The 68,033-nt window shown below is 34.7% G+C and overlaps 9 protein-coding genes and 2 pseudogenes across 13 annotated transcripts; 5 read left to right on the top strand and 6 right to left on the bottom strand.

Annotated features, from left to right (window-relative positions):
• The first annotated feature begins 1,257 nt into the window (after window positions 1–1,257).
• Window positions 1,258–4,578, top strand: LOC112706758 (uncharacterized). 2 transcript variants are annotated; one of them, XM_025758217.3, is made up of 5 exons: window positions 1,258–2,019; window positions 2,315–2,566; window positions 2,900–3,043; window positions 3,126–3,812; window positions 3,925–4,578. In XM_025758217.3, exons 1-5 carry the CDS (start codon window positions 1,897–1,899, stop codon window positions 4,165–4,167), a joined length of 1,449 nt encoding a protein of 482 aa, XP_025614002.1. In that variant the 5' UTR covers window positions 1,258–1,896; the 3' UTR covers window positions 4,168–4,578. The 2 variants fall into 2 exon arrangements, with proteins under 2 accessions (XP_025614002.1, XP_025614001.1); XM_025758216.3 differs by having other exon boundaries at window positions 1,756–2,052.
• Window positions 4,579–12,508: 7,930 nt separating this feature from the next.
• On the bottom strand, window positions 12,509–14,656 carry LOC112706757 (protein NRT1/ PTR FAMILY 2.6). The gene is made up of 4 exons (XM_025758213.3): window positions 14,443–14,656; window positions 14,142–14,359; window positions 13,476–14,032; window positions 12,509–13,359 (listed from the first exon to the last, which is right to left on the bottom strand). Exons 1-4 carry the CDS (start codon window positions 14,540–14,542, stop codon window positions 12,594–12,596), a joined length of 1,641 nt encoding a protein of 546 aa, XP_025613998.1. The 5' UTR covers window positions 14,543–14,656; the 3' UTR covers window positions 12,509–12,593.
• A 7,346-nt stretch (window positions 14,657–22,002) lies between these two features.
• LOC140173116 (protein NRT1/ PTR FAMILY 2.6-like) lies at window positions 22,003–28,859 on the bottom strand (annotated as a pseudogene).
• A 6,236-nt stretch (window positions 28,860–35,095) lies between these two features.
• Window positions 35,096–36,373, top strand: LOC140174694 (uncharacterized). Its single transcript, XM_072200186.1, has one exon. The coding sequence runs from the start codon at window positions 35,096–35,098 to the stop codon at window positions 36,371–36,373; it is 1,278 nt and encodes a 425-aa protein (XP_072056287.1).
• A 3,793-nt stretch (window positions 36,374–40,166) lies between these two features.
• On the top strand, window positions 40,167–41,235 carry LOC140174824 (uncharacterized). Its single transcript, XM_072200955.1, has 2 exons — window positions 40,167–40,706; window positions 40,795–41,235. Exons 1-2 carry the CDS (start codon window positions 40,272–40,274, stop codon window positions 40,879–40,881), a joined length of 522 nt encoding a protein of 173 aa, XP_072057056.1. The 5' UTR covers window positions 40,167–40,271; the 3' UTR covers window positions 40,882–41,235.
• On the top strand, window positions 41,200–42,979 carry LOC112706756 (uncharacterized; the record flags this gene model as incomplete). Its single annotated transcript, XM_025758212.3, has 4 exons — window positions 41,200–41,410; window positions 42,267–42,401; window positions 42,515–42,609; window positions 42,701–42,979. Coding segments are annotated over 4 exons (564 nt in total), but the record flags the coding sequence as incomplete, so codon positions are not given.
• A 1,357-nt stretch (window positions 42,980–44,336) lies between these two features.
• On the top strand, window positions 44,337–46,789 carry LOC112706752 (small ribosomal subunit protein uS2-like). Its single transcript, XM_025758209.3, has 5 exons — window positions 44,337–44,627; window positions 45,113–45,375; window positions 45,552–45,749; window positions 46,174–46,399; window positions 46,696–46,789. Exons 1-5 carry the CDS (start codon window positions 44,474–44,476, stop codon window positions 46,776–46,778), a joined length of 924 nt encoding a protein of 307 aa, XP_025613994.1. The 5' UTR covers window positions 44,337–44,473; the 3' UTR covers window positions 46,779–46,789.
• Window positions 46,790–47,991: 1,202 nt separating this feature from the next.
• Window positions 47,992–48,949, bottom strand: LOC140174823 (protein DELAY OF GERMINATION 1-like; annotated as a pseudogene).
• Window positions 48,950–50,817: 1,868 nt separating this feature from the next.
• On the bottom strand, window positions 50,818–54,155 carry LOC112706753 (eukaryotic translation initiation factor 5-like). 2 transcript variants are annotated; one of them, XR_011864717.1, is made up of 4 exons: window positions 53,939–54,100; window positions 53,552–53,769; window positions 51,832–53,055; window positions 50,818–51,587 (listed from the first exon to the last, which is right to left on the bottom strand). XR_011864717.1 is itself a non-coding variant. In XM_072200954.1 (3 exons), the coding sequence occupies exons 1-3, from the start codon at window positions 54,033–54,035 to the stop codon at window positions 51,099–51,101; spliced, it is 804 nt and encodes a 267-aa protein (XP_072057055.1). In that variant the 5' UTR covers window positions 54,036–54,155; the 3' UTR covers window positions 50,818–51,098. The 2 variants fall into 2 exon arrangements, 1 of the variants encoding a protein (XP_072057055.1); XM_072200954.1 differs by lacking the exon at window positions 51,832–53,055 and having other exon boundaries at window positions 53,939–54,155.
• An 815-nt stretch (window positions 54,156–54,970) lies between these two features.
• On the bottom strand, window positions 54,971–57,598 carry LOC112708373 (L-ascorbate peroxidase, cytosolic-like). 2 transcript variants are annotated; one of them, XM_029288718.2, is made up of 7 exons: window positions 56,354–57,598; window positions 56,043–56,283; window positions 55,780–55,914; window positions 55,620–55,699; window positions 55,436–55,538; window positions 55,296–55,354; window positions 54,971–55,204 (listed from the first exon to the last, which is right to left on the bottom strand). In XM_029288718.2, exons 1-7 carry the CDS (start codon window positions 56,470–56,472, stop codon window positions 55,189–55,191), a joined length of 753 nt encoding a protein of 250 aa, XP_029144551.1. In that variant the 5' UTR covers window positions 56,473–57,598; the 3' UTR covers window positions 54,971–55,188. The 2 variants fall into 2 exon arrangements, with proteins under 2 accessions (XP_029144551.1, XP_072057054.1); XM_072200953.1 differs by having other exon boundaries at window positions 55,176–55,354.
• A 3,009-nt stretch (window positions 57,599–60,607) lies between these two features.
• Window positions 60,608–65,069, bottom strand: LOC112706751 (ethylene-responsive transcription factor RAP2-7). 2 transcript variants are annotated; one of them, XM_025758207.3, is made up of 11 exons: window positions 64,564–65,069; window positions 63,653–64,415; window positions 63,427–63,452; window positions 63,290–63,320; window positions 63,098–63,185; window positions 62,857–63,002; window positions 62,579–62,623; window positions 62,362–62,465; window positions 62,128–62,252; window positions 61,681–61,794; window positions 60,608–61,071 (listed from the first exon to the last, which is right to left on the bottom strand). In XM_025758207.3, exons 2-11 carry the CDS (start codon window positions 64,171–64,173, stop codon window positions 60,793–60,795), a joined length of 1,479 nt encoding a protein of 492 aa, XP_025613992.1. In that variant the 5' UTR covers window positions 64,174–64,415; window positions 64,564–65,069; the 3' UTR covers window positions 60,608–60,792. The 2 variants fall into 2 exon arrangements, with proteins under 2 accessions (XP_025613992.1, XP_025613993.1); XM_025758208.2 differs by lacking the exon at window positions 62,579–62,623.
• Window positions 65,070–68,033: the final 2,964 nt, after the last annotated feature.

Here is a 68,033-nt window from a genome sequence, read left to right as displayed (position 1 = left end):
GAATAAACAAGTTTGTATCATATAAAAGTTGATACCAACTTCTTATATAATGAATATAATTTACATTATTTTTTTAATAATGTTATGTCAATAATTCTAAATAGACGACAATAGATAATAATCAACCAATCATCCTTAAACAAAATAAATTTATAAATTAAATATATTATTCATAATTACTCAATTAAAAAATAAAATATAGATTAAATGCAATAAACATGTATGCATTAAAAGTGTTATAATAATAATAATAATAATAATCATACAAATTTTCAGTTACCAAAATTTAAATCTTATACTATTTTACCTAATTATACATATTTTATAAAACTCTTACTATTATTACTATTATTTGGCTTATTATATTTGAGGTCTTTTATGCTATTAGTTATTGGTTTGAAAATTTGTTTTTTATTCTATCTACCAAATAACTAAACACAAAATTACTAATAAAAAATAGATAAAAAAAATTACATATAACCTCTTCATATAATTATGTTAAAAAATATGATTCACAACTTTTAGAAAAAACAAATAAAATACCCACACACTCAGCCCTTCTATTTTGATAAATAAAATAAATAATATTAAAAAAATTATCTTATTCAAAATATCATTTATATTAGTTATTTAAATAAAATTCTTATTTTTTAAAAAATTTATAAAAACTAACACGAATGCTAATATTTTTAAACGAAAATTGCATATCAATCAAGATACGATAAAATATATATATATATATATATATATATATATATATATATATATATATATATATATATATATATATATATAAAATTTATGAGATATCTTCAAATAAAAAACTTATATACAAAAATGAAATAAAAAGGGCGATACAAATTAAAACTCAAATAAATTAATATTTTAGAAATATTATCTTTACAAAAACATAGGAAAGGAAAACAAACAAATAACTTTAATAGAAAGTAAAAACAAAAAAGTAAAACAAACACTATATAAAAAGACTACTAAATCTGTCACCTATAAATAAAAAAATAAATGAAATATGTAATTTTGTACGACTCTAATATCAAATACCTATAATTTTTTTTAAATACATAATATTTCACCTCATACTCTCTTATACTTAAATAATTATATTAAATTATATACAAATGGCAAAATTAATAGTTTGTACAATATTTTTAAGTTAAATATAATTTATAAATAGTATAACACTTAAATTTATGCTATATACTAATTCTTCTTTCCGCGAGCGACAGCCTAGTGGTATAGAATTTGATTCAGAACAAAGCCGAGTAACTGCCTTCATGAGTTGATCCCTGAGATCCCGTCTCCACAAGTTGGAACAGAGATCCCATTTTTCTCTCTACTCAACCAACAATAGCAAATTCCTCAGTTTCACAATTTCAATTTAGTGATTGGATTTATTGGATCGTCATGTTTCTTCACTCTCTTTTGTTTTTAGTTTGTATGGATCCTTTTGTTCTCTATTTTGTTGGAGTACAAAAAGTAAAACATGGAGCATAATGGTCTAAACTTTCCCATAAAAAAAAGGTTTAGTTATTTTGTTGACACAAAATTTTGTTCATTGTAGTCCTATTAACAGAGTCGTTTTTGGTCAGTATTAGTAGAAATCGTATCATGTCCATGAAGCACCGTAACTGTAAAACTGATTGAGTTCACAGCCCATATAAGTTTTCTGATCCAAGTGACGGTGGACCCGTGTCCAGCTACAAAAAAGGCAGTACCCAAACAACGAGAAAAGGGCAAAATGGAGAAAGAAAAGAAAGAACATCCACGTTAGCGTCTTCACTCTTTGTCGAACAGTGCTTGGTTATTCCAAAAGGAATCAAGCTCTGCGAATTGCAACTACACGCTCATTCTGAGAAGAAAAGAAAAGAATCCTTGGAAATGGAGAACTTCGACAACGTTAGGGTCAATACAAGGGTTCGACGAGGATTCACTGATATTTATAGGAGAGAGGTTGGGTTGTCTCACCCTAGCGGCTTTGCTCGACGCTTTTCTGCTTCAGAGGTTTTCACTCGAATTCTCTTTCCATTGTTTCACGTCGGTAACTTCGTTATCGCTTTCAATGTTTGAATTTCGAAACTTAATATAACATTGGCATTTTTGAGCATGCATCAGAAGAGGTGGCCCAGGTATGCGTTTCTCTGTCATCCAAGGAAGCTACAATTTTGTGGTTTCGTGTTCTTCAAGTTTAACATGTTCCCCCATTGCTGTAATTTGTGAATTGGGAAGCAAGTTCAGAAATTTGAATAGTTGTTATGATATCTATTGGTGATTATGAATATCTTGTATATGCTTGCAGGCTCTTGTGCAGAACCTGAATTTGTATGGCAAGTTAAATGGTCATGAAGGTTGTGTGAATGCAGTGGAGTTCAACTCTACTGGCGACCTTCTTGTCTCAGGTTCTGATGACAGGCAAGTTGTGGTTTGGAATTGGGCATCCAAAACTAAATTGTTTGCATACCCTTCTGGTCACTCAGACAACATATTCCAGACAAAGATAATGCCATTCACCAATGACAGCCGAATAGTTACTTCTGCTGGTGATGGCCAGGTAAAATTTACTCAGTATTGAATTCAGTATTCTGTTCTTCGCTTTTGTCAATCTTTGTAACTACAAAGGAAAAATGGGAGACTGTTGAATAGAATACCATAATAATAAAGCATAACAAACCAAGATCATTTATATCGATTTCCTTCTTCAGTTGAATAGTTTTATCATCATGTGGATTGTGGAGCCTTTCCCTCTGGTACTGTGGTACATCATTCAAATGATATTAAACATATCTATATGCTGGAGGTCCAGAATTAAGCTCAACCTAACTTATGCTCTTTCAAAGTGTCTGCTGAAATCCCCTTGTCTGGAAATTGATCTTTCCTTTTGCAGATAAGGCTTGGTGTTCTTCGGGAGGATGGTCGAGCTGACACTACATTGTTGGGGAAGCACCGTGGAAATGTCTACAAGCTTGCTCTGGAGCCAGGAAGTCCACACATATTCTACAGTTGTGGTGAAGATGGTTTAGTTCAACATGTTAGTCAACTATTACATCATGTTGCATGTTGAAGCTTTCCTTTATACTATATACTAACAGTTGTAAAGGTTTCCTTTGTAGTTTGATTTGCGAAATAGTTCTGCTACAAAATTTCTCTGTTGTTCCTCATCTATGGGGAGCAATAAAGATTCCACAAGCAAGATAGGTTTGAATTCCATTGTGATTGACTCTAGAAATCCATATTACTTTGCTGTTGCGGGATCTGATCAATATGCACGTGTTTATGACATAAGAAAATGTCAGGGGGATGCAGCAAGAAATTCAGATCTACCTGTTAACACATTTTGCCCAAATCACTTAATTGAGTCAGATACTGTGCACATCACAGCATTGGCTTATTCAAGCTTTAGCGAGCTCCTTGTTTCTTATAATGATGAGCTGATTTATCTGTTTGAAAAGAATGCCGGCTGGGGTTCTTCACCTTCTGCTTCATCTGAGGACTTGAAGAATATTCAACAGGCACAAGTTTACTCGGGCCATAGAAATCAACAGACAGTTAAAGGAGTGAGTTTTTTTGGCCCCAGTGATGAATATGTGTTGAGTGGCTCAGATTGTGGCCATATGTTCATCTGGAAAAAGAAGGATGCTAAGCTGGTGCGATTAATGGTCGGTGACCAGCATGTTGTAAATCAACTTGAACCTCATCCACATTTACCTATTCTGGCAACTTGTGGTATAGAAAACGATGTGAAAATCTGGGCTCCCCTAGCAAGTGACCTTCCACCAATTCCTGTGAACGCGAAAGAGGTACGATAGGATGTGTTTTGGCTATAGGATATGTTTGTGATCAGTATGCTATTTTCGTTTACATAATTCATTTTCCATTCTTGTAACTTCCTGACTGAATATATATAAACAGATAATTGAGGCAAACCGGAAGGGCAGAGAAGACCAGACACGGGGAACCCTTCCTCCTGCTGTTATTATGCATGCTCTTCGCCTGCAGAGGCGGCAGACATTGGCCTACATTGAAAGAAGATATAACAGAGATGACATTATGAGTGATGATGAAGATTCAGAGGACTACATTCTAGGATTATCAGATGATGTCTCTTCTGAAGAAGATTCTACTGCAAATTCAAGAGATTGCAACATTAGCTAAGCTTGAAGGAGCGGATTTTGTTGAAGTTGGCTGATCAATTCCTTAGGAAATGATGTTAGCTTCACCGTTTCCAATAAGTATTTTGATAACAGAATCAAAATACACAAGTTTGAAGTATGTAGTGATAAACTTCATAGGGAATGATTAGGGAGTGAAGAGTAAAATATTGATTGTTCCAGTTGAAGTTTGTTGTTCAGGTTGATAGTGCAATGAAATACTGACATCATTATATGTACAGGTATGAAATAATTAATTAACAGACAATTTTTCATAAACAAGACGAGGAAATTTGGTATTAACTGTATTACACTACTATGTAAATAAGGGAGAAGCCTTACTCTTGTTTTTTCTTATGATGTTAACATCTTAACAGTGATTTTGTCAATTATATTTTTGTTATTCACTCTTTAATCCCGTCTTTATCAAACACTTAGAATGAAAAGTGAAAATCCAAAATCCGAATCTTTTGTCTATCTGGTTTGAATGCTGTTATTGACCTCCATTGTTTTGCACTTGAACCTTCTGATTGTCACACATTGCACAAAACTCTTAACATTGTCAAAATCAAAACTAAATAATTCCTTATATTGGATATTATATTGTACAGATATAATATAAGCAAGTGTTGAGGTTTTGAATTTTATTTTGTACATGTTGGGGTTTTGAATTTCATCTTGTACATGTAGCAATTCATTTTGGAAGCATTTTAACAATAATTATGGCACACTTTTAACATGCGATATTTTAGGAGGGGAAAAGCTAATATAAAAGAAAAATCGTAGTAACCAGGTATATCATCCACTAAAACCTGGCGCATTTTTTAAAAGTGCTCGTTATGGGTTTTTGTCGGCCATGCCACTAATAGTAGTTAGGTTGAATCTTATGCTGTCTGTGATTCCACAAAGTCACTGATTGATGAATACTAGTAGCTACAGATATCTTTATATATGCCATTTATATTTCATTATTATTGTTCTTTATATACATATGCCTATGCTGATTAGGTTTGAGAGAATTTGTCCGACAATTATGAGATTGGGGTGAACAACATTATGACAAAATCAACACTCAACAGTAAGGGCCAAATTAATGCAGAAAAGTGTAAAGTAAACAGTTTGTTTTTGACTTTGTTTATTCTAGCATATATATGTATTACACCGATATTGTTGATAATGTTTTTTTACAAGTCATATCACATAGATGGAGTAAGAAACTAATAATGCTACTTCAGATTACTTGCTCCCTAAATATAAAAAACGTTTTATACATTTATAAATTTCGCATGCCTCCCCTCATGTGAAACGAGAATGTTTAAAATTCTCTCATGTTGTGATAAGAATGACACATGGATGCCCATTAATGCTGAAGTTTTCAAGAGAGAAAGATGAGATTATTATGTAGACCAATTTTAATGAAAGCTGAATTTGTAAAGCTATAAATAAGGCTTCATAGCCTTAGGTACAACACACAAGCAATAATAAAATCCTCTCTCTTCCTTTATATTACTAAAATATCTTTCTCTCTCTTTATTCTTTATGAATAGTTTCTCTCTCTCTTTCTTTTGTTACTACTTATAATATATGAATAATTTCTATTGAGCTAATTATATTAATATTAGAGTCTTCTATCAACACTTCTTTATTTTATATTATATCTTCCTTATTTATTTATTTAGTTGTTTTACAACACATTATCAGCACGAAGCTCTAATGAAATTTTAGGAAGACTCCAGGTAACAAATTTTCATTATGTTGAAACTCTCTCATCTTAAATTTAATGCTCTTGATATATTTCGAAATAATTATTTATCATGGATATAGATGTTAAAATCTATCTTGATTTAATGGATCTTGGAGATACCATTAAGGCTGAAAATAATGCATCCCAGAAGGATAAAGCTAAAGCCATGATTTTTCTTCGTCGTCATCTTGACGAAGGATTGAAAAATGAATATCTTACATTAAAAGATCCAGCAGATCTTTGGAAAGATCTTGAAGAAATGTATAATCATCAGAAAACGGTAATACTTCCTCAAGCCCGATATGAATGGACGCATTTGCGTTTACAAGATTTTAAATCTATAAATGAATATAATTCTGCAATGTTTCGGATCACCTCACGAATGAAATTGTGTGGGGAAAAAATAACTGATCATGATATGTTAGAGAAAATTTTCTCGACCTTCCATATCTTGATTGTGCTCCTGCAGCAGCAGTATCGAGAAAAAGAATTTAAAAATGTTCTGAGTTAATTTCTTGCTTTCTTATTGCTGAACGCAACAATTAGTTGCTCTTAAAAAATATGAAGCGCGTCCAGCTGGCGCTGCCCCATTTACTGAAGCAAATGCGGCAAATTATAACCCCAGAAGAGGTAAATGACAAGATTTTGATAACAAGAAAAATTATGGAAGGAAAAGAAATTATGCTCACAAGAAAAGATCTCACCAGAAGTGGGATAAAGAAAGAAACAATGGGCAAAGTATATCAATTGAGGATAAATGCTTCCGTTGTGGTGGAAAGGGCCATTGGTCACGTACCTGTCGTACTCCAAGGCACCTAGTTGATCTTTATCAAGCATTTTTGAAAAAGGATGACAAAGAAAAGGAAACAATTTTTGTTACAAATGATGAAAATTCCACCGCTCATTATGATGTATCTAATTTCTTTAAGGATTTTGAAAGAAATATTGGCTATTTGATCAATGATGGAATAGTTTGATATGTGTATATGTTTGTTAAGTATTCATGTCAATAATTTTTACTGTGCATGTATTTCTACTCATTTTATTATTATTATTATTTGTCTTTAAAGAAAAATGGCAAGGACATATCCTGAAGATATTTGCCTTGCGGATAGTGCAAGATCGCACACTATTCTTAAAAGTGATATATATTTTACCCATCTTATGCCAAAAGAAGAATATGTTAATACTATTATTGGCTCGGACAATGTGATAGAAGGCTCCGGAAGAGCTATAATTTTGTTTCTTGGAGGAACAAAATTCATAATAAATAATGCACTATTGTCTACCAAGTCTCGAAGAAACTTGTTGAGCTTTAAAGATATTCGCCGAAATGGATATCATATTGAGACTATGAATGAGGGAAATCATGAGTACTTATGTATCACAACTCATGATTCAAATAAGAAAGTTATATTAGAAAAGTTGCCCTCACTTTCATCTGGGTTGTATTATACCAAGATTAGTGCAATTGAATCACATGCCACTGTAAACCAGAAGTTTACTAGCCTAAATGAATTCATAACTTGGCACGATAGATTGGGTTATCCGGGAACAACCATGATGAGGAGAATTATTGAAAACTCTCATGGACATTCACTAAAGAACCAGAAGATTCTTAAATCTAGTGAATTTTCTTGTGCTGCATGTTCTCAAGGGAAGTTAATTTTAAGGCCATCACCAGTAAAGATTAGATTTGAGTCCCCTGAATTCCTAGAAAGGATTCAAGGTGATATATGTGGACCTATTCATCCACCATGTGGATCTTTTAGATATTTTATGGTCCTAATAGATGCATCTTCGAGATGGTCACATGTGTGCTTATTATCTTCTCGCAACCTGGCGTTTGCGAGATTACTGGCTCAAATTATTCGATTAAAAGCACAATTTCCAGAAAATCCAATCAAAGCAATTCGTCTTGATAATGCTGGTGAATTTACTTCCCAAGCTTATGATGTTTATTGTATGGCTAATGGAATAAGTGTTGAACATCCAGTAGCTTATGTTCACACACAAAATGGGTTAGCATAATCACTTATTAAGCGCCTCCAATTAATTGCTAGACCCTTGCTTATGAGAACAAATCTCCCAACCTCGGTTTCGGGGCATGCTATTTTACATGCCGCAACACTTATTCGTTTGAGGCCAACGAGTTACCATCAGTTCTCTCCTATGCAATTAGCTTTTGGCCAGCAGCCAAATATTTCCCATTTAAGAATATTTGGGTGTGCGATATATGTTCTCATTGCACCACCTAATCACACCAAAATGGGACCCCAAAGAAAATTGGGGATATATGTTGGATATGATTCTCCCTCTATAGTGAGGTATCTTGAGATACAAACTGGTGATGTGTTTAAAGCCCGGTTTGCGGATTGTCATTTTGATGAATCAAAATTTCCAACATTAGGGGGAGAGAATAAGTTTCCTGAAAAGGAACTTAACTGGAATGCATCATCATTGATGCATTTAGATCCTCGATCAGGGCAATGTGAACTGGAAGTTCAAAAGATTATACATTTGCAAAGAATAGCAAATGAATTGCCTAATGCATTTTCCGATACAAAGAGGATTACCAAATCTTATATACCAGCGGAAAATGCCCCAATTCGAATTGATGTCCCAGTAGGACAAGTAGCCACTGAAGCAAATTCACGCCAGAAGCGTGGTAGGGCGAAAAATGCCCCAATTCGAATTGATGTCCCAGCAGGACAAATAGCCACGAAAGCAAATACACGCCAGAAGCGTGGCAGGCCTGTCGGTTCCAAAGATAAAAATCCTCGAAAGAGAAAATAGGTAAATAATATTCCTGTTGAAAAAGACATAGTAGTGACACCTGCAGTTGTCCAAAATTCTGATATAACGCCAGAAGACGTTCAGGTACCTGAAAATTGTGAAAATGACGAGATCTCGATAAATTATGTCTTTACAGGAGAGAAATGGGACCGAAATAAGACAATTGTCAATGAAATATTTGCATATAATGTGGCATTAGATATCATGCATGAAAGTAAGGATCTTGAGCCAAGATCAGTTGAAGAATGTCGACAAAGAAATGATTGGCCAAAATGGGAAGCAGCCATGAAGGCTGAATTAGACTCACTTGCAAAACGTGAAGTCTTTGGACCAGTAGTCCGTACACCTGAAGATGTAAAACCTGTTGGATATAAGTGGGTATTTGTGAGAAAACGAAATGAGAAAAATGAAGTTGTGCGCTATAAAGCCCGACTTGTGGCACAAGGTTTTTCACAAAGGCCCGGTATAGATTATGAAGAAACGTATTCCCCTGTAGTGGATGCGATAACATTGCGTTATTTGGTCAGTTTATCTGCATATCATAAACTGCATATGCATTTAATGGATGTGGTAACAGCCTATTTGTACGGCTCATTAGATCGGGATATCTATATGAAAGTCCCTGAAGGACTAAAGATATCTAAACCATCCAATGAATATTCGCAAGGGTTATACTCAGTCAAATTGCAAAGGTCTTTATATAGTCTAAAGCAATCTGGACGAATGTGGTATAATCTTCTTACTGAGTATCTGGCCAAAAACGGATTCAAGAATGATGATATCTGCCCATGTGTTTTCATAAAGAAAACTACATCTGGGTTCATTATAATTGCTGTGTACGTTGATGATTTAAATATCATTGGGACTCCTGAAGAGATTCCAACAATTATAAAAACTCTAAAAAAAAGAGTTTGAGATGAAAGATCTTGGAAAGACTAAATTTTGTCTCGGCCTGCAGATCGAGCATACAAAAGATGGGATCTTTATTCATCAAACAACATACACACAAAAGATCTTAAAGAGATTTTATATGGATAAGTCACATCCATTAAGTACCCCAATGATCGTAAGATCTTTAGATGTGAAAAAGGATCAATTCCGTCCTAAAGAAGAGAATGAATATATCCTTGGTCCAGAAGTACCATATCTTAGTGCCATTGGAGCGCTAATGTATCTTGCTAATAATACGCGACCTGACATATCATTCCAGGTGAACTTATTAGCAAGATATAGTTCCTCTCCAACCAGAAGACATTGGAGTGGAATCAAACAAATTTTTCGATATCTTCATGGAACGATTGATATGGGATTGTTTTATCCCTATGGATCCAAGTCAGAGCTAGTTGGCTATGCAGATGCCGGATACTTGTCAGATCCACATAAAGGGAGATCTCAAACAGGATACCTGTTCACATATGGTGGAACAGCTATATCATGGAGGTCCACGAAACAGACGATTGCTGCAACATCCTCTAATCATGCCAAAATACTAGCGATTCATGAAGCAAGTCGCGAGTGTTTTTGGCTCCGGAGTTTGATCCAATATATTCTGTCATCATGTGGACTGATTGATCATAAGATAGCTCCAACTGTCCTGTTTGAATATAATACATCATGCATTGCTCAACTTAAAGGTGGATACATCAAAGGCGATAGAACAAAGCATATTTCTCCCAAATTTTTCTTCACTCATGATCTTCAAAATCAAGGGACAATTGATGTCCAACAGATCCACTCAAGTGACAATCTGGCAGATTTATTTACAAAGTCACTCCTAAAATCCTCCTTTGAAAGATTGGTACATGAGATTGGGATGCGCCGATTTCGAGACATTAAATGATGTCAGCAAGAGGGGGAGACTGTACTCTTTTTTCCTTGGTCAGGTTTTTTTTCCCATTGGGTTTTTCTTGACAAGGTTTTTAATGAGGCAGTCCCCATTATTAATGGATATTGTACTCTTTTTCCTTTACTAAGGTTTTTTCCCACTGTGTTTTTCTTTAGTAAGGTTTTAACGAGGCAATAATCCTAAATGGTCATCCAAGGGGGAGTGTTGTGATAAAAATGACAGATGGATGCCCATTAATGCTGAAGTTTTCAAGAGAGAAAGATGAGATTATTATGTAGACCAACTTTAATGAAAGCTGAATTTGTAAAGCTATAAATAAGGCTTCATAGCCTTAGGTACAACACACAAGCAATAATAAAATCCTCTCTCTTCCTTTATATTACTAAAATATCTTTCTCTCTCTTTATTCTTTATGAATAGTTTCTCTTTCTCTCTTTCTTTTGTTACTACTTATAATATATGAATAATTTCTATTGAGCTAATTATATTAATATTAGAGTCTTCTATCAACACTTCTTTATTTTATATTATATCTTTTTTATTTATTTATTTAGTTGTTTTACAACATCTCATACCTGTATAAATAATAATTTATCATATAAATAATTAACACTCAACACTTGTTTTCTCCAACTAACGTAAAAAATTTGGTTCAAAGGTATGGTGTTATATATGTGCTAAGTGCTAACAACTATATAGGTACAGTCCAGAATATATCTTATATGGTGACAACATTATGCCAAAATGGCAAAATATCTGAATTTAATTGCGTAAAATTGAACTTGACCTCTTTTTTTATACATCACGCTATTGCTGAGACTATATATTATCATGGAGATAATCTCTTTTTATTTTCTTATGTCAGCGTATCCCTTACATAAGGTTCTTGGTCCCAGCTGCTTATATATAAGAGAACTATTTTAATGAAAATACTAAAAATATTTTTTTATGATGATTTTTATTTAAAAAATATAATTTATTTATTTAATTATATTTTAAATAAAAATAATACTATTATAATATATAAAAATCAAACCCTATAATTTATCATTAAATAATTAAAATAAAATATCTTCACACGATAACAATCATAAAATCTTCATTGGAATAACCACCTTATCCGATATGTTAGAAAAATAAAAACATCTTGCGAGTAATTCCATTCATGGTTCAGTTCTCGTCCATAGATGTATTTTTGGCTGCACTGCAAAGTGAAAAAGATTTCTTAAACATAGCTTTGACACTGATAAAAGTAAAACACAATTACTAGAAAGTATTTGATAAAACACTACAAATAATTTTATGATACGATATTAAAGTTGACTTAATTTAATGTTATTAGATTATTCATTTGTAAATATTTGTGTTTTAAATAATTATTTCTGACCTAAAAAAAAGTGTATTACAAGTTTTACATTTTTTTAAAATATAGTCTCTAAATAATTTATAAATATGAGTTTTTATAGATCTCTTAACTAATTTTAAAAATTAAGTTGAGCTCATTAATTTCAATTTTAATAAATTTGGTAATTAAAATTTATCAACTAATAATTGTATATTAAACAAAGTCAATAAAACTATTTAATTAAATGTTATATAAGAACCCAGCGGTAGATGGTATGCATTACCAATGGAGAAAAGTTTAAGGATATATAATTTTAATTTTAGTTAATAGTTTAAAATTTTTAGTTTGGCAATTTAATATCATATTTTTAGATAATACTTTTAAATATTGTTGATTAACATTTAACCAAAAACAATAAATTATATTGACTCTATAACACTATTGTTATCAATATAAAAACGATTATGTAATGATGAGTATATGATTACCAAGTGATCAATACATATATTATTAGACTAATTCTATATATGGTGTCTACGAATTAGTATTTAATTTTTATTAGTAAATTTTAAATATTTGAAAATCATTTATTTTTATATTTTTAAAATTAAATATTTATTCTTAACCTTAGACACCACTTTTTATTAGACATCATATTTATCAGCTGTTACTCATAAGTCATAACTACACAACACACTCCTAAATTTTGGTATACTTGTAGAAAGTAGCACATATGAGGTAATACACAAAGTTGATGCCACTAAAGAGGACTAACATCCAATACACATTATCAACTCTCCCATAATCAATGTTATCAGGCAACCAGTGAGTACTTCTACGAACTTCATGAGTCAACGCAGTGATTAGATAAAATGCTATCCCTATGATCAAAGAAATCATGGCCGTTGATGTGCTACTCAGTGATTGTGGGAGTTGTTGGTAATAGAATGCAACTTGCCCCGGAAAATGAAAAGCTTCTCCGACACCAACCAACACCAATTGTGGGAACAACCAAAGTATAGACATAGACTTGTTTGCATCATGGAACATCTTAAGCCTCTTGGATTCAACAATTGCTGAAACAACCATACCCAGGATATTGAACACGTGTCCTACTCCTATTCGTTGGAGTGGTGTGGGTGTTTTTCCAGTTATTTTTTGATAGAATGGCCATAGGACCCTATCAAGAAGAGAGAGGAAAATAGATGTGGAGATTAGGAGTATGACACCAAGGGAGCCTGCTGGGAATTTGAAATGGGGTCCTAAGTGAGCTTCCATTACCAATGCTTGAAGAAGCGATAGGTTAGCTTCCATTCCTATTGGAATTGCTAGGAATATACTTGAAGTCAAGAGTGGCAAAATTCCAATCACTTTCTTAAAATCTTCCACTTGTTGAACAGTGCATAGCCTCCATGATTTCTCAATTGAGTCTCCCTCAGTAAGCAGAGCCGCACGATTGAAAAACCTGCATTAAAAAATAGAAAAGACGGATGTAATTGCACCATCGCATAATCTGTGAGTGCATCAAAATTAAAGGTAATACTTAAAAAAACAGAATTCAAATAAATAAATAAACAGTACCTGAATCTTTTTGCTGGTATTGCGGAGACTGCTGGAAGCGTAGCATCATGATGATGAGCACCATTGTAGTAGTCCTGTGTTGATGATGAAAGCTGAGATTTCCACTTTCGAATAGAAGCAACAGGAACTCTTGCAAGATCCACAAAGGCGCTTCTTCCCCTTGGAGTTTGAGGGAGATAATAGCGGTACCCCATCAAGAAAACCATGACACCAATCATGTTTGACACCACACATATCCAGAACCCCACACCCCAACTCACATTATCTTGAATGTAAACCAATCCGGTGAAGCCTGCAACTGAAACAACGTACCAAGTGAAGAAGAACCAGTTGAAGAAGATGGTTTGATGGTGAGTGTTATCATGGAACTGGTTTGCTCCAAGTGCTGCTGTTGTAAAGCGAGTTCCACCGAAACCAATTGCTACTAGCGCTATTCCAACGTATAACACTCCATATTGCATCACAGAAGCTGCTTCGCATATGTTTGATCCATTGTTAATGCACTGTTTAGGCCTTAATGATTTTATGCTTGCAGTCAACGCAAATACAATTGTGCCCTGCAATCAATAATAATTTAGTCAAATCTCTGAAATTATTTAATGACTCTTAATTATCAACTTCACCAATTTTTAACTAATTTAATTATAAAAGTGAAGTTATTAGTACCAGCAAAGAGACACAAGAGGAAACCAAGACAAGAGTGAAAGAGCCAAAGAAACAGTCAGCAATGATAGCAGCAACAAATGGGACTAGATTAGTGGTTCCATTAACCACATTTGAAATCTGAGTAGCACTGATGCTCTTTATATTGAACTCTTGTATCAGATATACGATCAAGTTTGCCCAAATCCCTGAGCTTGCAAGTGTTATTCCAGCTACTGTGGCTGTCATCAATCACCAAATATTAGAAAATCCATTTATGAGAGAGGTCACTCACTGAATATAATGATGCATACAAAATATATACCAATGATGAAGGGGAAGCTTGGCCAACCACCTGGCTTGCTCCCACTAGTATTGTTCTTCCGAGCTTCTTCTTCTCTCAGGGATGAGTGTGTGCTCTCCATTATTAATTCTTTCTTGCACTTCAACTTTATTTTAGCCTGTTCTTAAAACTTCATTTTATAGGAAGTTTGCTTTACCTACCTCATGTCCACCAATGTTGTTTAAAACTAACTTTCGTGTAATCAATGTGATCAATAAGCTCTAAAATTGATCTAATAGAATAAAAAAAATACTCTATCCCAAATTACTTCATAAATATTAAAATTAGGATAACCATATACACAGAATTGAACATCCAGTAATTGTTAACTGTGCATGAGTAAATCGAATTAAAAGAAATAACCATTCCATTAAAAATAATGAACATAATCATCTGTATACCTATTGAATTGAACATCGGACATATTCATTGTTCACATTATTTATTATTCTAATTGTCTACCTATACTTTTTCAATTCTAATTGACTTACTGAATCGGACCATCGTTACTGTTTGTTATTATCGTGAAATTAAATCATTATTCCTACCGACTTAAATCGATAAAAAGAGATATATAAATAATTATGTTACAGCATAGTACTTATCCAAAAAATTATTTAGATTTTTGTAAATTTTTGTATAATTTTCTTTATTGGTCTTGTGCTAAAAAAAATTCGGATTAACAAGAATCAAATTCTAAACTTTTAGTTCATTTTTATGCTATTTTCCCTAAAAATTAGAATTTTTATTATTAAAAGTTCTAGAATTCAAACATTATTATTCTCTAAAAAAAGTCACATAAGAAAAATAAATTATACAAAAAAATTTAGGTAAATAAAAAATACTCTTATATAAAAGAACAAAAATATGTTAAAAATATAATTATTTATTTACATACATTATATCTCAGTTATCAGTTTAAATTTTTAGAAAAAATAATACTATATAACAGCTATTAGAAATCTTATTAATTTAGCATAACTCGTTTCAAATTTTGAAAAAATAAATCTTTCTATTTCATATAAGTTTCGGTATTTAAAACAAATCTCAAGTTACTAAGGAAGCTAATTACTTAGCAAGGTACCAATTTGATTATGGTCTTATATTATGTTTCACAATTACAAGGTGATAGTAATTAGTGGCTAAGAGAAGGGGTTGGATCTTAATTTCTTTTTTTGTAAAATATTACTTTTACTTTTTCAATAAATTTTAAGAGATATTTTTATTTTTGTTTCGTAATAAGTTGAGATATATTTTTCATTTTGTCTTTTGAAAATCAGAAACAGAAAAGAAGTAGAGAAGAAGAATTGAGACCAAATATATCCTAGTTCATTTATTAGGTACAATGTAGCCTATATCTAGTCTCTATTAGAATAATAATGAAATTTTACTATCTTTTTCAATATTACAAATACAAATTCTTTCCTAGAATCTACCCAATCCTATTTTGGACAAATCCAAATTCTAACCCCAATCTGAATTTGACTTGGACTCAAACCAAACTTTTAACAGTAAAGTGCTAATCCAACTTGTGAGGGAATTCTCACATGATCATGACACACAATAGAAAGATGTACAAAGAAACTCTGAGACATCTATGACTTTTTCTCTAATTTTGCTTACTACCTTTTATCTCTCACTGGCTTTTTCATACAAACCTGACCATGTTTGCCTTTTTCACCCTAAGACTCAGACAGACAAAACTAAGAAAAAGAAACTAAATGAACATTATTGAAGGAGAAAAACTCAGAAAGCTTTAGGATAGTTATGAGAATTTTGTGCTTTTTCACTTTCTCTCCTTACCTCAACTCTTGGCCGTTCACCCTTAATATAGAGAGATGAAACTTCCAAGGTTGAAATCAAGTTGCACCCTCATAGCATCTTTCTTATTCAACATCAGAGTAGCGGCGGCTTGAATAGAGGAGAGAGAGAGAGAGAGAGAGAGAGAGAGAGAGAGAGAGAGAGAGAGAGAGAGAGAGAGAGAGAGAGAGAGAGAGAGAGAGAGAGAGAGAGAGTTTGAATCTATTTGTATTCATCTCTCTCATCCTTTTTCATCCATCTTCTTCAATCTTGGCCATTGATCTTGACTTTGGTCCCAATAATTGATTCTGAACATTGATGAGCATCTGACCCAAAATGACTTCAAGTTTTCTATTTTTGCTTCTTCCAACTTGAGACTTTGAGGCTTACATCTTCTTTGAAGCACAAAAATAAAAATAAACTTTTGCTGTGACTTTACCAAGATGAATTTACTTTTTGATCGAAGCTTTTGTTTTCTTTCTTGGCAAAAAAATCTTTTAGCCTTTCTTCACAGATTTTCTTATGTGAAAAAAATCTTGCTTAGCCTTTTTTCATAGTCTTTTATCTATGGCTTCCATTTTTTTCTATCTTCTTTTCTGAGTGATTGATTTGACCGAAGCAAGAGAGAGAGGAAGCAAGAAAGCTTTGGGTGGAAGCTATCAATGCAAATTAAATTGAATTGAATTTGGAGTTACGATTTTTAAGAAAGTAATTAATCGAATTGAAATTTGAGTTCCAGTAATCAAAGGAGTAGGTAACCAAAGAGTGCTTGATCTATTTCCTTCTTTTTTTTTCTAGTTCGGATCAAAGATGTTGTTGGACCAAGAAAAGTGTTGACTTAGAATTTGCATTAGTTTCTTGGGCCAATTAATTTTACTACCTTTTTAAAATTCAGTCATTTGTTATGAAATAATTTTTGCGAGTTAAACTTCAGAGTAGTCTCTGAACTTGCACTCGACCCTCAAAGTGGTCCTTAAGCTTGCACTGACTTCAATATTATCCCCAAATTTAACACAAGTGGTTCACGGTCGTCCCTGAAGCATTTTCTGGGGAATATTCCTTAACGGCGCGCTGATGTGTATAGAGAGGGGCCATGTTGGAGAGGTAACGGTTATCTGATGTGGCAGTTATCTTTATTTAACTCAATTTAGTCCCTGAAATCATTTATAACCCTAATCCGAATTTGTCACGAGAAACCAGACTGTTTCTTCTTTTCTGCTCTCCTTCGTCTTCCCTAACACCGTTGAGCTTGATTTGAGTGGGTCATGATGGGTGGAGGCAGCAACCATGTTAGTAGCTCCAGTAACCGACGATCAGAGAGAAGCTGTGGGAGGAAAACCACCAGAAGTAGTCACGAACGAATTCCAGATAGGTGTGAGTGTAGTAGTCGACCCGTCCTGAAGTGGTCAGGAACAGAGACAAATCCAGGGAGAACATTTTATGGTTGTCCTAACTACAATGTAAGTGATTTTTGTTAATGAATATACCTAGCGTCGTTGCTTATTAAATTTGTAACATTTCTTCTCCATGGGCATGAAATGTGGTTGCAGAGTGTTGGCAAGAGGTGGTGTGGTCTCTTTATGTGGACCGACAAAGTTGCTGATGAAGAAGAAGAAAGTGACAGAGGTAATTCTGGCTTTGAAATGGAGGAGTGGAGAATGAAATTTGCTTGGAAGCTTGGAGTCTGAAGTTAGGGCTCTAAAACTAGCATTTTGTTTGTTGTTGGTTGTTGTTACAGTAATTGTAATTGTTGTTTGTGTAGTATGAAAGCAGTGATTTCCAATTGAATATTGTGTAAAACAAAAGTTGTAATTGCTGTACCTTATGATGAAGAAATGAATAAATTTGTGTAATTCTATTTTAAGTAGCTAAGGAAGTGTAATAAAATTTGAAACATTCAATAATAACATTCCCACATTGTTAATTATTTTTCAAAGTTGTCTGTGTCAAACTAGACACGATCAAAAGACAACATAGAGTATTTAACTATCATAATCCAAAACACATACACCTTGACACATGGAACTCAGAAACCATAAATTTCAATGTTTAAAAGCAAAATATCTTAACAGAAAAATAGTAAAATGTTCATTTATTGAATTTTCTTGGTGGTTTGAACCCCGGAGTTGGAACAAAACGCATGGCATTACGCAACCTTGAAGCTGTAGCTACTGATGCACCAACCATTGGATCGATACAAACACTTGTCGGAGGTGGAGTATTTGAAATTGGAACAGTAGCTGGTGGAGAAGCATTTGAAACAGTTAGTGGAGGAGCACTGGTTGCTGCTGGAGGAATCGAAGCTATTGCAGGTGGTGGAGGTTGTCTTCTTTTTTGAGGGAGCTTTGGTGGCCTTGCCTGTGGCTGATTTACTTGGTGGGATTCTTCATTTTCATTTTTTGACACCATTGGTTGACTCATGCCTACCTCAATCTCAGTAGCATTGCCCTCATCTGGGACTTCAGGTGCAGCAGGGAGAGGTTGTTGCTGATTTCCTGTATTAGCTTCACTAGGAGCAGCAGCTGCAACAGCTGCCACAGCTGCAGCCTCGTCGTCAGCCTTCTTCTTAGCACAATTGCTCTTGTTGTGACCCTTGCCACCACAATGACGGCATGAACCCTCTTTATATACCCTCTTCATCTTGGTGATCTTTTGCTTCTTGCCTCCAACCGGGCCTTCATCAACTTCCTTTCTTCTTTTCTTCTTGGGTGTCCCTGGCATCTTCTTAAATTTGGGTGTTTGTGGTTTTTTGTAAAGTGACTTCTTCCATAGTTTCTGGCCAGGAATATGATTGATATGGAATGCATAGGTGTCATTGTATGCATCCATTGTCAACCATTTATGACAGAAGTCTTCGGGCTACCTACTTGCCCTAGCCATTCCAGCACAAGCATGGCCACAGGGCATCCCTGTTTCAAATCAATAAAATGCATCCAACTTACTAAGTAACCAATTCCAATTCTAGTATGCAATCCACAATAAATTAAGAAAAACAATTACAATATCAGAATAATTATTGGAAGGGTAATGACAATTAAAGTAATACCACTTAGTTGCCAAAGTCCACATGTGCATATTCCCTTTCGCAAGTCCACTACTATGTTTGTTGGCCACCCATGTCCCTCGAATTGTTCATAGTCCGCATCTCTGGACCACATTGGCATCCAATTCTTTGAAGCATTCCTGATCTTTTCCAAGCGGCTACGTTGAACAGGGGGTAGTAACCCAACATGGTTTTTGAATTTCATTTTGTTTCGGGCTATTGTCCTCATGATATACATTCTAACTTCCTTGAGTAGTGTGATAATTGGTTTAGCCTTTGCTTCCTTGATTCTTGCATTAAATACTTCGCAAGCATTGTTACAGATGTTGTCACATTTTGGTTGGGTAGGGAATAAGGCCCGACTCCATGCATCTCTTCGCCATTTGGCAAGGTACTCCCATGCTTCCTTTTTAGCTCTCTGAATTTTTATCATCCCCTCAACGAATCCCTCTTGAGTGGTAGATCTTGCAAACTCCCACAGTAATCCTCTGAGTTCGTTGTCTTTTCACTACTTATTGAAGTTTTTCCACAAGTGCCATACACAATTTGTGGTGGATATCAGGGAAGACCTCCTGGACAGCTATGATTAGTCCCTGCAGGAAACCAGAAAAATTATTAACTTACAATATCAGGACCCAACCTGGTCCCTCAACTTACATAAGTGACATAAACTTAGTCCCTACATATACATAAGTATAAAATTTGTCCCTAGACATACATAAGTGACAGTAAACTCGTCCCGACGAGATAGTAAGTTCTACTCCTATCCCATTCTATTAATACAGATATATTGAAACAGAATCATGAAAGCAAAACATGACAGCAACAATGTCTGAAACAAACCAGTTCATAAACATGGCAACAAAAAAAATACATCAACCTAAAGAGTTCAACCATTTCTAAATTACAATAACTAGTAAATAACAAATTCGTCGTTACCTTTTGCATGTCCGAAATGAAACAGCATCTATTTTGGGTGTAGCTCCCTAAATCATCATGCAGCAGCTCAAGGAACCACCTCCAATTATCTATGTTTTCCACTGGTACAATGGCATATGCAATTATGTAAATGTGATTATTGGCGTCTTGTCCAATGGCTGCCAATATTTGTCCACCAAATTTGATTTTTAGGAATGCTCCATCAAGCCCTATTAGAAGTCTGCATCCAGCCTTAAACTCCTTCATGCATCCATCGAGACAAATGTACATCTTGTCAAAAGTGGACTCTTCTGATTGATTGGGATGAGGAATTGTTGTGATGCGTACATTAGAACCAGGGTTGCACTTCAGGAGAGTCTCACCATAATCTCTCACCATCCCATATTGTGCAGCAGCATCACCATACACAATGTGCCTTGCATCTCCGAGTGCTCTTGTCAGCGAAGATTTGTTCAACTCCAAGTCACATTTACTCTTAAAGTATGTTAAAAATTCAGAGTGCTTCAGATTCGAAAATTTCCTAAGCTTCTTGACCAACTTGCTAGCTAACCACCCTCTGTTAGCTAATCTATCTTTTTGTCTCCCTTGGGCAAGTATGATCATCATTGAAGGTTTTAACTTTCCAGCTAACACTCTCACTATCCTTAGAGGCATAGATAACCCATGGACAGTCCTCAAACTTACATAAAGTCCTGCATTGTATTTTATCATTTTTCTTGAATCTAACTCTCCTATCTTCCTGGATGCAATACTCCCTCACAGCCTCTTTAAAATCCATCTTCGTGTTGAATTTCATCCCTACCTCTAATCGGACTTCCCCGAACCTTGTTTCTTCTCTGAAAACAGGAAATGCATCATCATTCTGAACTTCAGCAAATTCATCCTCTGAGTTAGGGAGTGTCTTCATTTCTTTGGAATGGCAAGAATCTGCCCCATCTGACTCATCATGATATTCATCATGAGCATCATAACCCCCAATATCAGGACTATGATTTTCCGGTTGTCCAAAAAAAAAAAAAAACTCATCATCTTCACTGGAATCATCCTCAGGTACTAATCCATCATCAGGTTCTAGTATCTCCTTCCACAATTTACCGAGTTTAACTTTTTTAGGATGCTTCCTGTTTACCTCTTTCCTTTTACCTTACAGTATTGTATTGGTGACCTCTTCATCACTCAAACTCTCCTCAGCTCCGGGCTTATAAGCACTATCCTCTGCACTTTCATAACTGTCCGAAGAGTCTAATTATGATAACACAACCGTATCAGCTTGCTTTCCCTTACCCTTAGTTGTTTGCCTCGCCACATGACCTTTGGCTAAACGCTTGGTTACATATCTCCTATTCAGTGTTGTTCTTCGTTCGCCTTTATTTTCAGTTTTTTTTTTCAAAGCAGCACCTTTCTTCTCTGTCCCATTCTTTGAGGGCATTTTCAGTTGAAAAATCTTACCCTGTTTTGGCTTAGGCACCAGTGTTGGAGTACTTTTGGAAATTGGTGTTGATTTCATGGTTGCAGCTGGTTCTTGAGTATGACCCATATCTTGGTTAGGTGGGGCAGGGGTAGCAGCCATAGATATTGGGGTCAGAATGGTGGATTTGGGGGTTAGGGTTGATTTGGTGGTTGCAGCTGGTACTTCAATATGGTCCATGTCTTGGTTGGGTGGGGCAGGGGTAGTTTTCGTAAAGGTTGCCTCCTGGGTGGGTTCGGTAGTACTCGGACGGTTGATACATGGGGTTGGAACTGGGTCTGGAGGAATGGCCCTAGAGCTTGGTCCTGTTCTCAGAAAAACTGGTTGGGTAGGGACTCCAATCACCACCTCCTCCTTGTCCTTTCTGAATGGTGGTTCTTCCAAGTACGTTGGAATAGATACCCCCATGTTCATAGTACACATGCACCTCTCCATGGTTGCTTTCAGCAAGGAAGCACATCTCCAGGAGCTCAGTATCAGAATTAAGTTCCCTTAGGCCAATTTCTAAGGGTCTGTTTGGAACCAGCCACCAACAGTGTTCCGCCTTATCATACCCAAGTTCTTTGTTGTAATTCCTGATGAAAAAGACATCTAGCCTATCAGGGTCAAGTTTCAGAATCTCTAAAATATGGTCCCTGGTGTATGACACGACACCGTCTTCACTCCTCACAAAGGATCCCCCATGGTGACACACAATAGTTATGAGACCCATCTGAAAAAAATAACAAATGATAATCAAAATTGCCATCAACCAGGAAAGCACAATAACTCCAGTCCCTAACCCTCCATGAACACACATAAACTGCATACATAAACAACCTACATTCTTCTATTTTCAGCACATTACAACCATAGCTACCATCATTATAGCAAAAAACAATAACAAAAAAAAATGCAACAACAACATACGGAGAAAATCCTAACAAAAATTTTCAGAAAAATCATATAACAAAACGATGAGCGAATGAATATATAATGACTTAACAATGTACAAAAAGTCATGATCAACAAAAATAGAGGAGTAGATGGTAGCTATTTTATTTATCCTTTCTATTTTGGTTATCTCTAATAATCAAAGTGCTTCCTGTCAGACCACTACGTGTGCGATAGAGACGAGATAATCACAATATGCTTGATTTCGTTGAGAGAAAAGGCCATTGAAAATCCCTCTCAGAGTGGCACCATTGAAGAAAATAAGGCGAAGAGGAAGAGACTGTGTTGGTTTGAGAGAGAAGTAGTCACTGCATGTTAAATCCCTTCTACAAACACTAACCGACGACGTTTCAATGCAATTTAGGCGCCAAATTAAAAACGACGTCGTTTTGGGAGTCCAGCCTGGCATCCGTCAATCCAAGTCATCTTTCTGTCATTGAAAAATGTTTCAGGGACGACCGTAAACCACTTGTGTTAAATTCGGGGATAATATTGAGGCCAGTGCAAGCTTAAGGACCACTTTGAGAGTAAAGTGCAAGTTTAGAGACTACTCTAAGGTTTAACTCAATTTTTGCATAAGACTCAACATTCAATAATCAAATTGGGCTTGATTAAATTTGGACTATCATTGAAAAGATGTTATTTTCCTGTAGCCTCACCAAATTTATCAAACAATCAATTAAAAATAATTAACTAGACATTTAATAATATTTTTAATTTTTTAATTTACATGTTAATAGTGTTTCATCATTTTAAATGTTCAAACTCACCGCAAGGTTTTGTCCTCCCTTGATTTTTGTCTTGTTTTGTACAATTCTCTTTGGTTTGATGGAAAGTGATGTGTTACTATACCCCTTTAGAATAATGTAATTTCAACTCTAGATCTTCTTCACCAACCATTTTGCGCTTATCATTTCGCGTAGGATGAAAGGAAGTTATGTATTTTTTGTGGCATAATAAGATATAAAATAGATTTATTTGCATTGGTGCATCTTACACGAGGCAAATAAAAAATAATTATATTTTTAATTTAATAATTTTTATGATTTCTTTTTATCAGTTTAAATTTTTGAAAGAAGTGGTCACCACACCTCCTTAATCAATTTTATTTAAAATTTCTTATGAAGATACCCGCAAGGTGTCCACCAAAATACCTGGCCTTAACCAATTTGATAATGGTCTATGTTGATTCAAAATTACAAGTTCTTTGTCCTCGTTATGTTTTTGTTTTATTTTGTACAATTCTTTTTAGTTTGATTGAAAGTTATGTGTTATCATATGCCTTTAGAGTTTAGAATAATATACTTTGAATTCTAAATCTTCTTCGCCAAACTTTTTGTTTATCTTTTAGCGTTAGGTGAAAGGAAGTGATGAAATTTTGTACCATATGCAAGATATAAAATACATTGATTTGCATTATATATTGGTGCATGATGCGTGCATAATGAGACAAATAAAAATTAATTAATAAGAATTTTAATTTAACACTTTTAAAATATTAATCTATTAATCTACTGATGCATAATCAATATAAAACATTTTTCTATAATTGTAATTACAACTTTTCTCAATATAGAATATTTAATTATTTTCATAGTAGCATATAATTAATTAATTATGCAAAATGCTTTACTTTCATAATACAGAAAAATATATCAAACGCTTTAATTTCCACACATTGTGTCCTTACTATTTTTAGTTGAGTGAAAAGGTAGTGATTGATTAGCCTGGTCCTGCATGGCTACATACTTGTAGAATAATTTTTTGGTCATATATTAAGAAAGTTTAGGTGGATAATTAAGTATTCATTCCATTATCCATCAAATAATTAAGTGAAAGCTTTCTTCAATTGAACCTTCGAAAAAGGACGGTTCAAAATAAAGTATAAAGTATAAACCGGGGACTGGGGGAGTGCTTGCCATAATCATTATTGTATTCAAAATAGAAGAAGTATAAGATTTAATAGAGTATCTGTATAATAGAGATTTAGGGATGTTCAATTTAATAGGATATCAAATGTTTATTATTTTTTGATATTCGGATAGTTATTCTGGATATTGTATTTAAGAAATTAATAGTATTTTATTATAGATATTCATTTTTAACTCATATTAAATTAAATAAATAATCCATTGTCTATATTGTATAAATATTCTATTAGCCCCTAGCCGAGCGGATTCATTCAAATATACACATTGTTTTTTAGATTGGCCACAAGAAGGACGACTAGTTATGCATATTGGTGAATCGTACTATATATATAGTATAGTAGTATAATAATGCTCTCAGCTATATCACATGTTTGTCCACTATATTTGTGAAGCATCATCAAATTATTGACCATGCTTTTAGTGCCTTGAATGGTGGTCATCCCCACATTGCAAAGTTTACGCCATTGCTTATTATTACTATCTAAGTCTCCTTTATATATATATATAAGTGTTTGCCTAACTTATTAAAAAAAATTATAAATCAATATTTAATTTTAAAAGTATAAAAATAAATAATTATTAAATATTTAAAAATTATCATAAAAAATAAATTAAACAAAAATTAGACATCAAATTATAGACACCATAGAATTCACTATATATATATATATATATATATATATATATATATATATTAAGCTATATTTTGAGTGAAAGCCAACAGACTCTTCTTCCAGAAAGAATATCTAAGCAATAACTTATTAACCAATATGTACACTCATTTATGATTTTTTTTTATGATTTATGTACTCATTAACAACAAATGGAGTTAATATTAACTAATGTGCCAAATCAATTGATAATAATGGGACGTTCATAATCTATAAACATGTATATAAAGGAAATGTTGAAAGCACCATGACACCAAAAAAAAAGGGTGATGAAAGCACAATAGTCTCGTTATGTTTGGATGAAATTATTTTATCTAGTAAAATGTAGCATTTTGTTTTGAAGAAACTATTCTTGATATATTCTTAGTTCATTTTTCTTTTAAGTATATCCAAATGTTTTTCTTTAAAATTTTTTGGACAATAATGATACTAAGCTAAAAAAAAGCATAAGTAAAATATTAAATTCAAATCCTATTATAAGAGTTAAACTAAATTACCACTACTAATTAATAAGATAACCATTTTAGTAGATTGTCCAAATATATTGCAATAAATTATAGCATATCACATTGAAATCAAAATTGATGCCAACATGTGACAAATTTATAATCAATCATATATCCTTACTTATTATTGCTACAATACACACCAAGAAAAATTTAATAACTAACAAAGTTTATTATTTTTTACTAATATTTTTAGTCATTAGTCCAATTTCTTTAATCTAACAATAAAATATATATTTTTAGTTCACACTTTTAAATATTATTAATTAACTACAAATTAAAAATAATAAATTTTACTAGACGTATTTTTCGTACACATTTTCTAATGTGACTATTTAACATAACACGTGTTTATATAGAAAGAAAAAATATAGGGTATTAATATACTCAATTTATTGTCAACAATAATTAATTATTATATTTTAAGGGAGCCACTCAGATAAAAACACCTAAAACGTCTTTTTTTAAAGATGTTTTTTAGTAATTAAAATTTAATACATATAATCGATTAATTCGTATTATTTTTGTCAAAATTAGGCTAGACAAATTGATTTGACCGAAAAAATAGTGAATCAAATCTTAAACTAGTCTAAATTAATATTATTTTTTTATAGAAAATGACTATAATATCCTATTATAAAAAATGACTAAAATATTTCTATATATATATATATATATTAATTTTGTAAATCCTAAATTCTAGTCTTTTATTTTTCTGTTGTCATAGGGTTTAGATTTAAAATTTTGAGAGTTTATATATATATATAATAAAAGTATTTTAATCATTTTCTATAATAAGGGTATTGTAGTAATTTTCTATAAAAAATAATATTAATTTAGACCAGTTCAAAATTTGATTTACCATTTTTTCGCTCAAATCAATTTGTCTAGCCTAATTTTGACAAAAATAACACAATTTAATCGATTATATGTGTTAAATCTTAATTATTAAAAAATATCTTTAAAAAAAGACGTTTTAGGCGTCTATATCTGAGTGAATTCCATATTTTAAACACATGTATAAAGAGACACATGCAGAAAATATATTTATAAAAATATTTTTATTAGACAAATTTATAAAAAAGATATTTTTAATAAACACATTCATAAAAACATTTTTATTAAATACAATTATAAATCAGAATTGATAAAAATTGATACTTGTAGAAAGTAGCACATACAAGGTAATACACAAAGTTGATAGCACCCAAGATGACCAACACCCAATACACATTATCAACTCTCCAAAATTAATGTCATCAGGTAACCAATGAGTACTTCTACGAACTTGATCAATCAAGGCAGTGCTAAGGTAAAACGATATCCGCTATGAGCAAAGAAATCATAGCCGTTGATGTGCTCCTCAATGACTCTGGAAGTTGCTGGTAATACAGTGCAACTTGCACTGGAAAATGAAAAGCTTCTCCAACACCAACCAACACCAATTGTGGGAACAACCAAAGTATAGACATAGATTTGTTTGTGTCATGGAACATCTTAAGCCTCTTCGATTCAACAATTCCAGAAACAACCATACCTAGGATATTGAACACGTGTCCTACTCCTATTCGTTGGAGTGGTGTGGGTGTTTTCCCAACTAGCTTCTGATACAGTGGGCATAAAACTCTATCAAGAAGGGAGAGGAAAATTGATGCGGAAAATAGGACTATGATGGTAATGGAACCTGCTGGGAATTTGAAATGGGGTCCTACCTATATGATCATCCGTTACCAAAGCTTGAAGAACTGATAAGCTGTTTTGCATTCCTATTGGAGTTGATAGGAAAATACTTGAACTCCATAGTGGCAAGATTCCAACCACTTTCTTAAAATCGTCCACTTGTTCAACTGTGCATAGCCTCCATGATTTCTCAATTGAGTCTCCCTCAGTTACTAGAGCTGCACGATTGAAAAAACTGCATTCAAACATTTATGTTAGTAGTCAAAATTTATATAAAATGAAAGTTTCTTCAATAAAATTTAGAAAGAATAAAAATTAAAAATTTTCAATAAATTTGTAGAGAAAGAATGTATTACATATGATAATTTTTTTTATATTATAAAAATAACAATATTCCCTTTTTTCTTAAAAAGTATAATGGCCATAACATTACCCATATATAAAATTCACCATGAACTTATTGAATACTTTTTTATTTTCTTTATATAACGAAATTTTTTTATTGTTTTTCGAATAAGTTTCATATTTAATCTATTCTATTTAAATGAGGATCAATTAATTTTCAAATTGCATTTAATTATCAGCAATGTTACATGATAGTAAATTAATATTAGGTGTTTGTTACGGTGCGATGATAATTTCAAACGTACTGATATGATTAAAATATGGACAAATAACAATAAGACATGTGGAATTTATTTTCCACGTCAGCATTTAATTTTTTCTTTTTTAAATATATAGTATATCACTACTTTTACTAAAACAACTTTTTAATTAAATAAAAATAAAAAATATTTATTTATTTAATTTTATAAAAAGACTTAAACATCCTTCTTTTATTTGGTTAGACAAAAATACTCTTTTAAATTAATCAAATTTTAGAATTCATTAATCCTAATTTTATAATTTCAAATAATTAAAAAAATAAAACAAAACATATTAAAAAATAAAAAATCAAAATTGTTCTTCATATGGCCTGTGAAGATTTCAGTCTTCTTCATTTTCTTCTCTCCTTTTCCTATCCTCTCTCTCTCCTGCTCGATCTCTCTCATCTATCTCACTGTGCGTCGCACGCAAGACGCCATTGTTTTGCTGGGATGCCCTAGCCAATTACCCAACCTAGCAACCTTAGCTCCACACAACGGCTAAACGCGAACCCATCCCTCCCATCACCCTCGAGCTCCTCCTTCCTCTCTCCGTCATCGATCTCACTCCCTCACCTCCGTCCATCTCCCGCCGTCGTCGCCGAAACGAGCTTCGAAGCCACCGTCGTTATCGTGCAGCTCTGTTCCACCATCGTGCAGCTACTCTTTCAGCTTTGAAAGCACCGTCGCGCAGCTCGGTTCCATCGTCGCCGGACTCGCCTCCTTTTTCCGTCGCGCAGCTTTGTTCCATCATCGCTGGCGCTATCTCTGTTCCACCTGTCATCCCTTCGGTCGTGCGTTAGAGTGACCCGTTCTACTTCAACACAATGTTCCTTGTTCATTCAACTATCATCGATATATGGCTAGTAGTAGTGGTAGTACTTGCCCTCGCTATGTATAGACTTTTTAGAGGGTTAATATCTTTTATACATATTTACATAAGTTAGATAGGTCCTAGCATAAGGTGGCTGTTGTGAGACATGGACTGATATTATCAGTCTTAGCATCTGTATATAAGAGCCTGACTTATATAAACAAGTAGTGGTGTATTTTATATGAAACATGATGATGTATGAACCGCCTATATTTTAACTCGTATATTTAGCTAACTTGCGACCTCAATAAAGTAATACTGGCTCATATTTATATATCTATATCTAGTCTAGAGTTCCTAAGATAAGCCGAATAGTAGCGTCTAGCGATTAGTATTGGTCATGACATGGTAGAAGCTTGATTGTGTGATGACTCCAAAATTAGATCAACTGGAACACACTCTCACTTGAAGGTGAATTGATTTCATACTTTCTAAATAATCCAACACAAAACTGCCACTTTCTTTAAGGCACTAGTACTATTTAATTGTCTTTTAAGCACTTCGATCAGTTTCGACCAAGCTCGTCAAAAAAGAGATGTCCAAGGCCAATTGCTTGGACAAGGTGTGATTTTTTTTTCTAGACTTTCGAGGCTTTGAAACAAGCAAAAAGAAAAGACAATGACAGATTGATTCAAGTTTCTGGGTGCATTTTCTACATATTTGTGACATGAAAGAAATTCAGTAGTGGAGGACTTGCAAGACTAGCGACTTTTCATGGACGCATCTCTAATGAGAGAATTTAATTTTTTGAAGTATATAGAGCTTCCATAAGAGTCTCCAAATTTTCTTGTGTTTCATTGGTCAGAGTAGAAGTCAATTGGGTGGTGATGAAATAAGTAAGCTATTTGGTAACCTGAGTTTATTTCATATTTTTCACTCCTAGTCGAGGAAAATTGATATTCTCCATTCCAAATTTTTGTAACAAGTATCCATTTGTAAATCTCTAGGCTGAAGGTATTTGAGATGAGGTTTTGGTCCCAACTTATATTTCATAGCATAATCTCCTTAACACACTCCAAGCAACTATTTGACTAGTTAATAATTGAGTCTTAGGGCACCATGAATGGATGAAAGGAGGGAACCATGAGTCTAGAAAGAAATAACGAAATCTCTTTCATACAAATCTTATGCTTGCCCGAGGGGATAGTAATTTCTTAGAAAAGCAAGGACGAAATTAGTTTTCAAGCGGAATTCGAAGATTACTCTTTGGAACCGTGTCTCCAAAGCTAACATTCCAACTTAGGCCTTTCTCAAGGACTTTGCTCTCCTCCAACCCAATGAAGGTAAATTTTTTACTTTCGCCTTCATTACATTACTATATCATAAATAATTACTTTTGAAAATTTTCGTGAGCAGTGAATGTAGTTGGGTAGCTAATTTCTAGCATTGTTTAGCTAATGAAGCTAAGTTCTATTCCCAAACATCTTTAAAACCCAAACCACCTTCAATTTTAGGCCTTGACAAAGTATCCCAACTAATCTAAGCCATATTTCTCTTTGAGCCTTTTTGTCCTACGAAAATTGAGATAGAATACTATAAATCTCACTAATTAATCTCACTAATTAATGAATCCGAAATGCCGAAAGCATTATAGAAAATAAAATGAGGATTGTCTCTCCTACTATTTTGATTTAAACATGCTTTTTTCACAGTAGATAGTAGATGTCGCTTACAGCCTTAAAACTCTTTAATTTTAAAAAAAATTGTCTTTTTCATCTTTTACCAATTGAGAATAGCCCCAAATATTTTTCTTTTGTAATAATATGTCTAATATTGAGCCTCTCTGTCGAGTACATTTGCTTTTCTATAGGAATATTATTACTAAAAAAGTAAAGTGGCCTTATGTAGATTTGCTTTCTGACCACTGAAATTTTGATAAGCATTGAGTAGTTAAATGTTATCATATTTATTCTCATCTTCTTTACTGAATAAAATCGAATCATTTGTAAACAGCAAGTGATTTATTGAAGGGTATCTTTGATTGATCTGGATACTAGAGATGAGCTGCTTTTGTTCTATTTTATTTAGCAAAAAGAAAAGATCTTTTGCACAAAAGAGAAAGACACATGGAGACAAAGGATCACCTTATCTGATACTTCTATTTGGCTTAAAATAGCCATATGATTGACTTTCAACGATAATAGAATAAGAAATTATAATTACTATCTCTTGAATCCAACCAATCCATTTAGGCTCAAATTTTAGCTTATGCAATATAAATCATAGAAATGTCAATGGGCCTTACTTATATCAAGTTTCAGAGTCATTTCATCAATTAGACTCACCTTTTTATTTTAAGTAATGCATACATAATACATTCATGAGTTATAAGGATATTATCAGAGATTAGTCTCCCTTTCTAAAAGGCACTCGAATCAAGGCTAATTAACTAATTCATGACTCCTTGAAGCCTATGAACAAGTATTTTGGAAATAAATTTATAAATCATAGAAGATAAACTAATTTATCTAACCTGGGTTATGTCTTTTACATCTGAGACATTTGATATTGGACAAATTTGGATATGATTAAACCCCTTCAGCATTCTTTCGCCTACAGAGCAACTTTAGATTGCCTAAAAATATTTTCTGCCATTGCATCCTAGTAGAACTAGAAACATTTAGAGGTAAACCCTTCATTCTCTGGGGCACTCTGAGGATGCACCTTGAAAATTACCCTCTTTACTTCCACAATAGTGATACTTCTATTCATAGTAGGAGTAACTTCAGTAAAAAATCCTTCAAATGCCATCTCTGGATCATCATCATTAGTCAAAGAGAAAATTTTCTTAAAATAATCTTTAGCTACTATAACTATCTCTAAATTAGTGAAAGCAAATCTCTTGTCATTATTTTTCAGTCTCTAAATTTTGTTTTGATGGAATCTAGATTGGAATTATTGGTGAAAGAACTCCGTGTTCCTATCCCCTTTCGATTCATCTATCTCTTCACCACCATTAATCCCAGCCTTCCTGAGAATTTCAATTCAGCCTAATAATTCCTTAAAATTTCTACTTTCGAATTGGTTCTTGAGATGTGTTGCCACTAAACTAGTTTATGTCTGCAAATATTCATTTTTTAGGAGAAGACAAACATAATTAACCATTCAAATACTGATATCCAAGCATTGGTAATTATTTGATGGATTGTAGAATTCTCACATCAAAGTTCTTGGAACTAGAATATGAGATGATCCATTTTCAGGTAGCCGAAGAACTGAAGCTACTGGGTACTCATTCATCTAATTACCATTTGTCATTGCACGATCTAATCTCTCCAAAATTTGCTCTATTCTTTTTCATTTATTAGACCAAGTAAAATTTCTATCAATCATCTCTAAGTCCACAAACCATTTTCAATGACAAAATTAGTAAAATCTACTATAAAAGACTAGGATTTAAGGTTGTTCCCTTCTTTTCTTCTTGACTTACAATAGTATTAAAATTCACCATTATTATCATTTTGTCTTGGAATTATTGTAGTATAGTTGAAAACTCACCAAATTAACCCAAACGATTTTAATATGATGTTCTCATATAGATAACAACCAACTTCTTATTTACATAATTAACTTTTACAACAATATAGAATTCACCGGTCGAAACGATTCTCACCTCCTTCAATTTCTTCCAAGCTAAAAGACTACCACCAACTATGTCTGACAAATTCATAAACTCAAATCAACAAATCTACACAGCCTGAGTTTACTTTCTACTAGACGAGGTTAATTCTTAGTTTCACAGACGAAAACAACTTCGGAAGAGTGGAATTGATATATCCCTTTCAGATTTTGGATTGTTAGGGTCTCGCCAAACCTCGACAATTCCAACTTAGTACCCTCGTGAAGCTTTTGGTGCAACTTCACGACTGGCACCCACCAATTGTAGACTCATTCCTTTAGGACAATCGATTGGTGTTGCTGAAAAATTTGCTATTCAGTCATTTATATTCATGAGGCTGAAAATTTCTTCTAATACCACCGGGAACCATCAACTGTGATTGCATTCCAAGATTCTTCTGATATTCTTTGTAGTTCATCACATTTTGCCTTTTCATGTATAATGTCCTTGGTGGCTACATCTTTTTTATTCTCTTGCATTCATAGGCCCGAGAAACTCTCAACGAATCGTGAAGGGGCTGGCTTCTTCCTCGGCTGATGAATGGATGCACTAAATAATCTAGTGTAGGCCTATTTGGTGTCATTCTAGTTGTCTATTTTCTTTGCAATCTTATTATCTATTTTCATCCATTCCGTAATATAATCCTTTGATGTTTTTTTTTTGAATCATCCAATAACTTTTGGCAATATTTTGAGTCATGGACTAAGAAATAGGTACAATAGGTGCAAAAAACTCCAAATTTTTCATATCTCAAGCCTACTTTCACTTTGACCTGATTAAGGCAAGAAATTTTGAGAGAATCCTTCGATCTTTTTCCCCCCGTTAATTTTCACTTTGACCTTGATGATCCCTAACTCCTTTCCTCTTATTTTAAAGAAGTCAATATCACTTATATCCCTTAATTTGTTTCCCAATTCACATCTAGCATATGAAATTTTGAATTGTTTAGGTAAATTCCATAATTGAACCCAAACTTAAAGAGCTCTGATCCACATCTCTTCGGATCCTTGACCTTCATCTATCTACACAGATGGAGAATAAAAATTTTTGAATAACCATGGCGATCTTCGTTCTACTCTCAATGCATCAGTTTTCTTCCTAAAGAAAAATTGAAATCGGTTACTCCTCTCTTCCACTATGTAAAACTCTTTTGGACGTCTTTCAAATTGCATGCATTGCACTCTCCATCTTGCTAATAGAAAAGACGTAATCAAAAAACTTATTGCAATCAGACGTTTTATGCATGCATGGATTTCTCAGAGATGTCGTCCTCTTCAAGCAACACCATTTTCTCCTCATTCTCCTCACTCCTAGTTTTTCTATGATTGCGATCACTTATTTTATTATTTAACCAGGGGATCATAATAACTGGATTAATTCTATCATTTTTTTGTTGCTGTTGTCAGTTTATAGCATGGTTCTGAAAACCGGACCGGACCGGCCGGTTCAACCGAAAAATCGGGAACCGGTTACCTGACCGATCCGGGTAACCTCAAAAACCGAGTGGCAAAAAACCGGTCGAACCGGTGGTTAACCGGCGAACCGGAAGAACCGTCCAGTTTTTTGACGGTTTAGTGGTTTCGAAATTCAAAAGCCAAACGACGTCATTTTGGCTATTTACAAAAAAAAAAAAAAAACTGGCGTATGCGTTAACCTGAACGAACCTAACCCTAATCCATCAGGTCAGCCACCCACCAAACCCCCGAAGCTCTCAGCCTCCTCCCCTTTCTTCCCCCCTCATCCACCAAGGCCACCATTGCCACTGCCCACGAAGCTCTAGCTTACAGCAGCGCTCCTCATTCGCGACCCAGCATCGCTCCTCATTCGCCACCCAGCAGCGCTCCTCAGTAGCCGCGACCACCACCGCGTTGAGCCCGCCTCCTCGTCGCCGAACCTCGACGAGCTCACCGAGCCCGCCTCGCATTCGCCGGTAAGACTGATTTTGCTTGTCTTCTTGATTTTGAACATGCTTCCTTCTAGCTCGCCTGTTCTGTTTGAAAAAAAATAACAGGGCATCTGATTCTGTTTGCTGGTTCATGGATAACATGCTGATCTTAATTTTTGTTTTTGATTCTCTATGCTGTCTGTTCTGTTTGCTGATTCTGTTTGCTGGTTCATGAATATGCTCTATGCTTCTGTTTGCTCTATGCTCGACCATTCTGTTTGCTTCTACTTTTTGTTGCTTCTGAATGGAAATGGTTTTACATTTTTATTTTACCTGAATCAGTTGATTTTTGTGACTGTCAAGCTGCATGAAGTTGATCTATGCTGCCTGTTCTGTTTGCTGAAATCTGGAGATAGTTTTTGATTCTCTATGCTGCCTGTTCTGTTTGCTGGAAATAGTTTTTGATTCTCTATGCTGCCTGTTCTGTTTGCTGGAATCTGGAAATAGTTTTTGATTCTCTATGCTGCCTGTTCTGTTTGCTGGAAATAGTTTTTGATTCTCTATGCTGCCTGTTCTGTTTGCTAGAATCTGGAAATAATTTTTGATTCTCTATGCTGCCTGTTCTGTTTCTGATTATTTTAGATGGAAGAATCACAAAGTAACTCACAGCCACAAGATAATGCTGCTCAAAATTCTCAAACTGGTTCATCTAGAGGTAAATCTGATCCAGCTTGGCAGTATTTTACAATGAGATATGACAAAAATAACAAGGCTCAATATACATGTATTTTCTGCTTGAATACTTATAATGGAGGGGGGATATATAGAATGAAATATCATCTTGCAAAAATCCCTGGACAAATTAAAGTCTGTAACAAAGTAACTGAAGATGTTGAGCTTCAATGCAAAAGACTTTTGGAGGAAAACAAAAAAAATAAGGCAGAAAAAAGAAAATTTACATCTGAGTGTTATGATGTGGAAAGTGAAAGAGAAGCGGAAGAAGAGGGTGAAGCGCCTAATCCTGTACAACCTCCGGCTCCTGCAACAATGGGAGACAAAGGAAAGAGAAGAGCGATTGCTGCTACTCCAATTGGAAGTTATTTTAAGGAAAGGACTACGCCAGGCTCTCAACCAGCTTTGAAAAGTGTCTTGGCCAGTAAACAAGTTAAACACAAGGTTAAGTTGGGGCTTGCAAGATGGATCATTGATGCACGGATTCCATTCAATGCAATTCAATCGCCTTACTTTCAACCTGCCTTGGACGGCGTTGCTGCAATTAGACCTGGTTTCAAGGGACCGTCGTATGACGAAATGAGAGTTCATTTGCTGGCCGATCTTAAGAAGGAGTGTCAGTTACTTGTTGAAGGTTATAGGAGCTCGTGGAAAAGGACTGGTTGTACACTGATGGCAGATGGCTGGACTGATCAAAGGCAGCGTACGTTAATTAATTTTCTAGTTTATTGTCCTGCTGGTATGTCATTTGTTAAGTCTGTTGATGCTTCTGATATGATAAAAACTGCCGATACCTTGTTTAAATTGTTTGCTGAGGTTATTGAGTGGGTTGGGTCTAGTAACATTGTGCATGTGGTTATTGATAATGCTGCGAATTATGTATCTGCTGGAGAACTCATTCATGAAAAGTATCCAAACATTTTTTGGTCTCCTTGTGCTGCTCATTGCATCAATCTTATCTTAAAAGACATAGCAAGTCTTCCTCACATAGCTGACCTTGCCTCTCGTGCTTCAAAAGTGACTATCTTTGTTTACAATCATATGATTTTCTTGTCATGGCTTAGAAAAAGAAAAGAGTGGAAAGAAATTGTTCGACCAGGTATAACACGTTTTGCTACTGTTTTCATTACTTTGAAAAGTATATATGATCATAAACAAGACTTGCAAGCATTGGTGATTGACAAATAAGAGACTTGAACCTGGTAAGTATTTATATTTCTATGTTCAATTTACTTTGAATGTTTTTTAAATATTGAATGAGAATTGATAGTTGAATTTCATATTCTGGTAGGTGAATGGTAGAGGCTACACGGTGGGAGTGCTCCTAACTTGCAAAAAATGGCAATTCGTCTTCTTCATCAAACATCTTCATCATCCGGCTGCAAGAGGAACTGGAGCCTCTTTGAACAAATCCATTCAAAGAGGAGGAACCGATTAGAGCATCAAAGGCTAAGTGACATTGTTTATGTCACTTATAATCGACGCCTTCAATCTAGAATGCATCGCAAGAAGAAGAATTATGATCCAATTGACATTCAAAGCATTGACACAGTAGATTTTTGGGTAATGCCGGATGAAGAAGATCCTGAATTTACTAATGGAGACATTGAAGGCATTGAAAATTTAATCTATACGGATAATGCTATGCCTTCATATCCTACAGGTTATTGAAATAGCAAAACTTGTTTCATTTCCTCTCAATATCTGATGTAAAGTTCTAACTTTAATTTTTTCTTGGTTTTCTATTTTATTTTATTAGATGGAGGAGATGTGGAACTTGATATGGATTTCCCTAATGTTGCTGATTCTTCAAATACAGCTTCTTTTGGTGGTACTTCTGATGATGGTGGCTTTGGATTACCTGTTTATGATGGAGATGTTGGAACACTTAATGATAATTATGATTTTTGATGAGTTGCATCTTTGATTAGTTGAAAACCTGCTAGTAATTGTATCTTTTGAATGTAGAACATTATGGGTTTGTCATTATGTACGTTTTATTTTTTGTTTAGTTATAAACTTTGATGTTTGAAGTTGTTTGTGAACCTCTAATATTAAGTAATGGATAATTTATTATGTGAAATATTAAATTTTATTAAGTTAGAAATTATTGAATTTATATACTTAAGATTATTTTAAGTTTTTTAATAATTTTATTTAATATTTAATTAAACCGGTTGAACTCCGGTTGAACTTCGGTCGAACCAGTAAACCATTAAACCAAGGTTCAAAAAACCGGACCGGTCATCAAACCGCTCTAGTCACTGATTTACTGGTCTAACCGGTCTAACCGGTGGTTCAACCGGAAAAACCGTTTTAGAATAGAATAATAAATAAATTATAAAATACACATCCTAAAATATAATTATAGTCTAATATAAATCTTAAAATATCTTCAAAATTTAAAACACTACATAAAATATCATCAACTAAATACATATATGATCTTATCAAAATCCAAACTCAAAAGTTAAATAGTAATAAAAGCATATCTAAATATTAAATCCCAACATCATGGTTTATCAATCATTAAAATTCGCAAGAACTTGTTACAAATCTGCTTCGGTGGGATGATCTTCACTTTCATTCCCACCTTTGATATAAAGACCACTACTACCACCGCTACTTTGAATAAATCAGCATCAATTTCACCTAATAAAATAGACATGTTATCATTATATTATAAGCTAACAACATTCTAAAAAATCAATTTCAGCCGATTGCTACATGCCAATTAGGTAGTTAACAACAACAAAATATAGAATAAGAATGCTTATACAGATGAAGATCCAAGGGAAAAAATGACATGTTCTACTGAACAAAAAAACAAGAGACAGTGGGATGCGGGTATACCTGTACCAGAATAAAAGGTAAAGATACACCACTGGGAGGGTTTTCTAAGCTATATAATTGCTCATTTCTTTTTATAAGGTTCTGAATACCTACAAACTTGATTAAACAATACAGGTAGTTAGCACACAGAAACTAAACATAACAGAAATCAAACCATTTGTTCATAAATTGCAAATTGGAATTCAATTGAACAGAGGAAGTTCACAAATTAACAATTTGGAATACAATTAAACAGGAGAAAGTTCACAAATTGAACAACAATTGAACAGATTTCAGATTTATTTCTTATACAAACTGAACAGAGGAAGTTCACAAATTGAATACAATGGAATAACAACAGTTTTCAGATTATTTATTTCTTATACTAACCAATGATGAAGGGTTCCTCTCTTCAAGCTTGTGCGGGACTAGAATCAATCAACAGAGTAGCTGTTGAGATAATCTTCCTTCTTAATTCTTATATACCTCAAAAAATTTCCTACAAAATGAAAACTGAGCACAAAATAAGGCCTTAAAACAAAAACAAAACAACACTCACAGCCAGAAATCAGAACATTCACACAGCCAGAAATCAAGAACAATCAGCACAATATACTAAAAAGAGTCAGAAATCAAGAACAATCAGCAACTAAAATTAAAATACAGCAACAAATAATCACCCTAAATACTAAAATCGATAAATTTATCAACAAAAATTCAAAAACAGTTGATTCAAAAGTTAAAAAACACTAAAACAGCAGCAGCAAGTACCAAACAGCAACAAGTAATCCCTAATCACACTAAACCTGAAATTTCAACAGTAACAAGTAATCCCTAATCACACTAAACCTGAAATTTCAACAAACATTACAAACAGCAACAAGTAATCCCTAATCCCTAAACAAAATTTCCAATAATGATTTCATTTTCATTTTTAGCAGCAGCAAGAAAATTTTAACCAAAATTTCAGAAATCAAAGAAAGAGCAGCAGCACAAAATCAGCAAAAATTATCAATTTCACATTAAAAATCAACAAACAGAGGCTCTGGGGAGAGAAGACGAAGACACGAACAAAACAGATAGAGACACTAACCTTTGATGGAGGCACGGACGGCGACCAGGGAGACGACGGCTACCGGGGAGACGACGGCGAGCGGCGATACGGCAGAAATTTGCTTCAAGCCAACAAAATAGAGAAGCCACGGAGGTCGGACGGATGACGGGAAAGCAGGACGCCGAGTTACAAGAGAGGGCCAGGTCACGGACGGCGCCGACAGCACGGACGGCGGCAGCACTGCGGCAGAACCATTGCAAAATGCAGAGAGAGCCTCGGGTTTTGGTAATTGGTTTGGTGAGTTAAGATGAAGAGCCGAAGAGGACCTGCCGACTTACTGGATTCCGGACACAGGGAAGAGGAAGAAGCGGCGGTGCTGAGGAACTGGAGACGGCGGCGGCGTTGAGGAACTGGGAACGGCGGCGACGATGGAGGGCTAGGGTTCCTTTGCTTCAGAGTTCTCCAGGGAGTGAGTGTGAAATGAATGAATGATTGGGGGAAGAGAGGGGGGTTGGGTGGAGTGGAATGGATCCGTTTATTTCTTTTTTTTTTTTGTTTAAATTAAAAACGACGCCGTTTTTCCGAACCGGCCGGTCACCGGTCCGGCCCAACCGGCCGGTTTTCCAACGGTTTTTTCAATTGCGGTTTTTACAGGAGGACCGGACCGCTTGCATTGCCGGTTCGCGGTTAAACCGGTCGAACCGGCCGGTCCGATCCGGTTTTCAGAACCTTGCATTAAACCAGTGACTTCACCGGTTCATTGACCGGTCCGGTTTTCGCAATCTTGATTTATAGGCTCTCAGGCCCAAAGATTTTGGTAGTTGAGATTGTATAAAAATGGGCTCATTGTCCAGGCCGAATGAAAATGGGTTCATTATATTGGGCTAAACTCCAATATTGATTCTTACACCAAGACAAGAAACCCGGTATGATCGGGTCGGGTCTGTCCGGCCCACCCATGAAAAAAGAAACACATGTGTTTTCGAATTTCGATTCATCATTTGCATCGGTGTTCAGTCTTTCTCTGGTTCTTCCTGATTCAACCTTTTTCCATCTTCTCCGGTTCCCTCCTACTTCCAATTTTCTCGTTCAAATTCCCTTCACTCGCAGCTCAACAACACTTCCCTGTCACTCAATTTCAACCCTTCACAGGAAACAATCTCTTCATTTGTTCCCTCGCCGGAACCCTAGCTTCTGCCAATGGCATCCGAGAAGAAGCAATCTGAAGGTATAGCCTTATTGTCCATGTACAACGACGACGGAGACGACGATATGGAGGACGCCGAAGAAGATGAAGAAGATAACCAAGAGATAGATATGCGCCACGAGCAGAACGAGGACGCCGCCGCCGGAGGATTCGCTGCGGAGGTAAATTTGACTGCCACCGACGCGGATAGAATGGCAGGGGTTGATTCAAGTAATGAGGGAGTTGCGGACGAGGTGTCCACGCCGGCGGAGAAGCGCAGGTTTGGAACTCCAACGCCGCAGCGTGTTAACACAAACATGGTAATTTCGCCGCCGCAAGATCAACGAGGGGTGGCGGTGCTGCCGTCGGATTCGACGAGGAGCGGGAGAGGAAAGCTTACTATAGTGGACTATGGTCATGACGAAGTTGCAATGTCTCCTGAGCCTGAGGTACACTCCTTTTGTAGAATCTTATGTTTTCTCTTCGGTTTTCTTTGGAAGTGAGAATGATGGGTGTGTTTGTTGCCAATGATTGCAGGAAGGAGAGATAGGAGGTAGTGTTCGAGTCATGTATGGGGACCAGCTTAATTTGACCAATGGTAAGTGCAATATGATATTACAATGATGATTGAAATCCGATGAAACTTGTATGATACTTATGATAAATCGTGATTGAAATGCATCTTTATGCAATGCTTAGAATGCGGTGTAATTTGGGATGGGAAGAGTAGCAATCCTGTATTTTGGTAATGATTTAGCAATCCATGTTTTCTAATTGCCTCAATCAAATACCTTCTGTTAATAATTAGAGGGCTCTATTTTGTAGATCTCTTACCTCAGTTTATACTATCTAGACATTAATATTTTCTAGTGGATGCCCCCTTCTCTTCTCAGTACTATCCCTTAAAAGTTGGCTGTAATTCTGTAATTATGGATTCTTTTTCGATTGCAGAGAAAAATAAATAAGTTCTTGGAGTATAAGAAGGCTGGAAAAAGTTTTAATGCCGAAGTTCGCAACAGAAAGAACTATCGAAATCCTGACTTCTTATTGCATGCAGTGAGGTATCAAGAAATTGACCAAATAGGGTCTTGCTTCAGTAAAGATGTATTTGACCCTCATGGATATGATTCAAGCGACTTCTATGATGAAATTGGTCAATAACTGCTGCTTCTCTCCTTATTTCCTGACTGTTATTTGCCATGTTAGTCTACATTTTACTCTTTCCATGATTTTGTTAAATTTATCATGCATACTATTTTACTGTCTGGACCATAGTAGTTAAGCTTTGATAGTGGCATGGTGCAGCTGGGTGAACAAACCGCAAAGATGCTATGATGGTATAGCAGATCATAGAGTGGCACTGTACCCAAGATTGTAGATACCCTGTAAATAATATCTGATACACATTAGTTCTTAAAACTCAACTACTTGTTATCAATACTATAAATCTGCACTACTAAAAACCTTGGCGCATCTGCTCATTTTGCTGCTATTGGTTACCTTGGTCTGTAGATGTCTGTCTACATTTGTTGGTTATGACGGCTTGTGTGTTAGGCCATAATAGGTTGTTCATTCCAAGCTGGCAGTGTGTTTAAAGTATTTAATGATGTTAAAATCCTTTTTTAACTGTCAGAATGTGTTTTGCTTGCACTACAAATACATTATAGGTTATCTTTTGGGCTGCAATGCAGCACTACCTTTTATAGTAATTATTATACTCTTGATGAAGTATAATTTTATCAGATTATGTAATGTTACCTTCAAGAAAATGAGGCCTTCTAGATTTCTCTATTATTTTTTTGGTTGTCAATTTTTCTTGGCAAACTGAATATTTGCTAGGTTTAGGCTTTAGTTCTTGGCATGTCTATATTTTGGCTTCCATCTCTGAGCATCTGTTTTTAATATTTTTCCAATCTCATCTATTTTATTTCTCTTGATTTTGCAGCAAATACTGGTTTTTCTATTTTTTAACTTCTATTTGTTTTTTGGTGCCTTAAATGAACAAACAGAGGCTGATATGAGGCGTGAAAGTGAAAGGAAAGAACATGAGAAGAAGAAAGCACAGAAGATGGAATTTATCGCTGAGGGAACACAACCGGGAATTGTAGCAGCAGGTGCTCCCAGAATCAGCTTGCCTGTTGCAGGTCCAGAAACCTCCTAGATGTTTTGTGCAATAGTGAAGCTTTTTCTTAGGTGTCATTTTTCATATATTTATGATGTTATCTTATAGTGCTTTTATGATATTGTTTTTGCACAGGTGGTTCTGCTGTGGCTGCAAGTGGTTTGGTGCCACCTATAGCTGACTCTATTAATCGGGATGGTAGACAGAACAAAAAATCAAAATGGGATAAGGTGTTCATCTAAACTTTGCAACTGCAACTTCAGGGACATTCTTAATTGGCTCATTGTGCTAACAAATTTTTAGTGAATGATTTTGTTCCAGGTGGATGGTGATCGAAAAAATCCTCTGCCCTCTGTGGGGCAGGATTCTGTATCTACTGTTGGGGCTCATGCAGCAATTCTATCTGCTGTTAATGCTGGCAGTGGGTACATGCTATTTGTGTAAGTACATAAACAACCTTGAATTTTATGCGTTGTATTTATGTATCTTGATTCCAGTTTGGCATTTGTTCAATCATATAGAGGAGAGAGGAGGTGGGACTAGAATAGATGACATATGAAAGCTAACGAGAGAGATCCACAAAACTAACAAGAGATGACAACATGCGATTGATACAGTAAAAGTTGTGGGGTGAACATATTTCAGCATAACATTTTTGTCTGTTAATCAACTTTGGCAATGATCACTGGCACTGTATATTTTTTAGAATGGAAGGAATTTTTACTGAAGCATGCTTTGATGCCTTTTTAAATTTTAATCTATGTAGCAATGCAGTAATTAATTGGTTTAATGCTTCCTAATTTTATTAGTTGACTACCTTTGTCATCAGTTTACTCCAATAATTTTTTCATATTCATCGTGAACTTTGTACTAGATATGTACATGAATCTAGGTTTGGGCTCACATTTGGGGGTTATGGTGGGTCACTGGTCTCTATGCTGAATGTATTTGTAACTTGAGTAAAATTTAGTTTGAAGTAACAATGTATTCTGGACTAGTAAATTTATGGGCTAATAGCTTTTTAGTAATTTCACTTATTGAAAACCCTAATTCTACCTTATTGAATGTCTTCCCTTCTCTCTTACTACTCCACTTAGCACCGTCCCAAGTTCCAACTCTCCACAAAAGTTCAAAACTTCCATATTCTCACAAAATTTCAAATTAAATATACAAGTAACTTATCAAATATAAATATTATTTGTCACTTATAAAAAATAGCATTTTATATTTTATTATTTATATCATATTTTAGAATAATTAAAAATATCTTTATCATTAACAAATTTCAAAGGTAATTTTGTTTAAAATATTTGATAATTTCAAGTAATTTTAGTGGTTTTATTCTCTAAGATTTTTAACCATTTTGGAATAACATCTATACTTTTCAAATCTCAACTGATTGATTGTGAGAAATAGCGATGCACATAGTCCGGTCTAGTCAAAGACCTTATCCGATCTCGAATATTTTAGGAGCTAATTTGATGTTATTTTACTGAGTTTAAAATCGGATAAGGGTCTCAAAAATAGACCCTGTCATTATTTCAGACTAGGTCCGAGTCAAGGCGAACTCGGCTTTACTCGATCCATGTGTATCCTAAGGGAACTAAAAAAGATATATATGTTTTAAATTAATTTTAATATTATGTTATAATAATTATAAGTTTATTGTTTTATTTTTAATCATTTGTTGAATTAGAAAATAGATAAAAAAAGCATCAAATTAGAACTTATGCATAAATTTAAATTTAAATATGAATATCAATTTTTTAATAATAAATTTCTTTTTTATAAATAAGTGTATCATAAATAAATTTTTTTATAAATTGTTGTTAAAGTTTTAAAGATCCAATTTTAATCTAATTTAAACCTGATATAATTGGGACACAAAAATATTTAGATTTTATTGAGTCTAAGATTGAAATAGAGTCCAAAAAATAAAATCGGTTATATATTTAGAGTAACTTCAACCGGCCATAAAAGCCCTTGTGAGAAAAACATCCCTTTTAAAAAAAACCCTAAGTCGTGAAACCTTCTTCCTTTATAACTGCGGCTGCTACTACGAATCTCTCAAGAGACCAACTCTCCTCCCCAACGATGGCCACTTCCGCCGCCACAACCGCTGCAGTGTCGCGCCAGCTCTCGCAGAAGGAGCAAGACATCCAAATGATGCTCGCAGCTGAGGTTCATCTCGGAACCAAAAACTGCGACTTCCAGATGGAACGCTACGTTTTCAAGCGCCGCAATGATGGTAACCCACGCTTCTTTTGATATTTTCTTTGGGATTATACGACTAGTTTAGTTCTTGAAATCTAATGAAGAACACATATTTGTGTAGTTTCTTTGGGGTCCAGATACTCCTTGCTCTTCAATGGGTTTAGCATTTTTTCTTCTATTTATCTTTTCGTGTGTAGGGTTCTTTTTTTGGGAGACATTTTTATTAGTTTGTTATAGACTAGTGTTTGTCAATTGTTCTCGATTTGGTTTGTGCTATTGATTGAAAGGGTCAATTTAATTATTAATAAGGATTTTGACATGAATATGTGTACTTGCATTATCACATTGTTTTCAAAACAGCTTATTATCATAATTTTACCAATGAGTTTCTGATGAAAAAGCAACTTCTGTCCCAAAATTTATGAAACATATACACGCCTTTAATCTTTCCGATGCTTCCCTTTGCAGTAGGAAAATATTTTTATGGCTTGGTTGATTTTTCGTATTCCTTGTCCCCAGGTATTTACATAATTAACCTTGGCAAGACATGGGAGAAGCTCCAACTTGCTGCTAGGATTATTGTTGCCATCGAGAACCCTCAGGACATCATTGTTCAGTCTGCTAGGCCATATGGTCAGAGGGCAGTCTTGAAGTTTGCCCAATACACGGGTGCGAATGCAATTGCTGGAAGGCACACTCCTGGAACATTCACTAATCAGATGCAGACATCCTATAACGAGCCTCGCCTACTCATTCTTACTGATCCAAGGACTGATCATCAGGTGCCACTTTATTTAGATGTTTGAAACTTATTTTTTTCACTTGTGTTGAGTGTAGTGGTGTATGTTGTTTCACAATTAACTGTCAATATGTTTTTATGGGAGTTTGAAATTCTGTTATTAGTTTATCTCATTTTGAGTTTGCTCTTCTATTTTTTTATTTTTTAAAATATGTGCAGCCCATTAAGGAATGTGCTCTTGGAAATATTCCGACGATTGCCTTCTGCGACACTGATTCTCCGATGCGCTATGTTGATGTTGGCATTCCTGCCAATAACAAGGGGAAGCACAGTATTGGTTGTCTGTTTTGGTTATTAGCAAGGATGGTTCTGCAGATGAGGGGTACTATTCGTCCAGGGCTTAAGTGGGATGTGATGGTAAACTAATTTTGCTCTTAACGGGTTGAACTATTATTATTTTGTAGCTCTTTTAGATTTATTGTGTGTTTCCCAATGTTTGCATTGCAAATGTCTCATCTGGTATGCACTTTTTTAGAACAATCTTTCTTGCAGTACATACAGGTGTAAAAAATTTGGGTAATTCACGTGATAAAATAGTTTGGGGTTCAAAATTATACAGATGTTCTAAACCAATTTTGTTACACGCCTGTCCTAAACAATCTAAAAGGTGTTTAGGACAGGCATGTAGCAAAAATTGGTTTAGAACATCTGCATAATTTGAACCCCAAACTATTTATTCATCTGAATTACCCAAAAATTTCATATTTTATCAAAAGATAGTAGTCTTATTATGTTGTTTCTTTTGAACTTTAACTAAATTATGTCGACTTTTCATGTGTAGGTGGACTTATTCTTCTATAGAGAACCTGAAGAGGCCAAGCAACAAGAGGAAGAGGAATTACCAGCTGCCCCAGAATATGCCATTCAAGATTTTGGTGCTGCTGGCATTGCCGGCTTCCCTGCAGCTGATGGGGAATGGGGGGCTGTTACAGCTGAACAATCCTGGACTGAACCAGTTCCTCAACAACCCATTGCAGCTGCACCTGCTAACTGGGCCCCAGACGCCGGTAAGAATAATTGTTTCCACTCTGGATCTGTTAGTCACATGCGTGATTTAAGTTCAATTATATCTATTGAAATTTTCTGTCTATCAAGTCTCTGTATTTGTTCTCCCATTAGTCTGTTAAATTTGATGCAACATAATTGTCGCATTTGCTTCTAATATGTTCTAGTCAAATAATTCTGGATTGTTGTTGTGTTGAATCGTTCTCCCTCAATATGCAAGAAAATCAGTACGCCTTACCATAGTTCTGTCGAAACTGTGATGGCAATATATTTGACCTAAGTTCTTTTGTATCCGCAGCTGCAGGTGATTGGGAGCCAGTTCCAGCTCCACAGGCTTCCGTTCCTGCACCCGGAGGTGTTGCTCCCACTGGCTGGGAATAAGCACTCTAAAGATTTAAGCACAACTCATCAAAACTGTTCTGAAGAATTTTCTCTTCCATTAGTGTGATGTATATTGACACGATTTTTAACAAAACTGTTATTTTAGAGAGTACATTTTGTTTTATGTTCTTATTTGGTTAATCCTTCAAAGTTACTCCGTGTGTGTTTGGATACTAGTTTGCATAAAATTGATTTTGCAAACTTGATTTTGATGAAAAGTGAGTTTATATTGAAGTGATTTATGTTTGGCCATCTTTGTATCAAAATGGATTATAGTAAAATAAATATTGTTTGAATTACACTATTCAAAATCATTTTTAGATGAAAAACTATTAAAATAGACATCAATTAATCCTAATTTAATAGTTTCAATTAATTTAAACAACAAAACAAAAACATATAAAAAAATCAATCGTTCTTCATCTTCTTTAATTCCCCTAATTATTTGTGCCCCCTGAAGCAAAGCAAAACATAAAAAGAATTTCATCTTCTCCAATTCCCCTAATCATGCCCCCCTCTAAGTGAAAATCCCAAACCAAAACGTCAAAACCTTAGCCCTAGTTTCTTTGCCGCCGCGTCCCTAGGCTTAGCGCTTCCGCTTCTTCCTCTTCCCTCTATCCAGAACCCAGGTAGCTCGGCACGTCATCTCCATCCTCGCTGGCTTCTCTGTCCGTGGCCAGGGGAAAAGTTAATATCTTCCCCTCCTTCCCTGTTTTCCTAGTTTCCAAAGTTTAAAATCTACTTTGCGACTTGAGCTGGAGTTTGCAGTTATTTATGTTCTTCTCTCGCTTTTGCAGGGCAGAATCAAAGTCCAATCGCAAGTTAGATAAAAAGGTTCAATTTTACTCTAATAAGTTTCGAATCGCAAGTTAGATAAAAAGGTTCAATTTTACTCTAATAAGTTTCGAATCAATTTTTCTTTTTCTTTCAAATATTGAATTATTACATACCAAAACTGTCCATATATTTTAACTGCATCCAATTTTTGGTGTTACTGTAGAGGTGAAAGATGCTGTGGCTTGCTTGAGTGCTCAAAAGTCTATTACTAAGGTAATGATCTTATTTCAAACGGCATTGTTTTTAAGATGGATTATGGAAATACTTCATTGTGCTTGTAATATGTTTAATGGCTAGTTAGATGTACTTTGCACTGTTATTATGTTCATTTTGCATTCTTGCAAGACAAGAAGATATTAGTCTGCAAATACAATCATAAGTATGACTTGGTCTGTTTCAGAAACCTGAATTCATTTAACATTTTGCCAATGTGAAATATTGCAATTGATCACATGATATTTAAGCAGAGGTCTAACTCAAATTGATGCATAAATCAATAAGACCCTTTGCTGGGTTTATTGCAGACAACAACAATAGAAAAAATTTAGTTTGCTTTCATGCTATCCTAATTAAATGTGTCTTAAATAAAACAAGATAAAAATCCAAGGTAGAATCCTTGATTCTGAATGGTTCCAAAGTTGCAATTGTTAGTGTTATCTTGAAGTTGACAAATCATGGATTGTACCCTCATCACTATAAGTGCCTTCATTGACCCTTCTGCTTGTATCCCTCTTCTTGCCCCACTCATGCAGCCTGAGGTGTAGTTCTGCAGCTGCAATCAAGAAGTGAATGCATTGTTTTGGCCTCAGAATATTGACAATACCTTGAAGTGTTCTAAGCCTTAAACCATCAGCTCTTTGCAAAATCTCCTCCAATCCTTCCTCCTTTGGCATCAGAGCTGAATCAACCCTCTCCTCTACCTCTTTCTTTCCACCCTTGTCAGTTTCATTGGCCCTTAACATCTAAGAAACAGCATGAGAAAGTTCCACCATTGATGCATCTGCCACTGTTTCTTGATGTGTTGCCATCATATCTGTGATTTCCCTCTCCTCTGCGATTGTCCTCTTCTGAATCTCATCAATTTGAGCTAGCTGAGTTGCTGATAGATCACCCAAATCAGATGTTCTTAGACCCTGAAGGAGTTCATCCAACTTGGCCTCAAATTGCAACCCAGCCTTGGAATATAGAAGGTGAAAAGCCATGGTTGGTCTCCAACCACCAATCCAAAGAAAAGCATCTTCCAAGGAGCTTCTCCATGTTGGAGACAGCATGGCCAGAACATCATGCTTTGCCCACATAGAAGAGTCATAGTACCATACACTTAATTGTGAATTTTGTCAAAGGAAAAGATATTTATCAGAAAATTCTAACCTTTATTATTGGATTTCAATCAGACTGAATTAAAATTAGTTGAATTTCTGTTTTCTGATAATAAGACGTAGAATTCAGTAATTTAATAATAATAATAATAATAATAATAATAATAATAATAATAATAATAATAATAATAATAATAATAATAATAATAATAATAATAATAATAATAATGATGATGCTTTTTATATGAAAACTCTATCCCTATAGCACTTTGAATATTTGTATATTTACCAAATATTGCTCTGATATATCTTAACAGTTGTGGGCTTTATTAAATCATAGTGTTAAGATTCTCTATTTAAGTTGAATTTTTAAGACTGCTTATAGTAGTGCTTCAGTTTATTCATCTAGAGTGGACAATAACTTTAAATACTGTAACTTGGATGTTGCAGAATATTTGATAATTTTAAATGCCTTACTGATTGTAGATGTAATTTTCATTATCCCACCCCCCTTCTCTTTCTCCCCTCCTCTCTTTTTTCTCCCGCTTTTTCCTTTAATTCTCTGTACATTGATCAACTGTCATGGTTGTGATGCAGTTTTGCTTCAAAAATCTTTGGATGCACCAGATCCTCAAGTTGTTGAAGATGCATGGAACACGCTTGTTCAGATGCGTGCACTGGAAAAGACTCCAAGGGGCCGTTATGAACCTACATTTTATGGACAATTGATAGCTAGTTGTCCTTTGTCGTTTGATGCTTCTGTTCTAGTTCTGAAATTTGGGAATGCTGGTATGATACGTGAGGCCATATTGCTGGGTATAATGATGGATACACAGCCTATACCCATTCTTCATCCAGGTGGTTGTTGGGGCTACAATTGGTTCCATTATGTCTCTTGTGTGGTATTGGCTATGGAATGCTTTTATTCAGGATGCATATCAATCCTCTTTGTTTGTTAGGATCATTGGTTTATCGAGTTCTACAGGAATTTGCATTTGTTTTGTTGTATTTGTGATCCGTCATTGGCTTAAAGATGACTAAAACCACACTAAACCTGTTGTAGCATTGCACTAAATTGTGTTGGTTAATGAAATATCATTTTGTATATCAAGATTGAAGTATTTGTTAGATACCAGCAGAAGCAATGAGGGTAATACTTAGTTGTTTATCAAGATTGAACCTCTTCAGATAGGACAATACTAGTTAGAAGCAATGAGGATTAATCCAAAAACTACTGAATTGTTGCCACTACATTATGATAAGTTTATTGACAAGTAGGGGACTAGTAGTATACTTAAATCGTTTGGAAATGTGTAAATGTTGTTATTATGTGATTTATTTTCTTAAACTTATTGGCTTGATTAATGGGGAAGGACCTGAATAATTTAGATAAGGTTATTATTCAAATATCAGTGTTATTTAGATACCAAAAATACACTTCTTGATTAGTACATACTAACATTTACTGAAGTGCGTAATTAAGGTGTGAAACACATGATGACCTTTGTGGTACATGTGCAAGGATTTAGTTGCTCAGCTTCAGAATGATGAGACCAAGTCCAAAACACATTTAAAAGATAGTCCAAATTTCAACAACATTTATTCAAAGTTGGTACCAATCAAAGTCACATAAAACCTTTCTCATCACTTTAGGAGCGTCACTGGTTGTGTGCAGTTAGGACAAGGTGATGCTACTTCTGCTGTAATATCAAGTTCTGTTGTAAGTTGTAACCTAGTCAATCGAAAAAAATGGCTTCTTTTTGTTTAGTTTTGTTGAAATCCTAAAACCATAAAAATATGCATCTCCACAACTACTTTCACTTCTCCATGTTTGTATTTTTATCCTTTCAAATATGGCAATGCCTAAGACTAAGAAGCAACAATAAACTGCAAAACTAACATCAGTGTTACATTTATATCTCATGGTTTTGCTTAAGAAGCAAGTACAAGCCATTTCAAACATCAAGAACCACTTAAGTATTATACAGGAGAAGCAGAAACGACCAAAACCAGAGTTCTATAACATATAGCTAACTAGTTTAACCCTCCTGGATGGACAGCATTCTGATTCTGATTCATCTCTAAGAGAGAAACCAATTCAACAAACGAAAATACTTAAAAGAAACACTGAAATCCACATTAAACCCTTGAATACAAACTTTTCTCATTCTTCCTCCGATTCTGATTCAGCATTCCGAAGACAATCAATGAATGGTTGAGCATTCTTCCATATCTGAGAGTCCTTCTTATCACCCTTCAGTCCCTTTGAATACCAATGCACGACGTGCTCTTCCTCCACCAAATCAACATCATAGAGGGCTTTCAGAATAAGTGCAACCTCATTCAACTCATTGCTACCTTTCTTGTAACAGAACACCTCAGCAGCATTGAGCAATAACAGCTGCGATCCCTCGTCATCTCCAGCAACTGCACCAGCAAGGTGATTCTTCCTCTTGGTAGCTTCTTCTTTTCCAAACGTCTTTTCGACGACATCAAATAATCCTTCAAGAAGTGCATTCATCTTCTCCTGAGCAGATACAGGAAATGCAGCAATATGTGACTGCAATTCCTTCGCTGCAACACCTTTCTTCAAATATGCTTTCACTTCCCTGACCACAGTTGCATAGTTCACAGTGTCACCATTCTCAGAACCCTTGCATATCAGAGCATATCAGAATCAATATTCAAGATCATTAACAATCCTAAATCACAGTAATGACCAATGATAACAACAATTGAAGAAGCAAGATGAAAATTTATAGATTAACTAACCAATTAAAAGTTTAAAACAACAATTACAGTTAAAAAAAACTTCTAAAGAGAGCAGAGATTGTAGTATCGTTGTGAAAAATCCAACTCGACCAGGCTTAGTCAAGGGGGAAGATGAATTTACTTACCTGCTCAATCAATTAAGGAACGAACTAGATCCTTCAAGACAAAGCACAGAGCGGGACAAGGAGCACGACGGTGGGGCTGACGCGGTGGAACAGAGGCGACGTGGCGGGACAGTGGTTGCGCGATGGAGGAACGAGGCGAGACCAGTTGCGGCGACGACGGTGGCTTCGAAGTTCGAACAGCGCCGAAGACGACCGGCAAGCAAGGCGGTGGCTTCGACGGCGGTGGCTGGACGAAGCATGTGTGGTAGTGAGGGAGGAGCTCGAGTTGGAGAGGAAGGAGGAGGATGGTCGCTTGAGTGAGAGAGTGGCAGAGTGCTTCGTTTGTATTTTGGGGAAGAGCTAAGGCTTGCTCTTGCTGTGTGTTCTGTGTTGTCTTTCAAAGGACGGGGTGTTTTGGTGGGGTGAGGGGAGTAACTCGCGTGGGGTGGGTGGGTTTTCTTTTTTTTTTTTTTTTTCCTTAACAAAATCAAAACGACGGCGTGTTATACAAACGGGTCGATTCCCGGTCCGGTCCAACCGGCCGGTTCAGCGATTTTCTAGCGGTTTTAGTAGGAGGAGCAGACCGTTTTCTACGCCGGTTCCCGGTTGAACCGGTTCAACGCATGGATATGATATAACATGGATCACTTCAAGGAATGAAGTGAATAACCCTATGCATTAATAGTAATCCAACAATAACACTACACTTCAGTACCTTAATCTTTTTCCCGGTACTGCCGACACTGGAACCAAGCCACTATAGTAATTATTTGTTGTTGATGAAAGCTGAGACTTCCACTTTCGAACAGAAGCAACAAGAACTCTAGCAAGATCCCCAAGGGCGCTTCCTTGTGGCTTTTCAGGGCGATAATAGCGGTACCCCACCAAGAAAACTATGACGCCAATCAAGATGGAAGCAGCACAAATCCAGAACCCCACACTCCAACTCACATTGACTTCCATGTAGACGATTCCGGTGAAGCCTGCAACTGAAACAACGTACCAAGTGAATAAGAACCAGTTGAAGAAGATGGCTTGGTGTTCTGGGTTATCGAACTGGTTTGCTCCAAGAGTTGCTGTTGTGAAGCGCATGCCACCGAAGCCGATTGCTGCTAGTGTTAGTGCCGTGTATAGGACGCCATATTGCACTCTCGATGGTGCTTCGCACAATCTTGATCCCTTGTTCATGCACTCTTCAGGCCTTAAGGATTTTATGCTTGCCGTCAACGCAAATATCACTGTTCCCTGTGCAAATACATCACTTTGTTTAATTTTGGAGTCTTTGTTGTAGCATGAAAGCTAAGCAATATTGGATGTGGTTTTATACTGTTGAGTCATCATTTCAGGAGAGAAGGATGGTCCTAACATCAGTTTTCATCTATCATGTTACTATTTCTTCAAGTTCAAGAAATAATGTTTTCACAGAGCACACTTTATGATTGCTCATGCCGTACATTCTCGGTCTGTTTTCAAATTTGGCATACACTAGTCTCATATAGATATCATTGCAAATATTGTGTCACAATCAAGCTAATTGAACTTACACACTTTGTTAAAAAAGAAAAGAGTAGGATCCAATCAAAATTTGCATGTAAAATATTATCATAATGAAAGAAAATGCAAATTAAACTTTATAGTAAGAGTTGATCAATAATGATATAGTAAAACCATTCAATTCTTGAAGTGAAAGCTTGGGGGAAGCTAAATGAGCTTGGATTCTAGAGTTATGAGTTATTATTACCAGCAAATCAACACAGGAAGAAACCAAGGCTACAGGAAAAGAGCCAAAGAAAGAGTCAGCAACCACAGCAGCAATAAATGGGAATAGACTTGTGCTGCCATTAAGGACATTAGAAATCTGAGCAGCAGTTATGCTCTTTATATTGAACTCTTGTATCAGATACACGATCAAGTTTGCCCGAATTCCTGAACTTGCAAGTGTTAACCCAGCTACTGCCACTGTTCAACAGTACCCAAAAATAGAAAGAAATTAAAATCCATCTATGAGCATGTGTAAGTGTAATTATTATATTATATATACATATATATGTTGGTGCGAGCTAGCTAGTGAGATTGTGACAGAAGAATGATGGTGAACATTCCATAGAAATTAAGAAAGAACGAGTACCAATGATGAAGGGAAAGGTTGTCCAACCCCCACCCATATTCTTCTGAGCTTCTTCTTCTCTGCTATGGGACGAGTGTGTGCCGGTCATTTCTTGCATTTCTCAACTGTCCTCAAAACACGCCTTGGTGTTTTCTTTTATAGGCCAATGTTGCTTAACCTCGTGTGTTATTTTGAAACTAATAGTGGTACTGCATGTTTTATCCCCCACTTGATTGATCTGTTGGTATAGATAAAGATGATGTTAAAGCTGATCAATAATAATTTCTTAGACTTAATTGAGTATTAATCTTATAAAAGGATAAAAAGATTTAGGGTTATTTTTTTCAATTTCAATAACTAAATTAAAACTTTGACAGTCAAGATGTTTTTTATTAAAATACTCTTCCGTGACTTTGAGCTGAATGAATAATTGTGGTTAAGGTATTTACTTGTTTTATATTTTTAACCGAGGAATGCTAGAGTCAGCAACTTTTGGGATTTATAGTCATCAAATAGTCATTAATGAGGCTCTTAATGGTGTGAGATTTCATTTAATAGTTCACTTTTCTTTATTGGTTACGTACTAATTAGACTTTGATAAAGTTGTTAGTCCCCTAAACTTTTTTTTTTCTTTTTCTTGGTGAACATCCTAATTAGCTTTTAGTACTTTGTACAAATATTCCTATTTTGCAAAACATTCTTTTTTTTTTTTCAATAAGAAGCTAGTGTTATTTAATTTACGGAGGAATGATTCTGATCTAAGGTATGCCTTTTTTATGGTCAACACTCAACACTCAATTTGGCCCCAACAATTCATATGGGTTCTGTAATAGTACTTGTACTGTAAGCAAATATCGATTTGTAATATTACTGAAATGAAGATTAATTTTGTCGTATAATTGATATTTAAATTTCTTGCTTGTTGAGTCATGGTACTTGAGTTTGGTTTGTAAGTTTTGTTGAATTGGTTGTACCTCTAGACGACATCTCTTTTCAACCATAAATAAAAAATCAGAAATTCATACATACATTGCAGACAGCAAGAAGAAAATATAATCCCTAAGTCATAGTATTTATTTAAAAAAAAATATTATGAAAATTGTTATTACTCATCAAAAGCTCGTCGCGCCAGCCGGAAAAAAAATAACTAGTCTCAAAATCTGTATCTGGATTCTATCATAAGTCATTGCCTTAAAAATCATGTAAGCTAAAGTGAAAGATAAAGAGAATTTGTGATCCTTCAAGATCGCTCCTGGTGTCCCGTTTCTTAATTAGGCATCAGCAAACCTGCGAATAATGAGAAAAGTATTTACTTACACACATATATGAAGTGTAAATAAACTTAAGAATAAGATTAGAAATTAAGTAGAGTAGGTACCCAAGTTCGGAGAGCTTTAAGTGAGCTTGAGTGTAATCAGCAAAGAATGCGTCTTCATCCTGAATTGAGATGGATCAGCACACAAGTAGTGTTATATAATGATGGTATAAGAAATGCATATAAATGAAGTTTGTACACACTGAGGCATATTTCTCAACAAGAGGGCGGAAAACAGGATCCTCCAGCAATGCCTTGTCAGTTGGGAGCTGCAAAAGTCCCTCCCTTTCGCCCCCCACCAGTTCCCTATCATTTATCACCGAACAAATTGTGTTATGGTACTCTATTGGACTACATGTTAGAGAATTAGGAATATGTCAAACTCACGTGAAGTACGAGTTGTCAAAAACCAGAGGATTGGAAGTCCAAGGACCCTCAAATCCAGAACGATCCTTGTGGCACCTACCCTGCATCCAATTGATGTTAGTTATTAGTTATTACATAAGAGAAATGATTTTACACTATTTTTTCTATCAATCGAACTTACAAGGGTGTGAGCACCAGAAAGGGCAACAATATCTTGATCAGTGAGTCCCATTGTTTGCACAAACAACTCCCTCAAATGGTCATTACCCTTTGTTGCATCGGGCAAGCGACCCTCTGGAGGTGGATCAGCCTTGTCCTAATCAAATTAAAGGAATAATGAGAAGAAAAAGTTGGTTAACAATAAATTTGAGTCTCTGACTTTTTATTTTAAAGACAAATAAATAATTGACTAATTATAAATACAAAAATAAATGAATTAGTTACCTCTCTGCCAGGGTGAAAAGGAACTTCGGGGCCACCGGTAACCTCAACGGCAACAACGCCGGCCAACTGGTAAAAATCAGCGTATGTAATGTTAGGGAAGTGCTGCTTGAGAGGCTCCAAGAGGTTGACAGCAATATCAAGCCCCCTGTTAGCTTCATGCTTTTGTTCAGCTTCGTGCTTCATGGTTCCGAATGGACCACCCGTCTTCGTCTTCACGTCGAACGTACCCGCCGAGTGCCATCTAAATATTATCAATTCAAATTAATATTTGATTTCATTTAGTTTAGATTAGAATACAAGTTATTACTTACGCCAAACGGAGCATAAGGGGAGCGCATTGCTTCTCGAAGATCAATCCCCTCAGCTTTCTCCTCGCCTTCTGAATGGCCTTCTCGTAATCTTCACTCACCGTTGGGTACGACTTTCCCATGCTTAGTTAGTTAGTTAGTTACGCAACAACAGTGCTGCTGGCCTCGCGCCACACGCCAGTTATTAATAACTAACAGACCTGAAATCGTAGATCTGAATTCAAACAATGTAGCACGAGTCAGTGGGGGAGCCAGCTTTGTGGGAAGAAGAATCTTCTGCTAACTCCTTCTGTGCCGTTCGATCTCGTCGCTTATGCTGATTTCATGGACACCAAGACTCACTCAACACAATACCAAATGTAAGAAATAAGAATAATCCCATTGAATATTTTGTTTATTTTTCCATTTTTATTAAGAAAAATATTTAACGGAATTTCCTAGTAAAAAAAAATGTCATGTTTGATTGGAAAGTGAAAACAATTCGTTATTGTTTCGGTGTATCATGCAGTATAGTCATGCATCGTGCATGTTGTTCTCAAAGGTATACGTACCCAAATATATGTTGACTTGGACTTCAAACTTTTTTTGGTAATTGAATTTAATTCTTTTATCCATCTCCCTAGGTCCAACACTTATAACCCAACTGATTGAGCCCGCATAGCCTACCAAGAAAAACTATATACCAAAGAAAAAGTTGAGCAGCCCAAGTTAAAAAAAAAAGAAAGAAAAAGTTCAGAATCTCTTGAATTACCCCCAGATCCAAAAAAAAAATATTTTGAATTACCTGATCATTTGGAAGAAGAAACTTGTCTATGAGTGGCAGACCCAAACAAGTTTTGTGATTTGTAGCCATCAATTAATTATTATTGGTATTTTTAATGGTGTAAAATTTTATCCAATAATATGAAATTTACTCACTTTTTTTTACTAGTTAAGTGCTGGTCAGATTTCAATAAGGCTCCGTTTGGTTAATGTCTATGTCCATCAGAGACATGGATACGGTAGTACATGTATACCGTTTGTTTGTTGAAACATAAAATTTTAAAAGGCACAGTAAAAGACATATATTTAGTGTATCTCTTTCAAGTTGTGACACTAAGACATAATCTATAAGATACAGATTTTTTTAATTTAAATACTGCTTAAAAGATGAGAAGACACCACATCCAACTCAAAACCTTAAGGTGTCAAGTTAATGGGTCTCTCATCTTATGAACTCTTCACTCTTCCATGCTTTCTTTGATGTGGGACTAACTTCAACATTCTTCACACTTGCAACACTAACAATCTCCCCCTCAAGTGTGAGCCTCCACATCAAGCACCAACTCCCCTCTAGCTCCTCCACCACCACGAGTATTCGTCCATCACACCGTCGCAAAACACCGCGGGACACGCCGTCCGGACCACCTTTGCCGGGAAGACTTTCGATACTTCACCTTGAATACCCCTTAAAATCACCAGACCGATTAACCATCGGCTCTGATACCACTTTGTTGGGTCGACCGTAGAAAGCTCTCGACAACCGGGGAGACTTCGGGGAGGAATCAAGTGAGAGAACATAAAATGAGAAGACACCACATCCAACTCAAAACCTTATGGTGTCTTCTCATCTTATGTTCTCTCGCTTGATTCCTCCCCGAAGTCTCCCCGATTGTTCGAGAGCTCTCCACGGTCGGCCCAACACATGTTTTATTGGGCATTCAATTCTTCACCCACCATGTTCCATGCGTTCATTTTTTTGTGGTGGATTTATTTGGCTATTGACATGTTCATGTGTTGTATGGTTGTCATAGCAACAACGTTAGAAACAGTTGGATGCGAGCAAGCTCATGGCAACTGGCAAATGATAAGGGACTGTGCCACTTCGCTAGTGAACAGAAAACCATAATATGTAAGTTAATTATTATCCTCCGACCAAAAAAATATTAAAATCAATTATCAATTTATTTATTTATTTGCAAATATTACATCTTTTGGTTTATAATAAGTAATAACTTATAATGAAACTTGTTTTTTGCGAAGAGTAAATATAATTTGTGTGAGCAATAATTGATGAGTTACCTGTGGCTGTGGGGAAGGTATGGTCTCCTTAAAAGAAAACGTTGAACACAGTGCACAGTAATCGTGCATGATTTCATAATACATAGCAACTACTATATGACAGAGTTGCACAACAAAGAAAGAGACCAATGTGGGGGAACAATGACCCACCCTAAGAGAGAGAGAAACATGAAAAAAAAAAAAAAGATACAAATAATTCTTCACACACACGACTCGTGGTCCTACAATCCTAACCAATGGGGTGTTTTCTTTGGAGCCACATGTTTTTAATGTTATTTTAATGAAGAGAAGTGGTGGACACTCCACTGCAAAACTCTTATCCAATATTGAGGAGTTAGATCAAGACTAGGCTTCAATGCTTTATATCTATATCCAACCTTTTCAATAATAGCATTTGATTTGATTTCGTGAAGTCCAAATTAGATCCAAGAGGGTAGAGAGATAATATTCCATCTTATCCTTCAAATTTGAGATCCAACTTAAAAGTAATCCCTAAAATTTTAATAGATTCAAATTAAATTCGAAAAATAATTGTTGTAATTCATATTAATCTTTAGTATTATTTCTATCAACGGTTTACTAATTTGATATATTAAGTTGCTATATACTTAATAAAATAAGATGATATCATTTTATATTAATACAATGGTACCTAATCTTTGATCAAATGACGTTATTTCACATGAATAGAGGTTAAAATAGATTTTTTTATTAGTGTTAATTATAAAGCGAGCTATATTTTAATTTCTATTAAGTGAAACGATGTTATTCTATTGAATATTGATTGCCAATATATAATATCATTGTTCTATTTTATTCAATGCGATAGATTAACATGCTAAATAATAAAAATGAGTTCAAAAATTAACACAAATTACGATTATTTTAAGGTCTAATTTAAATTAATTAAAATTTAAGAATCAAATTTCAAAAGTCAAATTGAATGTTAATTCCGAGAGTTTACGTCAATGTTTTCAATATGTTATTAACTTAACAACATATTAATAGATACCATGTAATTTAAATCATTAAGAGAGAACGAGAGTAAAATAGAGAAATATTCTGTTAAAACAACTAGAATGATTGAATCTAAAGTGAGTGACCCTCTCAAACAAGTAAACTTCATTCCCATCTTACAGTGAGTATCGAACCAAAAAGAGATGGTTAAAGAATATAGACTCTTATCTATCTGTACCAATTTGCGATCGTATAAATTAATAACTTGAATCCCCATAATATAAAATACGACTTTTTTGTAGACCCATATTAACAAGTCCAATAAGGCCTTGGACTAGGCCTTCTTTGCGCACATTATTTATGGCCAATAATAATGATCTCAAATAATTAATTTAGATTATATAGTAATTAATTCACTAATTGAGTTAAACAAGTATTAGACGTTTAAACAATCCGAATATTAAGTCTAGTAAAAATATCTAGAAAAAAGTATTAATGACTATTGACTTACCCTTCCTCACATGCCATAATAGAGATCCTGGTTAGAACGATTCTTTTCTTTCTCGAGGTAAAATAAAAAACAAAAGAACAGACGAGCGCATCAGATTTCATGGCTTTGGAGCCTGCTCCATTGATTTAGAGATTTACTGGCAGCTCCAATATCTGAACAGTGCTATTATGCGACCAATGCAATAGCATGTACTTCTGTCACCCTTGCGCGTTAAATCTGGATATGATAATTCTCATTCCAATGAAGTTGCAGGTTTGACTCGCGAGTCGTGAGATATTACAGTTCACTGTTTTCTCTCCCCCTTTTTTTTCCCACTCTCATCCGATAGGTCAGACCTAGTAAGGACATTAATTTCCAGAAAAAAAAAAAAAAAAAAAAAACACGAAGGAAAACGGAGACATTCTTGCATGAACAGTTAGTTATTCAAGGAACTGTTTTGGTCTATCGGATTAAAAGCTGCAACATTGGAGCGCAGTCATAAAGTTCCTTAAAAAGTTAAGTTTTTCTTTCCCAAAAAAATATAGATGTTTCTTTTTCTTTTCTTTTTTTGTCATTTTGAAAAATGTAACGAAAGAGAAAAGCAAACAAATCTATTTTTGCCTAATCTGTCGAGAATGTCAACCACGCACGTTGATAAATTCACAACGAGAAAATACAGCAACAGGCATTCTCTTCCTTCTATTTTCAGGGTTGAATATTAACTGGAAATTGGCAAGGAATACCATGGATTTTGACAACCAACAACTAAATTGAAGATATAGAGCATTTCCTTCACACATTATGTGCATAATGGTTTCACCCCAAGAGGTGCCAATCAGAAATCTCAGTATACGCCAATCAGTGACTGAATTATACAAAGAATTTTCAGCAGACATGCTGCCATTTGTTTTCATGTCTGCATTACAAGGATGGGTTAGGATGGTGCGTGCGGGGACTTCACCTGGTAATAGTATTGATGAGCTGCATTGCTACCAGGTGCAACGGATGAAGCAAATGAGATACTCTGAGGAATTGAGTTCATCGGTTTTGTTGGAAACATGGCAGGCGATGGATAGGTAGCAGAAATTGAGAATCCTGATGATGCTGCAGTAGAGAACGGTGGTACCGGGATAGCACTGCCCGGACCGTGCGTTTGCCACGCCCAGCCTGGGACTCCATGTGAGGGATCTATGCCGATTCTCTCTGCTCTTTCCTGACAAATATTTCAACTATTGTTAACAAACTGGTTTATAAAGATCTCCATTAGTATAGGATACAAAGTTGAAAAGTAATGCATTATGGAATGTTCAGTGGAAATACTATTCCATCCTATCATTCAATTATCAGTTTATTACCCTTATTCCAAAGTCATCTTATTTTATTAACACAACAATGATATTGACCATTTTCTTTTTCCTCTTAGGATTTTTGAGCACATATTTCAGAGCAATTCATTCTGGTGGATACTCATATGATGATATCTTTATATTAAATGACATTGTGAATCATTAGATGATTTGATATATTTGAAGGAAAATGTTTGACTGAACCATCTAACAATTTACAATGCCTTAAGTATTTCCCAATACATAAAACATAATAGAGTCGAATTCCCTTTGACATTTTTGACATAAAATGGATAAAAATTAATCGTATTATATAAATAGGATTCCCTGAAGATCAAACTCAACTTTGATTGCTAGGACATACGAGTAGTTTACATTTTCTACTTTTTTATATTAAGCACTCAATAAATGAATAAGAACATTACATTACTGTCTTCAGCTGTAAACCTAGTAATAAGGATTGACAGTGAACTCACCTCATTGGGAAAGAAACTCGAATACGAGGCATTCCAGACAGAAGAACGCTCTTCATTTACAACCAGCCTTTTAAAAGACGGATCACCAATAACTGAATTAACATGGGTTTCCATCTGCAAATTAAGAGGAACCTAATCATGACTAGTAGTAAAGACAAAAATGTAGGAAATTACAGATCAATACCAGAAACAATGTTTCACAAAGATCATGAATGTCAAAGGAAAGTAGGTGTTAATTAGTTACAGGAGAACCCCACAAAGGCCAAAAAGCACTCTTCTTCCATTAAAAATTCTGCTCGACAATTAAATGTCTATAAAGATTGTTTGGTTAAGGAACTGCTTGAGTGCATAAAGGATGTCAAATTGATACTACAAAACTTTGATCCTCTTAATGTGCAACAAATATTAATTAATCAAGAATTCAAGATGTAAAGTTCAGCTATATACCCTCGAACTTCTTCCGGGATGCACATCGTAAGGGACAGACTGGAACTGAAGATTCCCCCTGTTTTCTTTGGGATCATGTCCTGGGGTAGCCATGCCTAAATTGAGGTCAAGGTTGTGACTGCCACCTAGTTTAAAGATAAACATAAACGATGTTTCACACATTTTTTGCTGCGGCAATAGCTTGAAAATCAAATGGACAAATACATCAGAGAGGACATAGCTGTGGAAAACTACCTTCACTAATGGCTTCAGTTTTGACCTCGCTTTCATACGTACTTGGCTCGAAGTTAGTGACTGCCTCTCTTCCATTGCATTTGATAGCTGCTTTGTCATAAGCCCTAATTTGCAGAAAATCAAAAGGGAGACATATGTTGGTTGCAACCCTAATGAGTTGATAATTCAGGGTAATAAATTCAGTGCAGGTACAATGCAATTCATGTATCATTAAGACCTTGCAGCTTCTACTTCGCTGTCGAATAGCCCAAGATATATATACCTGCACGAAAGCAGTGCAATCTCTATGACAAAAACAACCTTTGCCAATTGTTTCTTTGAAACAGGCATCTTAGACATGATTCTCCAAACACGGAAAAAGCCTATAGACCCATTGAGAACTAAGCCGAAATTCGCCTGGAAGCCAATAGGCACATGAATCCGCACTAATATCTAATCCTATAATCATAGCAGACCACTATTTCAGTTTTAGTTTACATAAAAGTAGGTCCTCACTTTTTGCCAAGGAATTGTCCCATTCGAGCTTCCCACCGGCCACATTTGTGAAGTGTCACTCCTCGGTATTTTGAACTTCCTCTTGAGAAACCAGTGCTTTGGCGACGGAGTATGTGAACAAATTCCTCCTTGGAGAGATTTTTCATCTGTTCATCATTAATCATTTAAGAAAATAGTAAACAACAACTCAAAGGGTCCATCTAGATTAATACTCATCAAGAGCCTATGCGTTTATTCCAACCTGTTTGAGATCGTCCTCATAGTCAACGAGATTAAAATTGATGTCAGCATCAAGTCCCCTAAACTTGATAGCAGCTCGATCATAAGCTCTGAATTTGAAAAATTCCAAGTCAATCAGTGAGGAGAAGGACAACAATTAATTATCTAAATCATAACCACCAAAGGAAATTTATATAAAGATCAAAAGTTGTACCTAGCAGCGGCATGAGCGGTGTCAAATCCACCTACAAGGCCCAATACAAATTTCATTGGAACACACTAAAAATTAGCAAACAAACATAGACTAAAATAAAAACACAGATTAAAGTAACCCAAAGTACAAATCCATACCCAAATAAACTTGTTTCCCGCAATCCCTACACACAAAAAAAAGAAAACACAAAAGGAAAGAACAAAAACCACAAGTCAGATGTATTTCACACATTCAAACGCGGTAAAAAAATAAATTCGCATTTCACCAATCAAATAATTGCCATACAATAGATAATACAGAACTAGACCACCTAAATTTGGGGGAAATTATCAAAGTCAGTAAATATGAACGAAGGGTGCGAACCAGATATGCGATTCCCATCTTCCGGTCCTCCTGTAGAAGGTGACACCTCTGTACTGCGAGCTCCTTGAGCGTGGGCCCCTCCTACTCTTCTTCGCTTGCGGAGGCTGTTGTTGCTGTTGCTGCTGCTGAACCTGAACAATCTTCTTCATCTCCGCGCTTTCACCTCGATGCTGATCCAGCGACAGATCCATCCAGCTCTTCCTCGCCGGAATCGACGACGTCGAAGCCTGCCCCTGCCAGTTCCCGGCGCTCACCGGAAACAGTTCCTTCGTCGCGACGGAGTTGTCGCTCCCGCCTTCCACCTTCAGAATATCGAAATTGAAGGTGTACACATCGCCGCTACCAGTGGCGCGTGTGGAACACGAGTCGTCGTCTCCGGCACCACCTCCGTTGCTCGAACCCTCCGCATTCACCACGGAGGAATTCGAGGTCCCGGAGGACGCTTCCGGAATCTTCTCCCCGAGCAGCACGGGCGAGTCATCGTGCTGAGTGGAATCGGCATTCAGGTTAAGATCGAACATCGTTCCTTCTTCAATCTTCAAGTTATATAGAACTCTTTCGATTTCTTCACAACACTTTATCAATTTCGAGCTAAAGCAGTAAAAAACTAATTGAACTTCAACATCGCCGGCAAGCAACGATTCCGGCGGCGATAACCGACACGATCGAACACAGCAAACATAAAATACAGGTAATGTAAGCAAAAACAACGGAGTTCTAGAGAGAGAAATTCAAAGAGCTTCTTCGCCGAACAACGATTCTTCTGCATCGAGATAAAAATAAAAATTAAAAAAGAAACAAAACGAAGTAGAAATAAACAGAATTAGAAGCTCGTCCAGTCACTATGACTTTGCCGGAAAATTTCCCGGCCACTGGAAGTGTGGAAACACTAAGAGAAGATGGAAACTCACAGAACAAAGCGTGAGAAAGAAGGTTCGCGATCTGCGGTTGTTGCATTTTTTGTATAGTCAGCGATTAGTTCAGAGTCGGAGAGAGTGAAAACAGCGGCGACTATCGGATTCCATGGAACGTTAGAGAGAGAATAGAAAGAGAAAGAGAGAGATGAGAATGGTGAAGGAACACTTTCAGAGTTCGGACCCAATATAAGAGAAGATGGAATATATAAACATTTTCTCTCTCATGGTTGAAACCGGTGAGTTCGGTGACCAGTCATCGGAGATTTTTCCATGTATTTTAATTTGTTATTTGTTATTACTGTGTGACAGTGGGGTTGTGGTCTCGTGGACGGAAACAAGCGTCCACCACTAGGCACTGGCTAACGGCTGAGCTTTATGTGAAAGAAGAGCTTGTTTTCTTCAATACAGGTTATGAATGAGGATGAATCTCATCTCATGACTTTTTTTAATGAAGTTTCTTCACTACGAGCTCACCTATAAGATTTTCCTCCGTTTTTATTGAGTAATCAGAGTATGTATTACTACCATTAGTACTTAAGTTTTTTTTGGTGACTGGTACTTAAAGTTTAAATGTTAGTATTAATTAACCGAAAGCAGTATTAGTTAATTGACGATAAAAAGTCAGGTAGTTAGGTTTGTGCCAAATTGGGAAGAAGATGAGTTTTAATATTTTGACTTTGTTACAGAATATATATGTCATAATTATAAGTTTCTTTTTTACATAAATATACATTATAGTCAATAGATATATTAAGAGGGAGTTATTCGAATAAAGACGTCTAAAATATCTTATTTTTAAAGATGTTTTTTGATAATTAAAATTTAATATATATATATAATCAATTAAAGTATGTTATTTTTGTCAAAATTAAGTTAGACAAATTGATTTAACCGAAAAAATAGCGAATTAAATATTGAACTGGTCTAAATTAATATTATTTTTTTATAAAAAATTACTATAATACCTTTATTATAGAGAATGATTAAAATATTCTTATTATATATATATATATATATATATATATTTTAAAAACTCTAAACCATAGAAAAATAAATTAATATATATATAATAAAAATATTTTAGTCATTTTCTATAATAAGGTATTGTAGTCATTTTCTATAAAAAATAATATTAGTTTGACCAGTTCAAGATTTAATTTACTATTTTTCGGTCAAATTAATTTATCTAGCCTAATTTTAACAAAAATAACATGATTTAATCGATTATATATGTTAAATTTTAATTATTAAAATATATCTTTATAAAATAATATTTTCAGCGCCTTTATGCGAGTGACTTCAATATTAAAATGTTAAAACTTCTAATTTTCCAATAAAATCTTCCTATATAAGAACTCCAACAAAATCTATAAAGTAAATTTGTTTTAAAACAATTAGTATAGTACATTATGTACGTCTTTATATAGAATATTTAAACTCATTTATTATCTAAATATCAAATTGACTCAATATTTTTCTTTGTGAATTATTACTAATTTGGATATTATAATTCAGTTAAATGTAAGATACATCTCGAATGAAATAATTACTTTAATGTTATAAGTCGAAACAAATAAAATAGTTCATAGTCTTCGTTATAATCATTAATTTCTACATCAATAAGAAAACGATAAATTTACCGACTATAAAAAAGACACTAAAAAAATATACATGACATATATATTGAATTCCTTTTTTTAGAATTCACTAGAAAATATTTTTGGAGCTAACTTAAATGTTGAAACATATTTTATAGATGAATAATACTACACAATCAAATTTTTTTATAAACCAAATCCAACTAAGTTAAATAATAAGACTTAAAATAATATTATTCATAGTTAATTTTTATTAATATTAAATTAATTTAATTAAACTTAATTAATAAAAAAACTTAAATATATAATATTTTTTTTAATTTTTATAGATATTTACAGAATTTTCTTCAAACCTAGCTAAAAATATACATGGTCCTTAAAGATGAAGAGCGAAGCCTATTTTTTGAGTTGCATCAAATATGTTTTTGATAACTGATTTTAAAAAAAAAATTAGAACTAATTCAGCAACTATTTTAAAAAAACAATCTTTAATATAAGTAAATTACGCATAATTATCATACATTATTACTAGATTAATTTTAAATTTTAAAAAATTTAACTTTTAATGGTATATTTGATACAAATAAAAAATTTTAGAAACAAAATAAAAATAAAATTAAATTAAAAATATTTTTAAAAAATTTAACAAATTTAAGAAGAAAAATATTTTTTTAAAGTAAAGATATACTTCAAACAGATTACCCTTCCCATGAACAATTACTATGAAATTCATTTCAAAATTTAAAAGATAATCCAATCAAAAAATGGAGCTGAACTTTACCAATGTGCAGTACTTCAACCATGTATGTCTTGTTGAGCGCACTATTATTATTATTACTCCTATTTAGTGGTGAATGGGGGTATAGTATGGTATGGTATGGGATAATTAAGATTTAAAGGATGATAAGAAAAATTCTGATGAATATTGGAAAGCATGTATAAACTCAACTGGGCGACGTAGTAGGTAACTGGAGCAGTACTAAGTACATCCCCTTTTAGCCAAACGCAGAGGTAACTGGAGCAGACTCATTTTCACTCTTTTTCGGCTTTTCTGCTTTCTACTTTTTTATGTTTTCAGTTTTTGCAACAACCAGTCAAGTCAACCCACAAAACAAATTAAACTTTCCTTCTCTCCATTCTCATTTCTCACCTGAATTAACCGGATTTTGCTCTCGTATAAAGTTAAAGGTTCTTGCATAACATATTTATATTGTTACTGTAACACAAATATTAGAAACTGTCCTACAAATCATATATAATTTACAGTGATACATAGTGTAAAAAATGCAATATATAGTTATAAAAAAATTATTAATTTATTTAATAATAGTATATTTTTATTATATTCATACTTTTTTTGGATAAATAACTCTTACAAGTAATTATAATGTTACTAACTTACTACATACTAATTTCATTATAAATTAATAGTCTCTTAATTTTTTTTTAATCATCAACAACGAGCATTTCAAAATAGATATACTATTATAGATATAGTATAATAATTAGTATGTATGAAAATAATAATAAACTTAACCGTGACAGACCCTAAATTAAATAGTTTGTCAAATAATTAGCCCTTACATGTCTTTGATAAAATTAATTTCTTTTATAATATATTTTTTATTAAAAAACACAATATAAAGAAGAAAACATGCTTATGAATTTGAATTATTCTCATTCATTAAAAATCAAGAATAATATTAAAATCTACCTTTTGTATCATTTTCTGGTGGGTGACTAGAAGAAATTTTCATGAGTTTCATATGGGATTTTCCCTGTCTTCACCCAAAAACGAAATTAAAGAAATAAAATTTCATTTTCTTTAACTATTTTTTAGTCAAGTTGCTAATTGAAATGTAAATA

The sequence above is a fragment of the Arachis hypogaea genome, chromosome 8, assembly GCF_003086295.3.
Source record: "Arachis hypogaea cultivar Tifrunner chromosome 8, arahy.Tifrunner.gnm2.J5K5, whole genome shotgun sequence".
Taxonomy (NCBI): domain Eukaryota; kingdom Viridiplantae; phylum Streptophyta; class Magnoliopsida; order Fabales; family Fabaceae; genus Arachis; species Arachis hypogaea.
This window is presented reverse-complemented; position numbering and strand designations above follow the sequence as displayed.

Bases quoted from the DNA above. Each gene is read 5' to 3' on its own strand.
- LOC112708373 (XM_072200953.1), bottom strand. From the start codon at position 56,472: ATGGGAAAGTCGTACCCAACGGTGAGTGAAGATTACGAGAAGGCCATT. The intron at 56,284-56,353 runs GTAAGTAATAAC...GATAATATTTAG, and splicing joins CCCCTTATGCTCCGTTTGGC to ATGGCACTCGGCGGGTACGT. The intron at 55,700-55,779 runs GTAAGTTCGATT...AATTGGATGCAG, and splicing joins TTTCTGGTGCTCACACCCTT to GGTAGGTGCCACAAGGATCG.
- LOC112706753 (XM_072200954.1), bottom strand. From the start codon at position 54,035: ATGCAAGAAATGACCGGCACACACTCGTCCCATAGCAGAGAAGAAGAA. The intron at 53,770-53,938 runs GTACTCGTTCTT...ACTGTTGAACAG, and splicing joins AACCTTTCCCTTCATCATTG to TGGCAGTAGCTGGGTTAACA. The intron at 51,588-53,551 runs GTAATAATAACT...CTGATATGCAAG, and splicing joins CTTCCTGTGTTGATTTGCTG to GGTTCTGAGAATGGTGACAC.
- LOC112706752 (XM_025758209.3), top strand. From the start codon at position 44,474: ATGGCCACTTCCGCCGCCACAACCGCTGCAGTGTCGCGCCAGCTCTCG. The intron at 45,376-45,551 runs GTGCCACTTTAT...AAATATGTGCAG, and splicing joins ATCCAAGGACTGATCATCAG to CCCATTAAGGAATGTGCTCT. The intron at 46,400-46,695 runs GTAAGAATAATT...TTGTATCCGCAG, and splicing joins TAACTGGGCCCCAGACGCCG to CTGCAGGTGATTGGGAGCCA.
- LOC140174824 (XM_072200955.1), top strand. From the start codon at position 40,272: ATGGCATCCGAGAAGAAGCAATCTGAAGGTATAGCCTTATTGTCCATG. The intron at 40,707-40,794 runs GTACACTCCTTT...CAATGATTGCAG, and splicing joins CAATGTCTCCTGAGCCTGAG to GAAGGAGAGATAGGAGGTAG.
- LOC112706757 (XM_025758213.3), bottom strand. From the start codon at position 14,542: ATGGAGAGCACACACTCATCCCTGAGAGAAGAAGAAGCTCGGAAGAAC. The intron at 14,360-14,442 runs GTATATATTTTG...GATTGATGACAG, and splicing joins AAGCTTCCCCTTCATCATTG to CCACAGTAGCTGGAATAACA. The intron at 13,360-13,475 runs GTACTGTTTATT...TTTTTAATGCAG, and splicing joins ATACCAGCAAAAAGATTCAG to GTTTTTCAATCGTGCGGCTC.
- LOC112706751 (XM_025758207.3), bottom strand. From the start codon at position 64,173: ATGTTCGATCTTAACCTGAATGCCGATTCCACTCAGCACGATGACTCG. The intron at 63,453-63,652 runs GTTCGCACCCTT...TTTTGTGTGTAG, and splicing joins AGATGGGAATCGCATATCTG to GGATTGCGGGAAACAAGTTT. The intron at 63,186-63,289 runs GTACAACTTTTG...TTTCAAATTCAG, and splicing joins ACCGCTCATGCCGCTGCTAG to AGCTTATGATCGAGCTGCTA.
- LOC140174694 (XM_072200186.1), top strand. From the start codon at position 35,096: ATGGAAGAATCACAAAGTAACTCACAGCCACAAGATAATGCTGCTCAA.
- LOC112706758 (XM_025758216.3), top strand. From the start codon at position 1,897: ATGGAGAACTTCGACAACGTTAGGGTCAATACAAGGGTTCGACGAGGA. The intron at 2,567-2,899 runs GTAAAATTTACT...TTCCTTTTGCAG, and splicing joins CTTCTGCTGGTGATGGCCAG to ATAAGGCTTGGTGTTCTTCG. The intron at 3,813-3,924 runs GTACGATAGGAT...ATATATAAACAG, and splicing joins TTCCTGTGAACGCGAAAGAG to ATAATTGAGGCAAACCGGAA.